Raw genomic sequence first — 72,089 nt, forward strand, 5'->3', positions numbered from 1 at the left:
ATATAGGAAGGAAGAAGATAAAATATTTATTTTTAAGGGGCAATGTTTATTTCTAAGGGAAATTTTATATTAATTTTTGTCACTATCAGAAATTTTCATAACCTTAGTGGTGTATAGGCCAATTCCTATTTTTCTATCTCACAGATCTGTAGGTCAGAAATCCTAGTGAGTTTAGCTAAACCAGCTCTAGTCTGACCAGCTCTTAGAAGGCCAAAACCAAGGTAACCACAGGTCTGGGTTTAGGGAAGGGTCCATTTCCAAGCTCATTCAGGTTGTTGACTGAATTTGTGTGTGTGTGTGGTTTTTTTTGTTTTTGTTTTGTTTTGTTTTGTTTTGTTTTGTTTTGTTTTGCAGTTTGTCAGACTGAAGTCTCTATTTCCTTGCTACCTGTCAGTTGGGGGCCAGTTCTTGATCCTAGAGTCTGCACTTATTGCTTATGCTTTCCACGTTGGAGCCATCAAACAACAAGGAGTTGAGTCATTGCTATGCTTCCAATCCCTCTGATTTATTCTTGTGTCATATCTAATTCCAGGTGGAGATGTGCTTGGCTTTTAAGAGCTCATACGAATATAGTGCACCCACCCAGATAATCCAGAATAATTTCACTATTGTAAATTTAACTACATTTGCAAAACCCCTTTGCCTCCTAACATAACCTATTCTTAGGTTTCAGTTATTAGGACATGAGCATATTTAGAGACACATTTTTTCTACTACAGATTAACAAAACATGTTTGATCTGTGTTTTGACAGATGAAAAGGATATTTCAGGGCTATAGAAATTGGAGATATGGTAGAATGTGGACTGTCTTAAATTTATGCTGAAAAGTTTGAACTAAATCTGTTTCTACTAGAATTATATCAATAGTATTAGGGCTGACAATAATATGATCTTCTTTGTGTTTTTAAGAGGGAAATTTGTTGCAGATGTAGAAGAATTTTTAGATAGAGAAGTCTAGTTTAAGATTTAAATATCAGAAGTCTAGTTTAATGCTCTACATTGTGGCTTACTCATATTATTCATACGACTGAGAATAGAAAAAGAGAAGAATTTCAAGGAGGTAGGAATGAAAGTATTTGGCAATCAGCATTTTCTGTTATAAAAGGGGCTTTATTGATTTATAAAGTCTTTGTAAGTTTATCTGGAAATATGGGGGTGGTATTTTTTTAAATTAGGGACAACATGGAAAAACACTTTTAGTTGGATATACAATGATTTTCAGATGTGTTATACAACCTTTAAAGAGATATCTTTGAGGTAATTAGATATATTTGTAGGTTAAGAATTCAAGAGAGAGATAAGAATATGCAGATGTACTTGTGATTTTCTATTCTCTTTTACATAATATAAATAAAAATTAACTGATATTCAGAGGACCCATGTATTTTAAATGTCTACAAGGAAAACTTGGAAAGCATCTTGCATCTTATTTTAGTCCATTTGGGCTTTTCTAAGAAAATACCACAGACTGGGTACGTTATAAATATCAGAAACTTATTTCTCACAGTTCTAGAGGCTGGGAAGTCCAAGATCAGGGTGGCAGCATGGTCAAAAGAGGGCCCTCTTCCTAGTTTTGCTGCGACCTCACACAATGGAAGAGGCAAGGGACAAGTATGGTATCCTTTTTTTTTTTTTCCTTTAAAGCACTCATTCCATTCATGAACGAGCCACCCTTGTGATCTAATCATATCCTAAAGGCCCCATCATTTTAGGATATCAACATATGAATTTTGAGGGACCACAAACATCCAGACCATAGCATACCTTTTTTTCCCTAACATACCCCTAGTGGCATATTATATTGCCGTCATAATCGCTTTGTTTTGTTTTGGTTTGGTTTTGGTTGGTTTTAATAACAATCCTGAACAAAAACAGGTCTTAAAGTTTTTATAATTTATCTTTGTAGCATTTAAAACCCCATATTAATTGACAAGATTTTTACTATGGTATCAATAGAGTCTCTAGTGACTTATCTTACAGGATAAATGAAACTTGTTGTCTATTAAAATTTGCCCCAAAATGGAATAAACAATGCTAAAATGTCTAAGTGGTATAAAGCTAGACCCTCAGTAGTGTTTGGGAGGGAAGTAAAATATCAAGAAATAAAATAAAATTTGATGTCTATAATTAGTAACACACACACACACACACACACACACACACACACACACACACCACTATTTGAATTTAAAATTATAAAGACATAATTAAAAGTCACAGAATTAATGGTATAAAAACATTTATGTGGACAACAGAATTTTGCAGTGGGAAAATTCTTTTAACTTATTGTCTACTCTATTCTCTGATATCAGGGTTACTCTGGAAATAATGCACAAAAAAGATTTTTTTTAATTTTAGAGAGAGAGAGAGGGAGGAAAGGGAGAGAGAGAGAATCCCAAGCAGACTCCATGCTCAGCAGCATGTAGTCTGACATGGGGCTTGATCCCATGACCCTGGGATCATGATCTGAGCCAAAGTCAAGAGTCAGACACTCAACTGACTAGTCACCCAGATGCCCCAGAAAAAGAAATGTTCTAAAAGCTGTTGCACTTTTATAGCTAACAATAATGTTCCCCTGTCCCTTTACGATGTTTCCACATTTTTTGTGGAGCAATTGTGGCTTTTAAAGCTTTTCCACAAGACTTTGTCTTTGGGAAGAGTATAATGCATAGCAAAAAATCTATGTCTAAAAAATCTCATATAATAAATCTAACCTTACACCTAAAGAACCCAGAAAGGGAACAACAAATAAAGCATAAATTCAGCATAAGGAAGGAAATAATAAAGTTTGGAGCAGAAATAAATAATACAGAAACTGAAAAAACAACACAATAGAACAGATCAATGAAAGCATGAGCTTTCTTTGAAAAAATTAATAAAATGGATAAGCCTCTAGCAAGACTTACTAAAAAGAAAAGAGAAAGTACACCATTAATTAAAATCACAAATAAGAGGGGAGATCACAATCAACACTACAAAAATACAAACAACTATAAGAAAATATTGTGAAAAACTATATGCCAACACATTGGACAACCTGGAAGAAATTGGACAACCTGGAAGAAATAAATTCCTAGAAACATATAAACTACTAAATCTGAGACAAGGAGAAATAGAAAACTTGAACAGACCAACGACCAGCAAAGAAATTGAATCCATTCAAAAAAGAAAAAAAATCCAATAAACAAAACTCCAGGGCCTGATAGCCTCACAGGGGAATTTTACCAAACATTTTAAAAAGAGTTAATACCTATTTTTCTCAAAATAGTCCAAAAAAATGAAAAAGGAAGGAAAACTTCCAAACTCATTCTATGAGGCTGGCATTACCCTGATAACAAAACAAGACAAAGACTCCACTAAAAAAGAGAACTACAGGCCAAAATCTGGGATGAACATGAATGCAAATATTCTCAATAAAATACTAGCAAACCAAATTCAACAATACACACAAAAAATCATTCACCACAGTCAAGTGGGATTTATTCTTGGGTTTCAAGGGTCGTTCAATATTTATAAATCAATCAGTGTGAGATATCACATTAATAAAAGAAAGAATAAGAACCATGTGACTATTTCAATTGCTGTAGAAAAAACATTTGATAAAATACAACATCCATTCATGATAAAAACCCTCAACAAAGTAAGTTTAGAAGGACTATATCTCGGGGTGCCTGGGTAGCTCAGTCAATTAAGCATCCAACTTTGGCTCAGGTCATGATCTTGCAGTTCATGAGTTTGAACCCCCATGTTGGGATCTGCGCTGATAGCTCAGAGCCTGGAGCCTGCTTCAGATTCTGTCTCCCTCTCTCTCTGCCTCTCCCCTACTCACAATCTGTTTCTCTGTCTGTCTGTCTCTGTTTCCCAAAAATAAACATTAAAAAAATTAGAGGAAACATACCTGAATATAATAAAGGCCATATAGAAAAGCCCACAGCTATTATCATCCTTAATGGGAAAATAAGAAGAGCTTTTCCTCTATAGTCAAGAACAAGACAGGGATGCCCCCATACCATTGTTTTTCAACACAGTACTGTAAGTCCTCACCACAGTAATCAGACAAGAAAAAGAAATGAAAGGCATCCAAATTAGCAACGAAAATTAAAATTTTTGTGGCTTGCAGAAGATGTGATATTCTACAAAAAAACTCAAGACTCTAGCAAAAAATTGCTAGAACTGATACACAAATTAAATAATGTTATAGGACACAAAATCAACATACAGAAATCTATCGCATTTAGGGCGCCTGGGTGGCTCAGTCGGTTGAGCGTCCAAATTTAGCTCGGGTTAGGATCTCATGGTTCATGGGTTTGAGCCCTGCATTGGGCTCTGTGCTGACAGCTCAGAGCCTGCAGCCTGCTTTGGATTCTGTATCTTCCTCTCTCTCTCTGCCCCTCCCCTGCTTGTGCTCTGTCTCTCTCTCTCTCTCAAAAACAAATAAATATTAAAAAAAAGAAATCTATTGCATTTCTACAACAATAATGAATCAGCAGAAAAAGAAATCAAGGAACCATTCAATTTACAATTGTACCAACAACAAAAAGGTGCCTAGGAATAAACCTAACCAAAGAGGTGAAAGACCTGTACTCTTAAAATTAAAGAACACTGATGAAAGAAATTGAAGATGACACAAAGGGAAAGAAATTCCATACTCATGCACTAGAAGAACAAATATTGTTAAAATGTTTATACTATCCTTTCTACACATTTAATGCAATCCCTATCAATATCCCACCAGCATTTTTCACAGAATTAGAACAAACAATGCTTAAATTTGTATGGAACCACAAAAGACCCCAAATAGCTAAAGCAAACTTGAAAAGAAAAGCAAAGCTGGAGGCATCACAATTCCGGACGTCAGGTTCTATTACAAAGCTGTAGTAATCAAAATAGTATGGTACTGGCACAAAAATAGACTATAGATCAGTAGAACAGAATAGAAAACCCAAAAATGAACCCATAACCACATGGTCAATTAATCTTTGAGAAAGCAGGAAAGAATATCCAATGGTAAAAGGACAGTCACTTCAACAAATGGTGTTGAAAAAACTGGACATGCAAAAGAATAAAATTGGACTACTTCTTACCATACACAAAAATAAATTCCAAATGGATTAAAGAGCTAAAGATGAGATGTGAAACCATTAAAATCCTAGAGAAGAACACAGGCAGCAACATCTTTCATATTGGCTGGAGCAACTTCGTACTAGCTATGTCTCCTGCAGCAAGGGAAACAATAGCAAAAATAATCTATTGGGACTTCATCAAAATCTTCTGCAGAGTGAAGAAAACAGTCAACAAAACTAAAAGCTAACCTATGGAATGGGAGAAGATATTTGAAAATGACATATCTGATAAAGGGTTAGTTTCCAAAATATATAAGGAACTTATCAAACTCAACACCCAAAAACCAAATAACCCAGTTAAGAAATGGGCATAAGACATATATAGACAGTTTTCCAAAGGACATACAGATTAGCTAACAGACACATTAAAAGATGTTCAACATTATTCATCATCGGGGAAATTCAAATCAAAACCATGATGAGATATCACATCACACTTGTCAGAATGGCTAAAATTAAAGAGACAGGAAATAGCAGATGTTGATGAGGATATGGAGAAAGAGGAACCCTCCTACATTGTTGGTGGAAATGCAAACTGGTGCAGCCACTGTGGAAAACAGTATGGAGGCTCCTCAAAAAATGAAATACAGAACTACCCTATGATCCAGCAATTGCACTACTATTATCCAAAGAATACAAAAATACTGAATAAAGGGTTACGTGTATACTGATATTTATAGCAACATTACCAACAGTAGCCAATTATGGAAAGAGCCCAAATGTCCACTGATTGATGAATGGATAAAGATGTGGTGTGTGTGTATGTTTTTATATATATATATATATATATATATATATATATATATACACACACACATATATATATACACATATATATACATATATATGTATATATATATACACGTATATATATATATATATTTTGTTGTTGTTGTTATTGAGGGTTTTTATCATGAATGGATATTGTATTTCATTAAATCCTTTTTCTGCAGCAATTGAAAGGATCATATTGTTCTTATACTTTCTTTTATTAATGATATATCCTACATATATCATATATATAATATATGTTAGTATCATATATACTAGATATATCATATATATATATATATATATTTAATAGATTATTAGTCAGCCACAAAACAGAATGAAATTTTGCCTTTGCAGTGATGTAGATGGAGCTAGAGTATTATGTGAAGTGAAATGAGTCAGTCAGAGAAAGACAAATACCATATGATCTCACCCATGTGGAATTTAAGAAACAAAACAAATGAGCAAAGGGGAAAAACAAGGGAGAGAGAAAAGGGGGGGGGACTACAAAACAGACTCTTAACTACAGAGAACAAACTGATGGTTCCCAGAAGGGAGGTGGGTGGGGGGGATGGGTTACACAGGCAATGGGGATTAAAGAGGGCACTTGTTGTGATGAGTATGGAACTGTTGAATCACTACATTGTACACCTGAAATTCATATTACACTGTATGTTAACTAACTGAAATTTAAATAAAAACTTAAAAAATATCAGGTGTCTTATTTTTGTAAACCAGGTAATTCTGTTTTAGTTCCTCATTCTTTGAACTCCACTTATTTACTAAAGTATTTTTATAATCTCTTGCAAAAGAAAAAAAAGAACAGAAGCAGAATTAGTTTGCATCATATTGATGTATTAATTTCACACTTGACATGTGACAGTTTATTTGGTTTACTAATGGATACAAACAATAACATCAAAATGCAGAGTATAAAAATTATTGGCAATATTGGCCATTATTTATACTGAAAAGACGTGTTGTTTAGAAGTTTGGGGAAAAAATCAATATCTTCCTTGGAATTCAGTGGAATACATTAAATCTCTTTTTGTTTATTTGGCAGTAAAAGTAAATTGCAGAATAAAGGAGAAAACCCTGCAGTCAAACACTAATCCACTTGCTATCTAAGCTTATACATATGCATATACACAAGCACACAAATCAGCCACACATGTAAGATATCTAATGATTTTCTGTTGCGTAAAGCCTATACTCTTATTTAACTCATAGAACATTAGTACTGGGCAAACTAAACATTACATCATTGAAGCCTGTCTTTTTATTGCCAAGGTCATAGAGTGAAAATGCTTAAAGTAAGAGTCAATTCGTCTTCCAAGTTTCCTTTTTGTTTCCTTTTTGTTATAACACTTTGTCCCATCTATCTAGAAACCCTAGAAAAAATATAGTAAAAGCACATTTCTAAAATCCCAAGATCATTTTAAGGGATAATTCCTTCTTCTACCTTCATGTTCCAGAAGCTTGTTATTCAATTTTTGATCCCCAACATATTAGAGGCTTTGCTAACGCCTCTTTCCAGTACTGAATCATCCAACACAAAAAAGCTTCTCTGTGTAGTGTATGAAAAAGTTAGAATGAGTTTGGAAACTTAAATGCACTTGATGAGAGTGGTAGTAATTTAATATTTTTATTATAGACAAATATATCTAAAAGATTTTTATTTCCTATCTCTATTCCTAGACTAGAAACTACCAGTACAAATTGCTGAATCATATAGTATAGTATAGGAAAGCCAATGATAAACAAGCTCAGGCTCTATCCTAGAGTATTATACTTTAAAAAGTCTTATATAACTCCATAAGACTTTTACATTTTTCCATGATATATTTTGAAGTTAAGAAACTTAACTTTGTTATATGAGCTCCATTTTCTTTTCTTATTTTTAAAGGTTTTTTATTTATTTAAATAATCTCTACACCCCATGTGGGACTTGAATTCATGACCCCAAGATCAAGAGTCTCATGTTTCTCTGAATTAGACAGCCAGGCACCCAGTTGAGTTCTATTTTCAATCATTTCGTGATCCATTATTCATTCACTCATTAGTCTATTCAACACATATTTTTGAGTACCTGCAGTGTACTTGAACTTTGATGGGTTATTTTATGTATTGGATAAAACAGCTGAACTCTTGCCAACTGAGGATTCTGTTTCTAAGTCTTAGAGACTCAAACCTGCAGTTTTCATAACTGAACAAGACCTAAGTAAATCTTCAAATAAAATATCATTTTGGCTAATGTATTTAATTTTTTTCCAAAGGAGCATTCCATCTTGTGTAGACAGGTAGTTAAGTGAGTCTGATTTTCAAGTTATTGTACTACTTGAGGGGACACAGAGTGGAGAAATTAGAAATGAAGGCTCTGGGTCCAAATCTGCCTGCCTTCAAATTCCAGGTCTGCCATGCACTAGTTGTGTGACCTTGACCAAGTTACCTACTTCTTCATTCTTAGTTGCTAATATGAGGATTAACATAATCATATTGAGTTAACTGATATAAAGACAGAGAAGAACTTCGCACATGTTACATGCTATTGCTAGCATAAAAGTTTTCCTTAAATAGAATTGTAATTACAGTTACAATTTAGGCAGGGCAGGAGATAATGCTAGGCATTAAGGTAGAAGCCAGATGACTTAGAATATAAAAATAAAGTTATTTGACTATTGGACATATGAGGCAGTTTAATTTGTAGTATTTCATAGATAGAACGGTTTGATCTAGTAAACTTATATCTGTATGGGAACTTTTTTAGAGGGAAGCACATTATAGACAGAGTAGTCAAAAGACTTTACAAATATAATCAAAGATAAAATTCATGAGTTTGAATAAAAATAACAAAATTATAATTGAAATACAGTGACAATCTTTGAGCCAGGCAGTTTTATTGACAACTTTATAGAGCCACTGAATCTATCCTATGTGGTATGGATTATTGTTATTTCCCATTATAAAAGAAGGATTGTATTTGTTAGGGTCCATCAGATAAAAAGAACCAATGGGAGATATCTATGTATGTATGTATTTGTCTATCATCATCTTGCTATTCTTTATCTGTCTTTTTATCTATCTGTATAGCTATCTAGCCATCAAGAGATTGTATGAAATTAGATTACATGATTATGGAGGCTGAGAAGTTCAAGATCTTCAGTTAAGAGACTAGAGACCCAGGAGAGCAGATGATATAGTTCCATGTGAAAGCCAGTAGGTTTGGACTCAGAAAGAGGCAGTTTCAGTTCTAGTCTAATGGCAGGAAAAAAAACTCTCAAACTGAGACAGAGAAATGAATGTGATTCCATAACATATATATATATATATATATATATATATATATATACATAAAATATATATAAATACATATATATACACACATATATACATATATATAAATAATATATATATAATATAAATAATATATATATAAATACATATATATATATACATAATATATATATATATATATATATATATATTCTTTCTTTGTTTCTTTTCCAGTTTCTATTCTTGCTAGGACTTAAACTTCCACCTTCCACATGCCTTAATGTATGTCATCCTTGTAAAGGTCAAGGAGTTAATTTCTTTGGAGTCTTCCAGCACAATAGATAACATCTAAGGAGTAACCAGCATGGTCATTATAAATGTTCTCCAAGACCACTTACTCCAAATACTTTGAAGCCAAGACCCCTGGATCCAGAGCATAAGTGATTTATAGAGGACATCTGAACATTTGTCCTTGTTTGACTAGTTCCTGAATTCCTGAGTGGACATATACACCAGACTACCATCCTCAGTAAAAACTCCAGACCCTCACGTATAGAAGAGACATGCTCTCTTCCTTTCCATGTCTCCTGGGCTCTCCATCCCTATCGCTTATATATATATATATATATATATATATATATATATATATATACACACACACACACACACACACACACACACACACACACACATACAAACTCTGCTTTCACCTGCTGCTGGCTCATATTTGATTTCCATCTTGCCTGAAGCCAGGGACTTTCTGGGTTGGTCCTGCAGGAACACCCCAATCATCAGACTGGCCTGCCTACATCAAAGTTAGAGCCAGTCATGCAGTCAAGAAGAATACATTCTCTGTCACTCACTGTATTTGTTCTATTCAGCCCTTCAGCTCTTTAGATAAAGCCCACCCAATTTAGGAAGGGCAATGTGTTTTACTCAGTCTGCCAATTCACTTGTTGTTCCCATCCAGAAGCACCCTCACAGATACACAGAATAATGTTTGACTAAATATCTGGACACCCCATGGCCCAGTCAATTTGGCCCATAAAATAACTATTACAGGGATGTTTAGGAGCTTGTCTAATATACTACAGTCTTTAAGTGGTAGAGCTCAATTTTATACTCAAGTCTTTTTAACTTGATAGCTAGCTTTCTCAGCCTTTATAATTATTAATTTATATAAAATAAGATAGTACATATTTTTGGATTGATTTATTTCATGTGCTAATAAAAATGAAGATACAGTCAAAGATAAATTATGGTTCCTCAGTCAATAATTGTAGGATTAGGTAGCAGAAACAGACTGAGTTAGCACAACACTGAAAGAGATGATTCATTCACCTTGGCATATAGTAATTCTTAGCTAACTGTTGTATGCCCAGAAAAGGATGTCAAGCATACAGTCAAATATTCATCTGTAAAGCAGTCAGAGCGGTGAGAGCAAAAAAACCAGAGATTATAAATTTAAGATGCAAAAATAAAAATGAAATGAAATTGTCAAAGAAGCACCAGGATAATGAGAGCAAACAAGGAGGGTACAAGCAAGGGGCTGGAGTTCTGCAGCATTGATGAAACTGTAGAGTGATACAGTCATATAAGGATGGGAATGCTTTTCATTAAATTTAATACCTAGGAGGCTTTTAATTTCTTTACAGGGAATATTTTGAATTCAGGCTTGGAGAAAGAAATTAAATTGTTGGATTTTAAAATGCCAGTAGTGAATGAGAGCCAAGAAACTGGACTCAAAATATAGAATACATGTTCTGTAATTTGAATAAATGAAGGGGAAATAAAGTCTGAGAGTCAGTAGCATAAATAGAGACATTTGTTTTATATTGTTGTCTTTGTTGTTATTGAGATTGATACATACACAACAAATTGATAGAAGATGAGTATCTAATGGAGATAGGAATCTTTTCCTGGAGCAGTGTCCATGAGGAGATGGGTAATAAAATTATGGAAAGCACCTGCATCTGAAATAGGCTTGTAGACAAAGGGGATGACATCCCAAAACAGGTAAATTTCCATCTCTGGGTTCTATTCTCTTTCATGCTTCACATAATTATTGCTTCATAGATAAAATTTAATTCCCAAGAGGCTGTAAATCCTTCAGATTCTCATTCTTCTTCTTGCAGTGACATTGAATGTCTTGCCCAGAGCTTTGCTTGTGCTTTTGAGTTTCATTCAACTTTTGAGAAAATAGTGTCCCAACTTTCTAGGTAATTTTTTTTTGAAAATTGCATCTATACACCCATATGTTCCCCATCTTAATATCATGCATTATCTGATTTTTTCTTGCTTTGTCTCTCAATGACAAAGAAAAAAAATAATTGAATATTACTCAATGCTGTAAATAAAAATGTGACAGTGACCTTAGGCAATCTAAAGATGATAAAGATAGACATTGAATGCATTCTCACTGGAAATATTTTTTAAAATTTTTTAACGTTTATTTATTATTGAGAGAGAGAGACACAGAGCATGAGCAGAGTAGGGGTAGAGAAAGGAGGAGACATAGAATCTGAGGTAGGCTCCAGGCTCTGAGCTATCAGCACAGAGCCCAATGCGGGGCTCGAACTCACAAACTGTGAGATCATGACCTGAGCCGAAGTCGGTCGGTTAACCAACTGAGCCACCCAGGTGCCCCACTGGAAATATTTTTGAAATCGTTTCCAGTAAACAGAATGGCTAAGTATCCTTTCTCTTTTTCTTAACAAACAATTCCAGAAGACAAACCATATAACAAGCCTGGAATGTCTCAGATCAGTCCTAGAACTTCTTGCTAGGTCAACATTCAATTTAGTTAAGGTACTGAAACTTGTCTTAACAGATAAATCTTGATTTCTCAAAGATTTCACAAAAGATATCTTTTTGGAGACTGGAAGGTAAAAAGCAAAGCAGAAACTGTTTTGTAGCCCACATATATGTTGCTCACCTTCTGGATTAATTCAATGACATGAGGTAGTCACAACACTGGAGTGCCTTCACTTTCCTATGGATTCTCTCTTTGCTTCTCACACTTCTGGGTCCAGTGAGTGTGTTTATCAGCATGACAAAGAACTCAATTTCTATAGATTCCTCCCCAACAAGATCAGAGGCAACAAGCACTAATACAGATTTCAGAGTCCATTTTCATGGGAGTCCAGCTCATGCTAATGGGCTCCAGCTTGATCTTGCATGATCTCCCCAGTTTTCTTTCTTGACTTGCCTGTCCTGTCTGTGTTTATTTCTAGCATCAGATTTACTTAGAAAAGCTTTAGGGGCTAACTTAATTAGCACCCAAAATTGCTTAAAGTTCAAATTCCTATAACCAAAAATAAACGAATGAATGAATGAATGAAGTATGTATGTGAATATATATACAATAAAATATATATCATGCTAATAGCTTTGCTTCTTTAACAAAACCTTGATTTATATATCCAGTTTTTATCGCTAGCATAAATTCTCCTCTGTAATCTACAGTGGTATGCAAACTGCCTGCTCCAATAAACACTTTAAATTTATCATACTTAAAATCTACCAAACTCAAAGCAAAACTTCTAAATTTCTCTCTAAAACTATTTCACATACATGCTCATGTCAATAAACAGATATTACAACCTCTTCAGTTGCTCAGGTTTGAGAACATCTTGGATATTGCTCTTTTTCTTACACTCACTCATGACCTCTCTAAGAAAATTTGAAGCTCATCCACTATTTATTTCACTTATATACTAAATAAACAACAGACTAATTAACATAATCTATGATTTCTTGACTACAGAAGGATCTTGCAAGTTCACTGTTACATTTTTAAAACTATAAGACATAATTGTTCTCTTCAGCAGCTTAAAATCGAATTGTGGAATAAAAGATCCAAATAACCACAGCAACAACTATAGATCTTTGGAAGGCTGAGGATGAGCAAGTTTAATGAAAAGTGAAGGAAAAGAGGAAAGAAGAGAAGGAAGAGGCAAAAGAAAAACAAAAAGGAGAAGAATCACATTTGGGCACATTGATATAGAGCTGAATGAAAATGGGCTAGAGGTTTAGAGGAGCACATTGTGGATTTTGAGCTTAATCTTGAAGAACAAATATAGCTTCGATAAAAAGAAAGACAGGGAAAAGGCATACCATTCTAAAGTGCTCAGAAAAAAAGTACAAGAATTGCAAGGACTGCCAAATGTTTTGGACAGTGTGCAAGGTTAAATGATTAAGTTAACATAACCGTAAAATAAAGGTGCTAATAATAAACAGTTCAGGATGACCTCTACCTACCACCCCACTTATTATTAAATTGATATTATTTTTATTTTATTTATTTGTATGATTATTTTTCTTATCTTTTTTCTTTTTCTTTCTTTTGTTTTTGTTTCTGTTTTTGTTTTGAGAGAGGACACAAGTAGGGGAGAAGGGCAAAGGAGAAAGAGAGAATCTTAAGCAGGCTCAACACTCAGCATGGAGCCCAATGTGAAGCTCATTCCCATGACCCTGGGATCATGACCTGAGCCAAAATCAAAAGTCAGGCACTCAAATGACTGAGCCACCGAGGCCCCCCAAGTTGATGTTATTTTAGAAGCAATTATATATTAAAGGTCATCACATTCTTCATTTATCTTAAATGAACTTCTATTGATCAGCGTATATATTTTTATTTTTAGCAGCACTGCTTTTCAGTATATAATGGGATATATTCATACTCTTAAGATAATGCTTACATTGATCATTTCAGATAGAGTCAATGTGATTTTTTGGTTGCTTTGATATATTTTATATGTTGGGGAAATGAATATTTAAACAAAATAGGAAAGATTTTGAAGTTTACAAATGAATGTACTAGGCCTTTGTAATCATATAAAGGATCAGCTAAACTGATAAATTGGCTGATAAAAATGTATTTATATGTAAAGTTGCTGATTTTTCAGAATATTCACAGAATTATTTTTAAAAATCTTAATAAAAATTCAGAAACGCATACCTCTATAAATTAGAAAGCTGAATACAAATAGCAAGGTATTCAAACAAACTTCTTTCACACATATAGTTTCACTAATGCAAAGTTCACCTCACGAGTTTATAAAAAGATGCCTCGAGATTTCCTAAATCTTCTTTTGAAAAAAAAATGAAAGCAAAGATTTGGGATGGTTGCATTGGAGGAAAAGGATCTTAGGTAGAAGACTTCTGGGACATAACCTGTGTTTCCTATGGACAAATGAGGAATTTGTATTTTTATATTGACTTTATGATTCTAGATTTAATTAAATGCTTAGTTTTCAATCCAGGGCCAGCAAGGATTTTGATTTCTGTGTAAGGTTTGGAATCTGATTTAGTGCACCTTTACAAGTGCTGACTGAGTTGAGCTAGCAAAACTTTATATATTATGACTGAATGGACAGAGCCTCCTTGGCCTTGAGAAAGCTGGGCTTTCATAAAATATATGTTGTTAAAAATCCCTCAGAAATTATCTATTTTTGTATATATTTGTGAGAAATAATTACCAATTCAAAATTTGATTTGTGAACTTCTGCTTGACTAAAGTGATCAGTAATTATTATTTTTTTACTTAAAAAAAAGTTTGCTCTTTTCAGTAAATCTATCTTTATAACAGGGATGGGGATGAGACAAGAAAGAAGATGTGCAATTTAACAATGATTTGTATTCAAATGACCTACAATTAATAAAAGAATTAGAAAAAGTCTTAATCCAAATAAAATGTCAGACTATAGCTCTTCTTGTTAGTAATGGGGGATGGTGAGAAGTAAGAAAAAAACTGACTAGTGAAAAATAATGATAGAAGACCTATACTCTTGAGTACTTATTATGTGCCAAACATTATGCATCATTTCTTATCATTTATTACATTCATCTTTAAATGCATATATAGATTGGGACCGCTAAGTCACTATGACAAGAATCTAGATAACAGTAGATCTTAAATCTAAACCTCAATTTGTTTGGTGAAACCATAATATTCTGAAGGATACTCAATGAAGACATTAGAGGATGCTTAAGAGAAAATGGAAACAAAATATATTCTCAAAAAATTGGGCAATCAGAATCAAAACCATTAAAGAAAAACAAAAGAGCATCTCCCTTTATTCTGTCCCATGCAATATACTCACAACACATGTACTGGACTAAAGACCATTAAAATACTAAATTTATATTTTTGTATATAAAAATATTACACATATATAAAATGTATGAGTGTGCATGTGTGTATGAGAGAGAGAATTATGCCGATGGTCGGTATTATCAGTGTTCCAACATTTTTTAATCATTTAGAGTGAATTTAATAATATGATATTTGCAAAGTATCAACTGAAATCTTTAGTTTGTTTAGCATGTTTTCTGTTTCACTAGGCGGCATTCTCTAAATGAGCAATTAATATGCTGTTTGCATATAGCTAAATGCATTCTTGTAAATCATCTCAACTACGTACTTCATGCACAATGATGAAGCTTATAAGTGCAACTTAGACACTTCAAACAAAATACTTTGTTCCTTCTTATATTTATCATGTACTATGGGTTTCTTTTTTTTCCCTGCTATATCCCCAGTGATTTGACTGACATTTCAGACTTGCACAATTTAAAATTGCACTTTGGCAACAATGTAAAATTTGGGGAAATTAGGAGTTGAGTAATAGTCAGTTGAAGTAGTATTTTCCCTAATAAAAAATACTTACGAAATTTTTACTAGTGTTACTTAAATTCCTTAAATATATGTTTCTGAATTTTTACACAACTTTTAAAAGGGGAAAACATAAAATTGAACCTTGATACCTTTAGCTACAGTCAGACTTGTGACATGATATCACTATAGAATTACATTAAGAAATCTGACAAAATAAATGGGGCGCCTGAGTGGCTCAGTTGGTTAAGCGTCTGACTTCGGCTCAGGTCATGAACTTGTGGTTCATGGGTTCAAGCCCCACATCAGGTTCTGTGCTGACAGCTCAGAGCCTGGAGCCTGCTTTGGATTCTGTGTTTTCCTTTCTCTCTGCCCCTCCCCAGTTCGCTCTCTCTCTCTCTCTCTCTCTCATAAATAAAATAAACATTTAGAAAACTTAAAAAAAAAAACAGAAATCTGACCAAAAAAATTGGCTTACACCTGAAGGTATCTGTGAAGGTCAATGTATCTGAGAGAAGCTAGGCCGTGACAATATCAGCAAATTTACTGAATATTTACAATGTTCTAGCTAGCTACCCACACACTCTACATATTTAACTCATTTTACCTTTATTTTGGAAAGAAATGTAAGCAAAGATGAGTTTATAAATTCTTCAAACCAGTCACAAATTTACTAATTGTTCAGGATTGGATTAACATCTGACCTCTAATGGATGTATATATATGTATATATGCTGCAGTAGTTGTCTTTCAATGGGAATACGGTGACCAGTTCTAAAAACACTATTATCCAGGTTGAAGATGGTACTACTTTCCTATTTCTTCACACTCCCCTACCATCACTCTTCTCAGTCCCTTCTTTCCTGATTTTATTTTGTCTTTTCAGTTCATTCTAGGTAGAGCAGCAATTAAAAATGCAGCACAGGGATATAATCTTCCAATTTCTGTTTTTAGAGTAACTGGAACTGTGAAAGTTTTCACTTTAATGAATACTTTAGTGGAAGTCATAATGGAAAGATATAAAAACAAAAGCTCTATAAAGACACTGATTTCTACCAATAAAAAAAAATATGGCAGGAAATAACAGGACATTCCCATTCTCTATATTGTCGATATCTAAATAGGGAACAATGTTTAAGTAAAAACACGGCCAGTCTTTGTCATGTGTTCAATATGTCAAACTGCCATTACCTTTAGGATTTTGAAGTTCAGACTGGTAACAACCTACTCTCTATTTAGGTAATTTAGTCCTTGTGAAAGGAAGATTGGCAGAAAGGGAAGAAAGTGAAGTGCTCTGTTTATCCAAAGAAAAATAGATCCTGGGCACTAAGTGCACAATCTTCTATCATGTTATCCTGACAAGACACTTTTCTTTATACATAGAAAGAATCATTTACAGGACAAAGGGTAATTGAGATATTGACCTTAACCACTCCTTGATCTTAGAAACCTGTCCATTTGGTATACAATGCCAGGGAAGCCTCTGCTACTTTACTGTCCTTAAAAACAAAACAAAAACAAAACAAAACAAAACAAAAAACAACTAAGTTCCCTCTAAATTGTCAAAGATTGAATGTCTGCACAATATAAAATAGATACTTAAAAAAAATTCTGAACTAGTGATTATTGGCTTTTAACACATTTATCAGGTGTTAGGAATAAAGTAAAAGCAACACAGACTTGCTACTTATGAAGAAATTGCTTAAATCGTTATCAAGTGATCCCTAACCAATGCTTTCACTCTTGTTTTTTGATAAAGTAACCAAGAAAGTACAATTCTAGTGTCATGTGGAAGTCCCCAAGCACAATTTAAAGATGGTAGGCTACTCTAATGCCATATACAATTTCATTTTCAACCCTGACTTGAAGGAACACCACTCTACAGTATTTGTTTGTTTGTTTGTTTGTTTATTTATATTAGTCATAGAACCTTTATTTCAGAATGCCTACAGGACTGAGTTTCATAGCTATATGACTAATTTATAGCTCTAAATCACAATAACACTGAATCTAAAATACTTTATCCTGCACAAAAACGTGGCCTGAGAAATGTTCATTTGAATTTAATTTACTTATGTTTCACTTTATGCAGCTGTACATATAAAAACATTAACACAATTGAGGGATACAATGGCTTCTAGATCAAAAGAATTTTTGTAATAACATCTCACCTTGAGGTGAAAGATTTGACAACTGTAGTTGAAAATCAGCAAGTTACAGGAAAATAACATCACCAAGTCAATACAGCAACATTCATCCATTTTACTGCTCTCAGAAAAGCCTATCAAAGCTTCATTGAAATCCTGTTTAATGTTACTGGACATATAGTATGCAATGACATGATTTTCCAACCCCATAAAGAATGAGAGGAAAGTTCCTAGAGGCAAGAGAGAGTAATGGCAGAGACAAAGGACAACAGGTAACAGTGAGAGGAAAGAAAAACTACAAAAACCACTGTAGATCTCAAAGAGCAGAGCTATTCAGTGTAGGGGCTTTAACAAACCCAAATAGGGCCTGGAAGAGTGAAAAACATAAATGATGAACTTAACTTTTTTTCATTATTTTTAGTAAAGTGTTTGCAAAAGCAGGGACATACATACTGAATTAAGATTTAGAATGTAAATGGTTAAACTAAAGCAAAAAAAAAAAGGTGTTCAACTTAAAAGAACTTTGACTTGTCAACACCATGCACCCTATAATGTCTGACAAATGGAATATTACTACATATATATTGCTTATAAAATACACAAAGCAATTTATATAAAAACAATACAGCACCTTTTTAAACCACATATGATTGAAAGCATAAAAGCCCCTTCATGGTAAAAGCACCTTAATCCCACAGGGATAGCTAAAGTCAGCTGATCTCTGCATAAGAACTTTATATTGTGTCTTGAGTGGTCAATTGTATTGATCAGTGGGCACAACTGCCTGCAAAAGCTTTTTACGTGATAGGAGACACAGAGGGCAAAATGCTGCCCCCAAATCAGTGTTTCTCAAAATGTGGTCTGTGGAACAGAACAACTGAATCTCCTGGTGAAATTGCTTTAAAATGTAGATCCCCCAAGCCCAAATGAGGTTTCATAAATCAGAATCTAAGAGGGAGGGCCTGGGAACCTGCAGTTTAGCACACCTCCCACGAAGATTTCTGGTACGAGTAAAAGTCTGGGGAATCACTGTACAAAATAATTGCTTCAAAGCATAGGCCCAGCCGCCCAGTCAAGAGGAGACTAGTAGCATCTGTGAATTAACCCCTTCCCACACTTGTTCCTAATATGCCCGGTAAGATGATACTCCTGATTTTGACATTTCTAATGTTTTATCACAGAAAAAGCGTTCTGACATACAATAAAAACAAACTCTAACAAGCTCTAATTCATTTTAAAAAGAGTATAAGGATTCTAAACCATATATATAACTCTTGAAGCAATGAATGCCTGCAGAGGGCTTAAAAAAATACAGAAGATAAGTGTCTAAAGCAAGTCCAGAGGATTTATTGGGCATGAGACAAAGATATACCTCAAAGCAGTCTTGAAGAGGCAGAATGTAGCTTACATCCAGAATGGGGAAATGCAAATCTATTAAAAATTGACTGGGATGTTTAGGCTGCCCTTAACACTCTTGAGGCAGAAGCTGAAAACTACCAGCAAACATGTTTTGTTTGGCTGGCACAATGTTTTAAACAACTCTGAATTATTGCCAACATGTAAAAATTGGGATAATTCTTTTCTTTAAAAAAATCTTTTCTTTCAAAACTGAAAATTGGAATAACTAGAAAAACCAGCCACATGGCAACAGTGCAAGGGATACTGGCAGCAGCTGTCCACCTTTTTACACAGGTGTGAATTTCCAGGGCCTCCCCAGTGGCCACCAGCCTGCCTGACGCATCAGATCACCTGCCAGGTCCCCAAAGTCATTTGCATTGTCCACTCCAGCTTTAAGGAATTAAGGCAAAAATTCAGCCTCGTTGTGCTTCACTCTATTTCTGACAAAAATTCTTGCTACAAAGATCCTTTCCTACTTCAGATATGTTAAGAAAGAAATCAGATAATGTCTGCAAATCACCTAGAATTCACTCTAGTGTTCTCATTCCTAGCTACCCTCAGAACCACCTATGGAACTTTAAAAAATACGGATACCTGGGGGTGCCTAGGTGGTTCAGTCGGTTGGGTGTCCAACTTCTGCTAGGTCATGAATTCACAGTTCCTGGGTTTGAGCCCCACGTTGGACTTTGCACTGACAGCACAGAGCCTGCTTCGGATTCTCTGTCTTCCTCTCTCTTTGCCCCTCCCTTGCATGCACTCACTCACTCTCTCTCTCAAAAATAAATGAACACTAGAAGAAGAAAAAGGAGAAGGAGGAGATGGAGAAGAAGAAGAAGAAGAAGAAGAAGAAGAAGAAGAAGAAGAAGAAGAAGAAGAAGAAGAAAATACACATGTCTGGGGGCCACCCCCAGAGATTCTGATGTATGCTCTGGGATGTACCCTGGGCAGCAGCAGTGCATAAAGCTCCCTAAATGGTTCCAATGAACACCCAAGGCTGAGAACTCCTAGGTTCAGAGGATGCAGGTTGTTGAGTGAGAAACATTAAGTTTATTTCAATGTCAACCTCCAAATACGGATTTCTAATCTCTCACCTCTGTGATAATATACATTGTCTCTTATTTTTTGAAATGGGCTATTATTCCAAAAGCGTACCAAATGCCATTTACAAACTGATAAAAGAAGTCAAAGTGTGTTTTGATTTCTACCATTCATTTCCCTCCAACACACCTGAGGAATGAAACACTAAGAAAATGAGAGGTTATCCTGAGACAAAACCCAAGAAGCACAAACAGCTCAAATACAGTAAGAAGAGGTTCACAGTGGCAGGCTTGTATAGAAAAAAACAAAATTGATTTGAAATTTATCACTGCACGAAGTGGAAATTTTTTAAAATAAAAAAAGAACAATTTCTGCAAGACTTTCCAGTAATGGCCCAATTTTTATCTTAAGTATATGAATTCCAAATTATTGCCTCTCGTCAAGTTTTCTGTTAAGTAGTGTGCATTTGTATTTTGGCTTCCAAACATGCGAATTGCAAACTACTGTCACCTAATTTGCAAAGTATTACTACCTTACATTTGAAAAGCACATTTTCAAAATGGTTTTACATAATAATGGCTTCTATGTACTAGACTTCCATGCAACAAGGAAAGTAGTAGGTACTCTATATATACAATCTCAAATAAGTCAGACAACTCCACAAAGTTAATTTTGTAACCCCAAAAGGGTTTCTGTACAAAGAAAAGGAGCTTCAGAAGGATTGAAAATTCGAGATTATCGATCACTGAGCTAGTGGGTGGCAACACTTGGTCTGTCAAACTCCCAAACCTATGCTTTTCACACTAAACTCCCTTTCCTTGTTTAATCATCATGACACAGAACACCTGTGCCCTGGAATCCGCATTTGCCAGTGAAACACAGAGAGGTTCATGGTGTGCTCCACATCACACAATGCCAAAGTCACACCTGCCTTCCCACACTCTATTCCATGTTCTTTCAGAAGATCAAATCATGTGGTTGACATGTCACATTATAAAAGCTATACTAGTGGCAGGTAAGTAGTACCTATGGGTAGACTTCTAATGCTCCCCATTTCTGAGACTCAAACATTACTCCAAATGTGACTTAGCTTCGGGGCGCCTGGGTGGCTTGGTCGGTTAAGCGTCCGACTTCGGCTCAGGTCATGATCTCACGGTCCGTATGTTCGAGCCCCGTGTTGGGCTCTGTGCTGACAGCTCAGAGCCTGGAGCCTGTTTCAGATTCTGTGTCTCCCTCTCTCTCTGCCCCTCCCCTGTTCATGCTCTGTCTCTCTCTGTCTCAAAAATAAATAAACGTTAAAAAAAATGTGACTTAGCTTCAACACAGGCCTGGTACATTCATTCTTTTCTGTTGTAGGTCACATATGCATCAGGTATCCGGTTTAACTCCTTTATCCATCCTAGAATCTTCTCATGAATCCTATAAGCAATGATGCTGATGACATATGGGCACAAGCACCACTCGCCAGGCTTCCAGTCCTTGGCTTCCCTGACACCGTCACCAATCAATCAGCAGGACATCCTGAAGAATGGCAGATGTCACCTTCTTCTTCCTTTTTTTCCTTCATTTGTAATCATAAAAAGACTGTGTGATAAAAATCCAGTTAGAAGTCTCACGTCCATGAGTGCCTCTGTCTGCGGCATGCTCCCAGGGGAATATATCATTTGATGTCCATTTCATGTCCTCTTCTGTAAGCTGCCAGCACCATCCTTAAATTTGTATTTTGAAACCTGCATCAGTGATGGGTTGTGGCCAAGAAGTGATTCTGGAGCAAAAGTAGCACAATACAGCTCCCTGATGATTGGTTATTCAGGTAAGGGGGCACTACACTGTTCCTTTAGCAGCATCTCCATCATTCTAATTCCCTTCTGGGCTCCTTGTCTTAAGAATGAGCTGGCAAAAGTTTCCAAAATGCAGTAGAGAAAGCCAGCCCCTGTGATTGAAATCCTGCCTCTTTGAACGAACTCTGTTCAATCTGGATTTTCCATAATTTCCCAGAAAACAGTCTTCCTTCATAGATGCATATTGCGTCCACGTAGGGCAGTGACTGCATGTAGCCATGCTTCTTTCCTGAGGATTGAGCTATGTTTCCTCTTGCAAATGGATACTAGGTACATTTAAAATGCCCACTTATCTTAAAATTTTTGGAACCACATTCTGACAGACTGCAATCTTCTTTCTATAGATGATTCCTTTTGACACATCTCTTTTTTCCTCCACAGTTTTATGGAGTTGACTTTCTCCCCCATGGGGTTAGAATACTTTATTTATACTCTATCTTCTCTTTATTTTTTTAATTAAAAAATTTTAATGTTTATTGATGAGAGAGAAAGAGAGCAAGTGCAGGAGGGGTAGAGAGAGACAAAGACACAGAATCCTAAGCAGGCTCCAGGCTCTGAACTGTCAGCACAGAGCTGGACGCAGGGCTCGAACCCATGAACCACCAGATCATGACCTGAGTAGAAGTGGGTCGCTTAACTTACTGAGCCACCCAGATGTCCCTCTTTCTTCTCTTTATTACTCCAAGGTGGTAAAGATTTCTGCAGACTACTTCTCTTGGACAACTAGAAGTTCTCTGTTCCCCTGTCTGATGTCAGAGCTCATGCTCTTCCCGTTTGCACCATTCTGCTTCATGTTTCACCTAATATTTTTTCAGAGGAAGCTGATGACCCCCACTCAAAATCTGGTGTATGTCCACCCTGACCCACATCCCCAGGTGCTGGACATCAGGCTCTGCCCTCCAGCCACAGAAGACCACACCTACCCTGACAAAGGGGCCTGCCCCCCCACCACCCCCCCACCCCCCTGCCAACACTCTACAGTATTTAAATTAGATCTCTCTGGGCACCTGGTTGGCTCAGTCAGTTAAGACTCCAACTTTTGATTTCAGCTCAAGTCATGATCTCATGGTTGGTGGGGGTTGAGCCCTGGGTTAGGCTGTGTGTTGACAGTGTGGAGCCTGCTTGTTTTTTTCTCTCTCCCTCTCTCTCTGCCCCTCCTCCGCCTGCTCTCTTAGTCTCCCTCTCTCTCTCAAATAAATAAACATTACAAAACTGGATTTCTCCATCATTAAATATCCATTATACTAGAAGGAATGAAAACATATGTATTTATTATTTAAATATTAGACACAATGTCCATTTCAAAAAGCATGGATTTAAGTTTGACTTAATAGCTTGAGAGCTTTCTTTAAAAAATCAGAAGAGAAAGCTATTTATAACAAAGATAGCATTCTGAGACCTTAATTATTTATGTAATATTTAAAAGATCAAATAAACTGTGTGTGTGGGGAGGTGTAGGTGTGGGGAGGGCTGGGGAAAGTGATTAATATAAATGTAGTTGTGGCTAACATAAATAAAATGGCAATGGAAAACTAATGAGTGAACTTTTATACCATGTGCTAAGAACTTGAATGGAATTTTATATAGTTTTTCTTGTTTTTTTTTTAATTTTTATTTTAAATCTTCACAGGAGACCAATTGGAGACTGTGTATTATCTGACTTTTATTAATGAGAAAGCTGAGTCTGAAAGATTTATTTTCACACATTATAGATCACTGAAATTAAAAACAAGAGACTCTCACTTATAACCCTGTATTCTTTCTATGGGTCATGTATTATTGTCTATTTCATGTCTATTTCTTTCATACCACTACCTCAGTCATATCCCTACATCATTGTTTCATTGGTCCAAATCGTTGAAATAATATACTGTTAAGAAAATCCATGAGGTATTTCAATGTCACAATTTATCTCAATGTAAAATGGAAATAATTACCAAAACCTGTCAATAGCATGTCTCTTCTACAATAACTGAGATAATAGCATGAGAAAGTGTAAGTATTTTAGAAACTCTAAGATGATAGAAAGTGCATGATGTCATATGTAAATTGTTTGTATTCATCTATTGTAATATTTGAAATTGTTTTTATTCTTTAACAGAATTATACAAATGAATGTTATCTGACTTATGTTCCTGATTCATATTCATTTAACTCTTCTTTGGATAAGACATTGCTCACAACACAATAATCATAAATATAAGGCATAAAAGAGAAAATAGTTATCTGGTATTATCAACACATACTAAACACTTTAAATCTATTGTTAGAATATATGTCTTTAACTTGCATGCCACCATGGCAAAATCAGAATAAAGGTGATGACTTTTTCTGCCTTTTCCCATTATAAAAATATGAATATTTTTAGGCATGATAATTCTCTTTATTGTTAGGCTTCTGTGCTATCAGATACCATGAAGAACATTTTAAATCTTATTTTTGCAAAGCATAAAACTCAAACATGCTTTTGTTGATAGTATTTCTTACTTTACAAGGAAAAGTAGCATATTTCAGGTAGAATTTTAATGTTTTTGGCTTCCCAGCTTCTCACACACACATTTTGACTTGTATTTAACTGGCCCAACAATTATTTTGAATATTTATGAATCCCATTTTCTTGTTTCCCAATTTTTGATTTACGTTCTGAATAGTTGTAGTAATCATATAATAATAATAATAAAGTATGGGGTTGTTTTGGGTTGCTTTATACCCATTATTTTTTGGGTGGGTAGAGGAGATGTGTGATATCAGACAATGAAGATTGTTTTATTATGACTGTATTCTTACCTGCTTAAATTTAAAGTTTGTTCCTGTGTTTAGAGATAGAAAACAAAAAACAAAACAAAACAAAACAAAACAAAACTTAATGGAAAGATGTTGGTGAAAGCTGGTAACTTATGGAGCTAATATGGCAAGGGTATCTTGGTGTAAACTTTTATATGCAGGGCTACAATGATAACATTTTGCAGAGTATCAGAGATAAGGCCATTTTTCCTAACTTTCCATAGAAGTTATCAATGTTTTGATTCCAAGAATACATAGAAATGTTTGTATCATCAGTAAAAGTAGACTGTACATGAATGCTATTATGTCAATAACAGTGGCACCATGAAGTCTTCCCAAATAAGTGACAGGGTTTGTTTTGTTTTTTGTTTTGTTTTGTTTGTTTGTTTGTTTGTTTTTTGTTTTCTTTTGTGAGCATACATGAGACACTTCATTGTGAACTCTCAGAAGAATGGGAAGGACACATTAAGGAATGTCTAATTTCCAACAATAAATTTCCTGAGGCCACCATAATTTAGGCACAAAAAGGACAGGTAATATGGCTTTGCTTTGTGATCAAAAGCTTGGGGCATTCTAGTTAAAATGTTAATAGTAGTAATTACAACAATAATGAAAGAAATCATTGAGACAGTATTCTCAGGATTCAACATATAGTTTCTGTTTTCCAACCTGACATTAATCATATGATATATGTGATATGGCTATTACTATCACTGTTTTACAGATGAAGAATTTGAAATTCAAAGATGTTAAATAACTTTTCCAAGGTCACATAACAACTAAATAGTAGTCAAGACTGAAATCAATTGCTCTTACTCTAACCGTGCGATCAATCAGCATTGCTGGGTTCATTTGGTGCATTTTATTAACACATGAGAAGTACTTGTTTTGTACATCAGTAAATACAGACTAAAACAACTGGCAAAACTGAAAAGATGGAGTCTGAAACTGGAATAAAGTAGAATATTACAAATAGAATACTTGTAAAGGTAAAAAATTAAGAAATTATTTTCACTTGAAGATCTAATCAGTTTGTATCTTGTTATCCAGAACTCTATCATATGCCTACTTATGTATGACAAGAAGTTCAGAAATGCGCTTCATCCCAGGTACCCAAACTGGCAGCTAGACTCTCCACTATGTATAGTACAACTGAAAAGTGGACAGGGGAGAGATAGATAGATAATAGATGATTGAGAGATACTGGTAGATGCAGGAGCTATTTAATATTAACACTCAATTAAAATATATATTTAAGATAAATCTTAATAGAAGTAAAGCAAAAAATTTCATATTATTTTTCTCATGTTAAATTGCACATTTTCTATTTTTGTTGTTGTTGGCTTCTTAAATTGCCACTTACTTGTTTAGATTATTCACAATTGGCTAAAGTTTAAGGACTAGTATTTCATAAATTGTTGGGGAGAAGATGAGCAGCTCTGTCAATAAGGGAATTTGACACTGTGTATCAAAAACATAAATTATTCTGTACAGAATACAATCTCTACAGGGACAGGAAACCTGGCAGTAAGTGCCAGTGTTCTGAGATGAATGCCAGGCCCCATACAGACATGCACCAAATATTGTTTGAATGAATTAAATACCTCTAATTCTAGTAATTCTGATACCAGAAAAGCATTTTAAGGAATAAAACAGTTTAGCATTAAACATATGTATAAGAGTGCTAAATTTGACCTTCTTTCCAAAACTAAAAATGGAAACAATATACATATCCCAAAATATCAGACTGCTTGATTAAATTACATTGTGTTCATACAATAGGATAGTAGAGATTTATTTTAAAAAAGCAATAATTATGAATATAGTAAAACTTTGGTTGGGGAGAATAAATCGTTCTGGAAACGTGCTTGTAAGTCAAAGCACTTGTGTATCAAACTAAATTTCAAGAACCATTGGCTCAGTTGTGATCATGTGACATTTGGTGTCAGGTACTACTTATATTGCAAGACATCTCTCATTTATCGAGTTAAAATTTATTAGAAAGGTTTGCTGTTCTTGCGGAACACTTGCGGAACAAGTTACCCACAATTTTTACTGTACATGGAGAAATACTTACTGTATAGGGAGATGTTTATGCTAAATGAAACAGCAGTTGCTAAATATACATAATATGAGATAGAGTGGTAACAGCACACCGTTTTACTGCTACTCTATAAAGCAAATGTATAATGGATGTTAAATAGTACTCTCAGGTTAATTTCATCTTTACGACAGATAAATTTAATCTTAGACATCTTCAGACTTATGAGGTCACTATTACTAATAAATTGTTAATTATTTTAAGTCTTACATCAGCCCTATGAGATCTGTACCATTTAATTCCCGTAGAAACTGAAACCCAGAAAGCTTATTGACCTTGTTCTAGAATACACATTAAAGACTAGCAAAGAGAGGGTTTGAAACCAGGGAATCAAGCTCCTGAGCTATTCATCTTAAACCTTCTATTCTATGCCTGAAGCCATATGCATTATAATTTATTTAGGTTTTACCTTGTGTGTTGGGTTATAGTAATATTTGTTTATTTTCTTATAGTGAATACACACTACTTTTATAACCAGAAAGCTTAAATAGGAAGTGAAAAAAATTTTTTAAGGAATAAGGTAATATAAAGGCATTTGGAGTAGAAGACAAATAGTTTGCACAACAAATTACAAATGTCAAGGAATCAATACAGTTAGTAACATTATTAGAGTCTGAGGCTGACTGTGGTATAGTATTGGGGCATTATGTCAAAAAGCTGTGGAGAAACATGAGAGGGGCCATTGCTACTTTTTTGAGCTCTAATTCTGTGGTTAATGTTTCAAGTTGTGATTTCCCTGACTCTGATGTGTTTTCTCCTTTCCATGGTCTAGTAAGTACCAACTGACAGGATCAGAACTTAATAGATTGTTTGATTTTAGTGTAATTTAAAAAATAAAATGCATTTTTTATTCATGGATAAAATATTAAAAATTCCCTGACTTTAAAAAAATAGAGAAAAAGTTGAGAAACATATTTATTATGTCCACTGAAATTTTATTTAAAAGCTATGTCACCAGAATGCAAAACCATTTGATTGAATGTCCCTAGCACTCTCTGAATTCAATAAAAAAGTCATATTAAATGTTCTTTATATTTTATATTTCTCCATTTGTCATTATATTATGCTGAATTTTATTTTATAAAGATGCTCCTTATATAAAAAATTAACAAATTTTCTATAAAAATATTGCATATCAAAGGTTAAAAATCTAAAGAACATTTATCAATGTTTCTGTTAAAAACAAATTCATTTTCAACAATAATATTTTTCGATGAGTCATTTTGCAACCCAACTCATGTCTTGTTAATATTACATTCTTATTTTGAAATCAAATCTGTATAAGACTATACTATATTTGGAATAAAATGCCTATGATTAAAAAAAGAATCAGTGGTTCCGAAATTAGAATACTATTTGTATTTTTTCAGTGGACATAGAATTACTTTATTTGAAGTTCTTTCTAAATGCAGTGTACAGAATTGTCTTTATATTTCAAAATAATTTAAATGACAGTAAAGCAAAATCCTTTTAATCTGTAACTTAAATAATGTCTAGAGTTCACAGTGGATATAACAGAAAGTCAAGATATCTTGACAATTGAAAAGGACATTTTCAGTTTTCAGTTAGTTCTATACATGTCTATAATATATATATATATATGCTTATGTTATAGACATATATATTTGTGTATATGTCATACACACATATACATATGTTCTCATATATTAATACACACATATATGAATGAAACTTGAAAATATACCTACATATATTATATATATTTATCCAAAAGATCTTTAAAGTCCCTGTAAATGTTATAGTTACTCCTTCAATTCAACGAAAAGGAAGAAAAGCCATTCTCAGCTATGAAGTGGTTGAAAAGAGCACCTTGTCCAAATCTCAGTGGGGGAGTGTGAAATTCTTTAATATCTAAAGTGTGCAATATCAGAGCAGCATCAGATCAGGACAAATCAGATCTTAGTAACTGAGAACATAGAAGGAGAGTGTCTTTACACTCTAAAATTTATCAACATGAACATCAGAAAGATTTAAAGTTAAAGGAGGGATTCATATTCTGTTGTGGAGACAGAGAATAACCTAGAACCAACATAGTAGAGAAATAAATATGCCTTTCAAGGAAAAAAAAAATCAGAGCTGTCCTATAACCATGCAGGGCTAAAATTTCATATGAGCTCATGTTAGAGGATTTGCATTGTGATCACAATTTATTAAATTTAAATTTTTCTGTAAATAGTCATATGATAAAATAAATACCATAAATTAATACAACATAATTCTTTTGCCCATTTATTACTTAAAATGTATTTAATTGTTTACAATCTGTTACAATAGTAATTCCTTTTTTGAACATTCTTATATATTGATCTCTGTTAACAAGTGCAAGTACCAATCTTTTTGATCCTAGCCCATCTGTATAATTTTAAAAATGATTAAAAATCTCCTCAAATATTTTATATGGTCTATATTTATCAATACTCTTAGAAATTAAAATTAAGATATTTCAAAATACTTGCTTATCAATTTACTTAATAATAATAACAATTATAATAAGATACTATTATATGTTAATGCATTTTATTGAAAATAATATTATCCTAAATAAGTAATTAGAAGAATACCATTGGTTTACACCTTAACAGAAAAGATCTGGACTATCATTTCTATTCTTGCATTCAATCTCTTGCAATAAGTTTTTCTGCTTGAAGAATATAAGGAAAAGTTGGCCTCACACAAAAATTATGTTGGAAAAAAATAGAAGTATTTTAGTAGTCTTTTTCAGATAATTGTAGCTATTTTTGATACTATATTCCATCTTGACCAGTGGTAGTTTCTTAAAAATTAATCATAATGTAGAATCTGAATCCATATCAATGAATCTTTTACACTTTTGTATTGTAATAAAGTTAGTTTACCTTTGAATGGGTATTTTACCCATATTTGATTTTGTATCATATTTGTTCAATGAATTCTACAGATCTTCCTAATATTGACACATTTTATTTTTCATATTAAAAAATTGGAATTAATAATATCTCCATCTTACTATCAGAGAAACTTGAAATGTTCGAAAGGTACTACAAGTTTCTGCAATTCTAATACTTGCTTGAAACTGACATTTTTTTAAACTGTGTTTAATGATGAAGAAAGATCACTATTCGTATCGTTTGGTGTGTATATCTTGATAAGAAACCAGAAGTGTTACTTACTATCGTTTCTGCACCAAAAGTGCAAACATCAATACAATTATTTCAAGATAAAAAAATGACCATGCAAAAGGGTTTTTCAGCACTTTGCATATTTCAGTAATATTGGTATTTTTTTTGCCAAGCATTTCCATAAATTATCTTTTATGATGGTTAGTTTGCACTTATTCTCAACTGATGTCGGCAAAAAGTTAAGTATAGTCACATCTGTATGTGCATTTGTAAGTCAAAAGTACAACCTGAAGACAAGATGCTAACTCAGTCTTCATGTTTTCAGCTAAAAACTTTGTTTCACTGAAGTTTTAAGATTTACTCTATCATTTAAAAGTATATTGGCAAGACTTTTTTTACTAGCTTTTCATCTGGCAGGCATTTACTAATGTCAACTACACAAGGCCTTTTCAATTTCCCAGCCATCATGTACCCTTATCCAACCAATGAAATACAAAGATTTACCCTGTGAGAGACTCCATGACTTTTTCAAATGACTTTCAGCTCTAGAAAAGATCATCATGCTTACCTTTAAAAGATTCAAGTATTTTTTTCCTTTAAACTCAGAGTGATTGGTTTCAAAATGATGCCATATTTTAAATGGCACATAATACTATTTAAAATGTCTGTGATATAAGAAACAATGAGTCAAATGATTAACATAAAGCTGAGAGATAGATGGTCTTTGTCATATTTTCCTTTCTTAGTTACAGCTGACCCAGTTTATTTGGACTAGCTTCCTTGTTCATGAGTCAGAATACTCACTGAAATGTCAAACTCATCTTTTTCAGCAGCTATAATCATAGATGGTAAAGCTGTGGGTTGAGAAAACATGTTGACTGTCCCTTTTTAGGCCAACATTCCAGCATTAACCAAAGAAAAATATATTGTAAATACATTTTATTTTATTTTAGAGACAAAATATTTTATTCTAAAATATCTGTTTCAAATGAAAGTTAAGCATTTGGAAAGTTTTTTTAAATTTTTTTTTTAACATTTATTTATTTTTGAGAGACAGAGATAGAGTGCAAGAGGGGGAGGGGCAGAGAGAGAGGGAGACACAGAATCTGAAGAAATCTCCAGGCTCTGAGCTGTCCGCACAGAACCCCACGTGGGGCTCAAACCCACAAATAGTGAGATCATGACCTGAGCCAAAGTCAGACACTCAACTGACTGAGCCATCCAGGCACCCCTGGAAAGGTTTTTAAGCAACATTTAAAACAAAAAGATAAGTGAAAAACAAGAATCTGAAGTGTATTTAGCTGTGTTTCCACATATTTACATTTACAATGATTATTCTAATATCTGGAGGAGTTTCTAGCATTTGCTATCTGCATTCTTTGTTTTGCCCTTTTTCTGATTTACAGTTTACTCTTTCTATATTGTCTTCTTTTTGAATTATTGAGATCTTCTGTTGTTACTTTGTCTTCCCTCTGATTCATTGGTTATTTGCTCTTATATGCTGCAAAGATTTCCTTAGATATTTGAAAAGATTCCCTGGACTTTCTAGCATATACTCACAAAAGGCTTTTATTTAAAAGCAAAGTGACGGTTTTACAAGAGGAATAGAGTGCTGGCAAGCACTGAGGACTAAGACCAAGAATTGTAGAAGCTCTCAGGAAACTACAGTCCCTTGGTTACTTGATATAGCTAAGTTCATCAAAGCAGTTAGGCCTGCAGCAAACCATTAGTAATGAAACAGATCACCACGGGATATTTGAACCTTGAACACCAAAACAAAGATCCTGAGGCCCGTATCTTAGCAAATAGTTAAAAACTGGACCCCCAGACATCCTCAGGGATGAAGACAAAACTTTATCAGTCCATTCTGTAAATCAACTCTATATTTGCATATGCCTTGTTCTAATTCTTTAATAGTTAATATACTTTATCCTTCCTATCTAATTTAATAGCATGTAAACTTAATATTATTATTCTCCCCTTGAAAAAACATTTTCATTTTTTATTATAGCCTTTTCCCCCATGGATTTGACACAATCATTGTTCTTTTATTTGGTCATAGTAATTACAATTTCATTTTAAGTCATATTAAGTCAAATATTTCTACAGTATATTTTCCACAGTACGTTATAGTTAGCAATTTTCAAAAAATCATTCTTGTTGACTTTCATTATTCTTTTTTTAATAAAAATTTTTTTCAGAAAATGCTGAAAATAAAACCTAAGTAAGATGAGTCCACACTACCAGTTTCACTCATTACTTTTGTTACAATAAAAATTTAAAAGTATTTCTAAAGATATATGGCTAGATAAGACCTCTTCTACTCTATTATAGGATATATTATATTTATTATCTTATTAAAGTGTGGATATAAAAAGCCATAGTGCCCTCTGACATTTCTTCTATAAGTGTGTGTTGTTAGGTTATGATTTGTAAAGAAAAACATTCATTTTATGCTTAACGTCAATAAGTATATTAAACTGGCATTCAAAGACTGAAATATTTCTATTTTCCTACTTGTGAGTTTACTTAGATATCTACATTCAGGCTTGAAGTTTTTGATATTCCAGTTAGTTACTATTCCCACCTTATTAACTTTCATTATGTTATTCCAGGTTAATGTATAGCAGTTTGATACAAAATACTTTGTTTCATTGGTTATCTACAAATGGCATCAAAGTTGATTATATGTATTTACCTTAGTCAATTAGCTACTACTTATGTCTTCCTACTGGTCATTTATTTGTCAGTTATTTTATAACTAAAATCACTCAGAAATCCACATGTGAAATCTTCTTTATCATATAGATGGTAAATAATTCAAAATATCATGATTTTCCAAGACTTGCATAGATTTAGCAAAACATCAAGTGGCCAAAACGTGTGTTATTTAAGAGGTGTCAAAGCATTATATTCATCTTATTTTTCTCTACAGTATAGGTATATATCAATAAACTCTGAAGCATATTACCTGAAAATATTTCAGTTGATAGTTTTGACATGAGCAGTAGATACTTTGATGTGAACACACTTTCCTGTTTCTTTCTCAGGAAATTTTTAAGAAATAAATTGTGAAACTATCAGGACATATTTTGGATGATTTGAATAGGCTGAACATGAGATACTTTGCTAAAATTTTGGTAAGTTAAATGTCAATCATTAATTTGAACAGAAAATTTAAATTTTAAAATCTATTTATGACTAAGATCATACAATGAGCAGAGGAACAAAGACACAAGTAAATTAGCTAAAAGGCTTAAGTGACTACAATTTGGAAACTGGAGAAGATCTCTTTTGAAATGTATGGATAATGGTAGGGTAATTTTTTCCACTCAGTAAATTCAGCCTTAGTTCCTTTTAAAAATTATTGGACTCTATAGGACCTTTGAGCTTCTCTGTCTATAGGAGTCCACTAAGTACAAGATATTAAACAAATAATCATTATTTAATGAGGAGCCAGATAAAATTTCATAATTAGAAATGAAGTGTGTAAAGTTATAATTTATAATTTTTTTTCTAGAAAACAAACAAAATATTATCTCATGCCCTAATCTTCTGGTCCTAGTAGCATAATTTAATCATTTGAGATAATGTTAATGAATTGAATAATTTTTCAATAATTTGAAACAATTTTTCAAAATTCAATAATTTTTCACTTTTTCAATTTTCAATTGAATAATTTTTCAAAAATTTTTCAATTTTTCAATTAACCTAATAAATACAGGGCTCTGTCTTCTACATATTATTTCTCCTATGACTTCTAAAGTCCAGTTGACATAGCATCCAGATTTTGGTGTGGAATAGGTAGTAGGAGCTAATTTGGTCTATTCATCTGCAAGCATTTTCAGAAACACACTTTATCTCATCTTGTTATTCATCATAAGCTTCTTTCTTTGTTCCATCTGATAAGAGTTTAGACCCATGAACATCCTAGCCACCTAGGAAATTTAGATTATGTCAAGTGCCAAGTATTTTTCAGGTCTGCTTGCTCTTTGTAATATATATAGTACTTTACAAATATTCAGATAAAAGTAAGAAATGATGCAAACTGAAATTCTTTCCAAAACTCTTTCTTGGGTTGGTCCCAAGATACTTAGCTGGAGAGGGTTTCTCAAGTCTTATACTTAAGCCTTATGCTGAGGTGCTTATTCTTACTACCATTTCTCCATTAAAGCTAGTTTACCGTTCTTATATAGTGGATTTCTTTATGGGTTTCATTGAGCATATCCCTCATTAGAAAGGTACACATATGGGTAATCTTTAACAAGACTGTGGGAGAAAGGAAATGCAGTCCTTCTCTGTTCTCTGTTCTCTGTTCCTGTTTCTTTTAATGACAAACATATTAAGCTTGGTGTCCTTCAAAACTTTGTCTTTCATTCTTGAAAATAGCAGAGTCTTGAAGATGAAGTCTTTCATTTTGAAGTTATTGTCCGTGCCTTAAGTGTAAAAATCGAATTTGAAACACAAAGCTAATTATTCTGTTGTTCTAAATTCATTTTGATCCTCCCTTTACTGCATGTTTTTGAACTCAATGTTCTTGAACTAATTGCAGGAAGATAGAGGGGGAAATAGATGTTGGTTTCTAGGTCCAAATTTCTTTTATTTATTTATTTATTTATTTATTTATTTATTTATTTATTTAATACTTGAGATATTTTAACTTTATGTACAATGATTTAGCATTAAGGTAGGTATCTTGGAATTCTACATTTGAAATAAGTATCTTGGATGACCCATTCAAGGAAGTTCTCCTAATTCAATTTAATGAAGTCTATATCCTTTGTGTACTGACAGAAGAACTGATGGCATATACTGTGGCACTTTTTTTCTGGATCAGACCATGCCGGTTTGAGCAGACAGTACAACCATGAGAACCCTGGCCAAATTTCCTTGGATGGCGCCAGAAGTCCTGGTGACCTATGTTTCATTCTCAGATGCAGAGAAGCTAAAGGTGGTCCAAATTGTATTATAGCATATTTCTATTTGCACAAATTTTCTTATTTTTTTCAACTTAGCAAAACATGTATGCAGAGAGATTTGTATATTTAAAATTTCTTTAATGTTTACTTATTTTTGACAGACAGAGAGAGAGACAGAGTATGAGCAGGGGAGGGGCAGAGAGAGAGAGAGAGAGACATAGAATCCGAAGGAGGCTCCAGGCTCCGAGCTATCAGCACAGAGCCCAATGCAGAGCTCGAACTCACAGACCGCGAGATCATGACCTGAGCCGAAGTCAGATGTCCAACTCACTGAACCACCCAGGAGCCCCAAGATTTGTATATTTTAAATAATCCAAGTGAGTAAGCGAACATAATCTATGTCAAAAGCTGCCTTCATACCCAAAGTTAAGCACTATTATTTCTAACAAATCAATCCAGAGTGGTTTTGCTTATGTGTTAAATTTATATAAGTTAATTGTATTATATGTAGTCTTTCAGGTTTTGCTTCTTTTGCTCAGCATTACTTTTATGAGATTTCTGAATGCCATTGACTGTAGCTTTAGCTATGCCATTTTAATTTCTGTATGTTATTCATTTGGGTAAATATATCCCAATTAATTGCAACTTATGGATTGATATTTCAATTTTCCAGCTTGGAACTTTCACAAATAATATTGCTACTGATATTGTTGTAGGTATCTTTTGGTACATATGTGAATACAATTTGGTTTAGAAATTGTTTTCAGCATCACTAGATGCTTCCAAAAAAACTTTCCAAAGGGGGTATGCACATTGAAATGTGTGACCAGTACATCCTTGCCAACATTTGGTATTGTCAGATGTTTGGTTTGGTTTTATTTTGTTTTAAATCCATTCTTAGAAGGAAACTTCTTCAAACTATTACACGGCAGCTAACATTATATTTAATGGTAAAAGACTGGCACTTTTCCACCTAAAATCAAGGAATAGGCAAGGTTGTCCATCTACTATTTCTCTTCAGCATTTTATTGGAAGATTTAACCAGCACAGTAAGACAAAGCAATGAAAGAAAGAAATTAAAACAAAGAAATAAAGCTGCCATAACTAATAAGTGTGGTTAGGAAGTTTGTAGGACACAAGGGGAATCTTCAAAAATGCCTAGGTATCCACCTTCATTCTTGAAGAGGATTTTTATGGAGCTTATAATTCTAAACCAATACATTTTTTTGCAGTATTCTGAAACAGTGGGGAGGATCCAAATAACCAACCAAGGTAGGAAGGTATGCTTTATCATTGATGCTATTTAGAAATGCCAGTGCATAATACAAAGCAGGCTCATTTCTACTCAGTTTTATTATGTATTTAAATTAATTACAGGGGCGCCTAGATGGCTTAGTTGGTTAAGTGGCCAACTTTGGCTCAGGTCACTATCTCACAGTTCATGAGTTTGAGCCCTGCCTCGGGCTCTGTGCTGACAGTTCTGAGACTGGAGCCTGCTTCGGAATCTGTCTCCCTCTTCTCTAAGCCCTTCCCTTACTCACAGTCTCTCTCTCTCTCTCTCTCACACACACACAAAAATAAACATTACAAAAAAATTATATTGATTATAGTGGACCCTCTTACTGCTTGTACTTGGGACAAAATACCTTCTTCATTTGCACTTGGTTTTCTATTATTTTTTATTTATTTTTTAATGTTTATTCATTTTTGAGAGACAGAGAGTGAGTGGGGGAGGGGCAGAGAGAGAAGGAGACAGGATATCTGAAGCAAGCTTCAGGTTCTGAGCTGTCAGCACAGAGCCCGTCGCGGGTCTCTAACCCAGGAACCGTGAGATCATGACCTGAGCCGAAGTCAGGCACTTAACTGACTGAGCCACCTAGGCCCCCTTTTGGTTTTCTATTATTAATGAATACTTACAGCTTTCAAATTTTTTGCTTAAAAGTCAACTGTTACTCTTTTTTTTTTTAATTTTTTTTTTCAACGTTTATTTATTTTTGGGACAGAGAGAGACAGAGCATGAACGGGGGAGGGGCAGAGAGAGAGGGAGACACAGAATCAGAAACAGGCTCCAGGCTCCGAGCCATCAGCCCAGAGCCTGACGCGGGGCTCGAACTCACGGACCGCGAGATGGTGACCTGGCTGAAGTCGGACGCTTAACCGACTGCGCCACCCAGGCGCCCCTCAACTGTTACTCTTAATTACAATGTGTGATTATTGCTTCTCTGTGTATAAGTGTGATTGTTCTTCTTTGAAGATAAGATAAAATAGATCCTTTCCCCATCTTACTGGCTGCTTTATAGATCTCTCTTCATTTTCCCAGGGTTTGTGAGGGTTTGAAAAATGTATGATTGATGTATTTTATGACTTTTTTTAGGTGTTCTCTTATCTTTTTCCTTTCTTCTGATCTGTCTTCAATTCACCAATTTTCTTCAGTTATTAAATCTGGTACCTAGTCTACTCATTGAGTTTTTAATTTTGATAAGCATATTTTTCAATTTGTATTTTAATCAGATCTGCCATGTAATATTTATTATTTCCTTTCCCTCCTCTAATATATTAATCTTAGTTATTTAAAAATATAAATCTGGAAATTTCTATATATAGCCCTTTTGTGTTTATTGTCTGTATATCTTCTTGTTCACATGAACATATAGATGTAAGCATTCATGCATACACAATCACACATAAACAAAACCAAAAATAATTATATGAAAAACCTTTATTTGAATATTTTGAGAGCATATCTATGGAGAAGCAAAATAAGTATAGTTAATTTTAGCTAGAGGAAACATAGAATGCTGTTGTCAGGGATTCAGAATTTAATATGTAACTTTTCAACAACTCTTGTAAATTTTTCAGTGTTTACTTTTAACAAACAAAATATTAGGCAAAGTCTACGGTAGATGAAACAGAAAAAGATTACCTGTTTCATGGTGAACTTGGAAAAGGACTTGCAATTAAAGAATCATAGTTTGTTGATGGATCCTGTTTTTTCTTAAACTTTCCCTTATAATATATTTCTGTCTCTTACCAGGGCACTGAAGTGAAAATACTTTTTCTGTGACATAAACATGAAGACAGGAAGCCTGAAAGTAAAACTACTCTGCTTTATGCCAGCTGTTAAGCTGCCAGGTGTCAAGGTGGCCAACTGGGGCAGTGAGCCAAACTAAAAGTAATAATCAAGCTATTATACAAATACAGGTTTTCCTTGACTTACGATGAGGTTATGCTTTACCCATCATAATGTGAAAATATTGTTAAGTCAAAAATGCATTTAATACACCTAACCTACCAAATATCACAACTTAGCCCAGACTACCTTAAATGTACTCAGAACAGTTATGCTGACCTACAGTTGTGCAAATTCCTGTAACATAAAGCATATTTTATAATAAACTATTGAATATATCATTTAATATATTGGATAGTGTACTGAAAGAGAAAAACAGAATGGTTGTAAGTATATCATGTATTTACCCTTGTGATCATGTGGCTGACTGGGAGCTGCTGCCCAGCATCACAAGAGAGGATCATACCACATATCACCAGTCCAGGAAAAGAGCAAAATTCAGATTTCCAATTATGATGTCTACAGAATGCGTATCTCTTTTGCACCAGTATAAAGTTGAAAAATTGTATGTCGAACCCTTGTTAAGTCGGGGACCATCTGTATTGCAATAGTGCAGGTAAGAAGAAAAGACCAAGAAACTTGGTAGCTCTCTAATTTCCACATTTTCCCCACAGAATGACACTGGGCCAGGGTCAGTGAGATGACATGCAGTGCAGGTGGAGAAAATTGAGGAGAACTACAAAAGTCTCCTGTCCAGGATTATTTTCAAGCCTTGATAACTTATTGAATTTGCCCTTCTTGTTTTTGGACTTGCCTGGGACTTGAGACCTCTTTTTCTTCTACTTCTATATTTTTGGAATGGAAATGTCTATCCTATGACCATCCCAACAATGTATTCTATTCTATAAGTGTATAGCTTGTTTTCTAATTTCACAAGTCCATAGATAACAATGAATTTTCTCTCTGTATGAACCATACCTGTATTCTCACTCATAACTAAATTAGACTAGTTGAGTTGATTATTTAGCTGAGACTTGGGACTTTGAGTTGACAATGGAATGCATTAATCCTTTTGAGGGTGTCAGGATGAGGTGAACTTATTTTGTACCTAGGAAAGATATTAATTTAGGGAAGGACCGAGGGTGTACTTTTATGAGTTGAATTGTTCTCCCACAAAGATATATTGAAGTCCTCACATTAAAATATACTTATGTATAAGCAGAAAGGCTTGCATAATAACTCTACAAAATGTTTTTTTTCCTAGACTCAATATACTTGACTATCAAATACAACTAATGACAATCAGTTTGGTTTTTAATATAAATTAAATTGCTATAAATGCCTGTTCATGTCTATTTTGTTTATTGTATAGTCTCACTTACATAATAACTATTGATTACAATAATTTGTGAGGATCGTTAGATAACATAATTTATTAACATAGTTATTCAGTTTGAACCAAAAGCAAAGATAAATTGGCTGATACCTTAAAATCACTACAGCTAGGATCATTTCACTCAAAACTACTTAGGATGTTTCTGGCACATGTCCCATATTCCAAATTTGTAATCCAGGCAAACCTGCAAAATGTAGGCATGAACAAGGGCAAAAGTTTCAATATCTACTTGATATTTACAAATTAATAGCTTCTTTCAAGTAGATATGGATATATGTTTACTATTGTCCATATATTTTCAGATGACCATAAGGTTTTCTCTGCCAAACGGCAAATGATTAATAACTAGAAAATAAACAAGATGAAACAAAACAAAGAACAACAATCAGCCTCCTAGACTTTGTATATTCAACTTGGTGTATTACTAAGCTTTTTATCTAGAGCTATCAACAAGAACTGTAATCAAAGAGCTATACTCCATCATCTTTATCATCCTGTATCAATAGTGAAAAATAAAAGAATAAATAAAGCTTGGACAATTATTTGAAGGATGAGCTGCCATGACCTAAGGTATTCTTAACTTCCTCGGCCATTAAAAATTCACTGACCAGAAATCATAGGTTATCATTCTCTCAACTCTCACCTTGCGAGGCTGGCAATTACATGTCCAATAATGGACTGCCATCTTGTAAAGGTTTATTGCAATATACAAAAGTTTATAACTAACAGGTCTAGGCAGATTTACTGAAGGAAAACCTCAAAAACAACATAAGTAGGTCTTGTACTTCATTGGAAAAAGACCATATTAGAGCCTACTAACCCAGTAGTTATCTTTGAAAGCACATATTGTTGGATTTACATTTCCAAACTCACAATATATCAACTTCCATGACCTGGATGTCCTCAATGCTTGCAAATATAAAGCTGAGAGCCTTTGGGATTATCTAGAAACAGATAGCATAGTAAATAATTCAACTTTTCCAAAAGTTTTGGATCATATAGCCAATTTTTCTACTTCTAAGATTTCCAGACACAGATCTGAATGCAAAAAGCCACTAATGGTTTTCTCTCTCTTCTCTCTCTCTTTTTATATAACTACCTTTAAGCCATTTTTTGTAGTTTAAAATTATAAATTTTTAATTAACAGGGATGATTTTTTTTAAATTTTCCCTTTATTTCTATTACATTTTTAAATAGCTAATCCTTGGTACTTGACAACACTTAACTGAGAGGATAAAAAACTGAACAGAGAGAGATGAAAACTTGGAAACATGGCCACTATGCCACTTTCCAAGTTGGGAAATTCAGATGTAGGATTTTTTTTTTTTTTCTGACTAGGATTGTGAAGAGTCAATGTTGCTAAAAGAAGCACTTTGAGTGTATTAATGATTATTGTGCTCCTTGACTTCATAATTCTGTATTATATCTTGTCCAGAGCCATAGGTGCTTTTATATAGCCACTACCTGATGAAAGACTTTATAGCAAAGAACAGTCACATGAAACTAGTGATCTACTTGAAACTCAAACGTATCCTGTGCAACTGGACTTCACCTGTTCTTCAGACTTGGAAATCTGTATATAGGTGAGAGTCTGGACACTGATATTCAGCATAAGGATGTTAGCAAATGCTGGTAGAGAGGAATGACTATTAAAGCTCCTAAAATATTAAAAATGTTTCACTATGACCCTTGAAAAACACACCTCCAACTATTCCTCCCCACTAAAAGTTTCCTAAACTCAAGTGGATCACCCAATAGCTGATAAACTGCAACTACCATTTTGTTGCTCTAGGATCCTGTCCTGTAACTAATGTCACATAAGTTTTCTCTAATACTGAGAATTTCTGTAATGTGTGCCCTTGCAAAACAAAACAAAACAAAACCTAAATTCTGACTGATCTTCTTCCTTCTGTCATATCATATATTTAAGCATCTTGTTTCATTCCCTAAAATTCATGTCATAATTGGTCTCACTTAGCAACGTTGTAATATAAGCTTGAACTAATGACTTGGTTTGTTTTTTTCTCTTTCCATAATATGAAATGAGTATTTAGGTCAGCCATCAAAAAAATAAAAAATAAAAACAAAAACAGAAAAATGAACAAAAAACAAGAATGTGATTTACACAGCAAGGCAAATGTTCCATTAACAATTTTCCAAAGTAGAAGACTTAAAGTGAAGCAAATCCAAAAAATGCACTCTGTTTTTTCAATTTTAGCAAGAGAAACAAACATAAATCCAGAGTGCATTGTGTGATTTGGGATTTATCATAGCTAACAGGCCCAAGGATTGGGATTGCTTCGTGTAGGGTGACAAAGACATATATTAATTATTTACAGATCAAAACAAGGAAATAATGTATTGGCGAGTGAAATTCTTATTGTAGATATGTTTAGGGCTAAATCATAGACAAAATAGAGTGATGTTAAGTATTACGGATTTTTTCTTAGAAGCGATTGAAAACACTAAGTAAGCTTTTTTAAAGAGATAAAATTTAATTAGCTACAGAGACAATTTGGGGGGAAAGTGAATGATAGATAGGAAATATTTTAGAAGAGGATAGTTTAGTGGAAAATGATGTACACATGCTCAGGATTGTGTTTCAATGAACTGTCAGTTTCCTACTCTAAATTTGAGAGCTAGCAAAGATCACAAAAAAGTATCCCAGAATCACAGCCGAGAATGTTTCTTGCCCTTTGCAAAGGGGCTTACCCCTGTTGTTAAGGCACAATGATGACATCAAAGCAAGCTAGTTCTCAAATTTCAGAAAAATATTTGTTAGGGCAAATCCAGCCCTCATCCTCACACCATACTGAGTTATAGAGGAACTCCGCTATAACCTGTTCAGAACAGGTCAAAGAATCAAGCGTCATTTTGTGTGTGTGTGAAATTCTTCACCATACGTTCAATTGTAAAGTTGGGAAATCTATTCCCATTCCTATCATTTCTTTTGCCACTTCTTCCCCTGAGAAATTCACCCTATTTAGTTGGCTTATTTAAATTATCAGGACCTTTCACTCTTTGCTTCATTTATTCAGATTTAATAGCCTCAGTAAATGCCTATTTAGTCAATATCTGTTGCTTAGAGCTGTTCCATCTCCTCATTCCTCCCTTTAAAAAGACCCTACTTGCTAAATTATTTTCTATATGGTTTAAGGCAGTACATAGTATATTTGGAACAATAATCTGGTTTATTTATTTGTTTATTTTTAGGAAATATTTGGGCCTTAAATTAAAGCAATTCCTCTTAGTCATGTATAAATTACACAACAATCAGCCTTAAATTTTATTTTAAGATTGTACTTACTAGCTTTGGTATCACAATCAGTGATTGGATAATTTAATTCATTTCATCATTTATAAAGTGGGAATAACTTGATACGTACATTTGTCATATATATGTATATATAGTTTGGAAAAACGTTGTGGTAATGGATACTAAAGTAATGTTTAAATAGTTTACTATGTCCTTTCGTCATTTTTTTTTTTTTTTTTTTTGCATATACGGTTGGCCTTTGAACAATGTGAGGATTAGGGGCACTGACCCCTGCATAGTCAAAAGTTCATATATAACTTTTGACTCCCCCCAAATATATCTACTAATAACCTGCTGTTGACCAGAAGCCTTAACAATAACATAAACAGTCAATTAATACATATTGTGTATATTATATATGTTATATATCATATTCTTAAAATTAAGTTAGAGAAAAGTATAATTAAGAAAATCAGGAGAAAATATATTTATAGTACTGTACTGTATTTTTTGAAAAAAATATAAGTGGACCCATACAGTTCAAAACCAATTTTGAAGGGTCAACTGTACCTATTATTCTCATTGTATTAAGCTTTTGCAACAATACAGAAAAATGCTGTGTTCTCTAAACAGAAAAATCCATGTGTTCAGCTTTAAGTGTGTTCCATTATATCCAATATCTTGAATTATACTTGAATTTCAATATCTTGAAATATTTTTATTTCCTTAAATAAAAATCTAAATTTTCATTTGGGTTTGAAGGGATTTGTTTTAATTATGATATGGTTTGTATTTATATACACAATTTGTAATAGTATCACTTTTACACATATGTATTCACCATCTGTATTTTTCTCAGTTCCTAAAATATTCCTGACATATGTTTCAAAGTCACTATCTTCATGACTACTTGGGGATTTAGGTCATGCCGCTTCTTTCTGTCTTTGGGTGTCCTTTTACACACAAAACTCCCACTGAAAATTGTAGGTCTCAGTGCTCTGTAAAAGTAAATTTAATGCTGTGGTATTCTTTTTAAGTTATAGCAAAACACATGATAAAGGCACTGCAAGTAATGAGATACTTATTTGTACAATAAGTATCAGTACTTAAAAAGAATAGTAAGGATAATAAAAATAAAATATTAACCAAGATCACATTTTAGTAATGATTCCTACAGATAACAAAAGAACAAAATATATTATTTAATGAATAATCATATTGTGAGTGTCTGTATAAACACCACTATAGTCAAGAAATAATAAAATATCACCAGCAACTCATAGTCCTCTCCCCTCATCTCATGATTTTTTTCAATCACAAACAGCTATTTCCCAGAATTCACCTCTATATTGACTTCTGTGATATTCATTATTTCATTTGTCTCTATTGTTTCCCTAATTATGTACACATCTTTAAAACAGTATAGTTTTATATTATCTGTTATTGAACATTTTACGTATTAGAGTTCATACTGTAGGCAGACTTTTTTCTTTGTTCTTTCATCTAACAAGATGTTTTTTGACCTCTTCCAGTTATTTTATATAACTGTAGGTTCATTTTTATTAAAATATAGTCTTGCATTCTTGCTTTTAATGATTTTGACATTTAGAATCAATCACAATTTATTTATTCATTGTATTGACCATTTTTCCCTCTGCTGTTGAGAATCCTGCTGTAATCATTCCTACGCATGCATTATGCCACCCGAGATTCTAACTTTATTCTGAGGGATGAAATAGTTTTTGGTCTTAGGGAATATATATTTTCACCTTTTCTAAATAAAGCCAAACTACTCTCCAGTATACATTTCCATGAATAGTGCATGTTTTAAAACATTTCCATTTCCTACTACTCTTGGACTTGTCAGTCTTTTAAAATTGTTACCACAAAAATGAGTATGAAAAGGAATTTTATGGGTTTTGCTTATTTTCCCTGATTACAAATGTGGTTTTAATACCTTTTTTTGATATATTGGCAATTTTTTTTTCAGAAATCCCTATTTAGTCTTCTGCCCATTTTCCTATTGCATTGACAGTATTGTTCTTAAAGATTTAGAGCAGTACTTTTTTTTTTATGGCAAATTGTACGTACCATAAAATTTACCACCTTAACCACCTTTAAGTGTACAGGTTAGTGGTAGTAAGTACATTCATATTTTTTGTGTAACTATCACCACCCATTAAACAGTAAGTCCATTTTCCCCTCCCCTCTAGGCATTGGCAAACAACATTTCACTTTCTTTCTCTGTGCTTTTGACTACTCTAAGTACTTCATGTAATTGGTATGTTTCTAAGAATTTGTTTACTCCATCTAAGTTATACATTGATTGACATACAATTGTTCATAGTACTCTCCTTTTTATCTCCATAGAATTGATATTAATTACATTTATTTTCTGATTTTAGGAATTTGAGTCTTCTTTTTTTCTTAATCCATCAAGCTAAAGGTTTATCCATTTTTTTTATCTTTTCAAAGAATCTTTTATCTTTTCATTGATTACTGTTTTTTTTCTTTCTGGTCTTTATTATATTTATTTCTGCTCTAATCCTTACCACTTCCTTTCTTCTGCTAGCTTTAGGTTTACTTTTTTTCCTTCTTTTTCCACTTCTTTAAATTGTAAATGTACGTTGCTGGTTTGTGGTTATTTTTTTTTTTATTTGTTTTGTTTTCTTTTGTTTTTCTTTCTTTTTTTTTTTAATTTTTTTTTCAACGTTTATTTATTTTTGGGACAGAGAGAGACAGAGCATGAACGGGGGAGGGGCAGAGAGAGAGGGAGACACAGAATCAGAAACAGGCTCCAGGCTCCGAGCCATCAGCCCAGAGCCCGACGCGGGGCTCGAACTCACGGACCGCGAGATCGTGACCTGGCTGAAGTCGGACGCTTAACCGACTGCGCCACCCAGGCGCCCACTTTTGTTTTTCTTTCAATGCAAGTGTTTATAGCTTACATCTTCCCATTAGTGCTGCCTTCTCTGGATCCCATGTTTAGGTATGTTGTATTTTAATTTTCATTCATTTTTAACTTCTTTGTAATTTCTCTTGAGATTTTTAATTTGATCCATTGTTTCTTTTTTTTAATTTTTTTTTTTGTATTTTTGTTGGATTAGATTTCTAATCCATTTTTATTTTTTTTTTATTTTAACATTTATTTATTTTTGAGACAGGGAGAGATAGCATGAACGGGGGAGGGTCAGAGAGAGATGGAGACACAGAATCTGAAGCAGGCTCCAGGCTCTGAGCTGTCAGCACAGAGCCCGACGCGGGGCTCGAACTCACCGACCGTGAGATCATGACCTGAGCCAAAGTCGGCCGCTTAACCGACTGAGCCACCCAGGCGCCCCAGTCTTTTTTTTTTTTAATGTTTACTTATATTTGAGAGAGAGACAGTCAAGCACAAGTGGGCAAGGGGCAGAGACAGAGGGAGACACAGAATCCAAAGCAGGTTCCAGGATTCAAGCTGTCAGCACAGAGGCTGATGTGGGGCTTGAACCCACGAACCATGATGAGATCATGACCTGAGCCAAAGTCAGATGTTTAACCGAGTCACACAGGCGTCCCTGATCCACTATTTCTTTAAGATGTGTTGTTTAATTTCTACATATTTGTGGCTTTTCCAACTGTCTATTATTTTATTCCTTCCTGCTATTTTACTTTCCTTCTGAAATTTATGATTTCATCCCACTGTGCTTGGAGAATAAACTTTATATGATATCTAACTTTTTAAATCTATTGAGCTCTAATTTGTGGTCCACAGATGATCTCTCCAGGAAAATGTTCCTTGTGCACTTGAGAAGAATGTGCATTCTGTTGATGTTGGGTATAGCGTCCTGTATATATCCTTTAGATGTAGTTGTTCATTGTGTTATTCAAATATTCTATTTTTTAAATTTTCTTCTGTCTGATTGTTCTTTCCATTATAGAAGATGCAGTAGTGAAATCTTCAACTATTTTTGTAGAACTATTTTCCCTCTGATTCTGTCAATTTTTGCTTTCATATATTTTAATGTATGTAAATATTTATAATTATAATATCTTCCTACTGTTGAACTTTTATTAATATACACTGTCCTTCTTTGTCTCTTGTAACTTTTTTTATAATCTAAGTCTATTATGCCTGATATTAGTATAGATACCCTTAGTCTCTTCTGATTATTATTTGCCTAGAATATATTTTTCCATCCTTTCACTTTCAACCTATTTGTATCTTTGGATCTAAAGTAAGTCTCTTGTAAATAGCATTTAGTTGGATTTTTGCTTTTGTTTCATTCTGCCAGCTCTGTCTTTTCACTGGAGAGTTAATGCATTTACATTTAAGTAATTACGGATAAGGAGGAACTTAATTCTCTTATTTTGTTATTTCTTTTCTCTGTACTTTATAGTTGTTGTCCCTCATGTCCTGCAGTGTTGTCTTGTGTGTAGTGAATTTTTGGTGATGAAAGTTTTTAACTTCCTTCTCATTTCTTCATGTATATGTTCTATAGGTATGTAATTTGAGGTTATCACAGGAATTGCATTTAACATCCTAAAGCTATAATATTCTAATCTGAATTTATAACAGCTTAAAATTGCAATTACAATTACTTATATTATGTTATATTTCAATTTTAATTACTCCTGCTCCTTTATGTCTCCTCACCCTCCTCATTCACATACCTATATCATAGATTACTTTCCTTCTTTCTTTGGTATTAACCAGCCACTGACAAATGTCTCCCTTCTCAGATAATTGTATATAGTATAGAAATATGATTCAGCCAGTAAACATAAATATATTATTCTATTCTATTTTCTCTTTTGATATAGAGAAGTCAATGTGGAATGTAGGTAATATTCCTAAAATATTTTTTTTTAATTCTTTAGTTTTAAGATATCTTTCTTTCTTTTTCTTTTTTTTTTTTTTTTTTTGGATTTTGAGACCATTTGCACTCTGAAAATGACATTCATTTTATTAGAAAAGTCACTCAACAATAAGCCAATAGTCAGGCTATTTATGGAAATTCCATCATCATCTGAGGGCAATTGGTAACGTTAAGTGTTGTAACAGCTTCTTTATGAGTTAAAGAGATTTCTCCTTTACCTCTTCCTGTTTCTCAAACAGAGCAGTTTGATCAGTGAATCTAGCTCTTTTGGAAAAAGATCATCCTCTCTCAGCTAGAGATGAATGAATGGATTCTACCTACCCATTTCAATCCTGGCGATGATGCATATTTCTTTCACCACCAGTAACCTTAGGCCAGCCTGGTTGATACATCCTTTATGTGATAGTATGGTCAAAGAGGTGGGGGGGGGGGAAATGTGAAATGTGGTTCAAAGTTACTTCCAATTTAGTTTTATGAAAATGCATTGTCCAACTTGCACCTGATATTTTTGTGTGAAGGTCTAGTTGCAAACAGTTTATTGGAGGGAAAAATATGTCATAGCTAATGGAATGTGGCACACAGATTTTCAGATAAAAAGGGAGAACAGTCTGGCACTTGGGGAAAGAACACAATCAACCTGTTTGGTAGGGGAAAGGAGAGAAATATTAATGAACTTTGATTTCACAACCAACTTTGAATGTTTCTTCCAGTATGAAAATGTCCTAGTGTGGCATTCCCAAACTGTTTAAAGTACCTTGAATTTAACTAACTGCTAGATTTGCTATCCTTTGCCAGAAGCTGTGACCACAATTTGATCACTTTTACCCTAAATATTACTTGTCTATTGAAGACAGCAAAAGATGGTCCATACTCCTGTACCTCCCACAAAAATTACTTTGGAACATTGTCCAAACCCCATTCTCAGTCATTGTATGGCATAGACAGATTCTACTGATCAGGTGTCTTAGATAAATATGGCAGATTGGACTCAATGCCCTAGGCAATCCCTCCAAAAACAGAAACTAATTATTAAAGTTGAACAATTGGGTATCATAACGTTAACCAATTGGCTGGGAGGCTATGTTGGATGCACTGTCAACCTGTGCAGCTGATTAAATTCCAACTTTCTAGGGTATCATTTGCACACTTGGAATCATGCTTCTTTTGTAGAAATCAACCATTAACTTGCCTCCATTCCCAAAACACAAAAATGTCCACCTTAGAGATGTTCCTAAGAGATCTGCAATATTTACAGAAATCTCCCTAGTATATCACAGAGCCCTCAACTTGCTCGGGCAATTTGTCAAGAATACAATTTCCCTTGGTTATTTGGGGAAGCTTTGTAGAATAAAAAATTATTCAAAATATATGTGCATCATGTGGGCAGTTATCCCCTTTAAAAAAGACATACAATGAGAAGAGATGGTATAAAAATCCATTCCTTACTATAGCTGAAGTGACCAGTTAAAAGAGTTGGGTTGCTGAAGACATCCATGACAGCTCAGAATTTGGAGCCTGCTTTGGATTCTGTGTCTCCCCATCTCTCTCTGCCCTTTACCTGCTCACACTCTGTCTCTCAAAAATGAATAAACGTTAAAAGAATTTTTAAATAATTTACATGAACTGAAGGTGAGGGACCTATGTGAATAAGCATAACAGTGGCTCCTCTTGAAATGGAACTAATGGAAAAACTTCCTAAAAATATAACTATCAAAGGAATACAATTCAAACACAGAACTACTTTGTAGAACCAAAAAAACCATGATTTCGTTTTTAAAAAAGTAGGCAATTAAAAAGAGAATGGTCACTTCTATGAAATGAATTAATGTCCAGAAAACAATAGGAGGAAATGGTTGTTAAAAGAATTAAACAAATGAACAACAATAAAAACCATACAACCCTGAAGCATGAGATCAAAGAAATGGAAATCATGAGAAAAACAAAAATCTGTTGAAGGGTAGATCCAAGAGATGTATCTTGTGAATAAAAAGAATTTTACAAGACATGTAGTAGTGTAATTAGAGTAATACTCCACAGAAAAACTTAAATCTGGTAACTGAATGGATTAGCCAAGTCCCAAGTAGAGACACATGCATGTGTCCTTTGAAATTCCTAAATACACAGGGTAAAGTGGAAAAGAAAAAAAATATGTCCCACTTTTTGTAAACCTTGGAAGAAAAGAGAATCAGCCCTTTTTACTCAGAATTCACATTGGTAACCATGGAAAAGCGAAATCAGTAGAATGATGTTTAAAGATAAAAGTAAGTGATTTTCAATTTACTGTTCATGTTAAATGATCAAATAAGATCTTTACAATAATGGAAGAATTCATAGCAAGATTTAACACTCATGTGCCTGAGCTGAGGACAGTACTTGGCATGTTATATTGAACAAAAGTCTATTGAAGGAGTGTAAACATTTTAAAAGAGAGAAGAAAAAACTTCTTAGCTCAGGAAACAAGAGTGAGTACTACTGACTGTAAATGATTTTTTATATATAAATTAGAACACACACACACACACACACACAGCTTTCTCAACACAAAGAAACATAAGAAAACTTTTTTTTTATTAATGTAAAATGAAAGCTTAAAAGCCACGACAGCCTAAGTCAGGGTTTGAATAGGGTTTAGAGTAGGAAAGTAAAAGCATTCTAGACTCCTTACCCAGAGACTGCCTCATAGAAAAATGCCAAATAAATTATAGCTATAAAAAAAGCAATCACACGGAAACTTTCTATGTGGCAATAAGAGATAATATTTCATGGGTGAAGTAGGTGACTGGAGAATATATTAAGGGTAGAGAGAGCTCTTTACTTTTGTTTTTTGTTTGTTTGTTTTGTTTTTACTGTATGAGCAATGGTCTCTACTGCTACATATTTTGATGTCTAGCATTGAGAATGTCTGACCTTTCAGCTAATTTTCATAGGGATGCTAATTTAATGTCATTATTGAATTTGATGACATAAAGTGCTAGCATCCATCAAGAGCAACTAGAGATGTATCAGTAGACCATAGAGAATCTTAATCCCAAAATTTCAGTTTCAGGTTGTTTTTCTGTGGATTCACAAGTATATCTTTGTAAGTCACAGTCAGCTAAATATTGAACTGAACAAACTCACATTGTATATTAATTGTAACTATATTTTATGTATGTACACATACATATATACACATATATACTATGTTTTACATGTAATGTATATATGACATGATATGCATAACATATTGACTTTAAATATATATTTAATTATTGCAACTTTAATTGCACAGTAAGTCATTGTTATTAATTCATTTTTTTAAGGTTGGAGGTTGGAACAATCCTGTTAGATATATATATATGTTTATTGTATGGATCCATGTCAAAATTATAGAATTAAGTTTCTGGTGCCCAGTAAGGATCGATTAGGTAAATAAAAATCATGAATAATGTTCTATTCCTATTGGTTGTGTCACTTTTCAGAAAGCAGTGTGAGCAAACAAACATTATAGGGTAGGTATTTGGAGAGGAAAAAAGGTAGAAAACAAAACTGACTTCTGTATGATTCAGATATAGAGATTCAATAATAAATAATCAAACCAACATTTCTGAATAACTTAGACACATTGCCGCTAAAAATATCACAACCTCATCTTTATATTCTCATACTCAGAATTAAGCTAAAGTCTCTTTTCCCTTGTGGCCACTTTAGAGAAGGGCAGAGGAATCTAGTGCAATACTAAGTGTCTCTTGAAAAGTCAGGTTGTTTAATTAATTGATTTAATTTATTCTGTGATTCCTTTGAGTCAATTTTGATTAGGGATGAATGCAAATAAATTATAGTGAAAAGAGGATTCAGCTTGTTAACTCTAAATATATGTCTTGTATTACTGGGGGAAAGGTTGGAGCCATAAATTAAAGGTACTATTGAAAAATGTGTGTCACATGACCTTGGAAGGCAATACTAATCAATCATTGTGTTTGTTTCCATTGAACATAAAAGACCCCGAATGATACTGAGGATAGTGCTTTTGGAGACCTCTATCAATTAACACAAGATGACCATGAGAATAAACCTATTTACCATCCTGATTAAAGGTAATGGCTCCTTGATTTGGGACCATTTTTAAAATCAATACCAATAGTTTTTATTTTTTATTTTTTGCTTTTATATTTCAGAAGCAGTAAGAATTTGAAAGCAATGCAAATAGTTGTTTCATATAAAGCAAGTCTCAGTGCTTGTGAGTTTCATGGTTCCTTACCACAGGTATGCTATTTCCTATTTCAACATGTCAAGTTCCAAACACTCACTCAAACTCATTTTTAGATTGGGCTTCCTTAAGAAAAATCTTTAGATGCCTACTCTGTTCTGTTGCAGTAGTACTTCCCAGCCATTGACCAAAAAAATAATTTATTTCTTTGTATTCCTATAATGTACCTATATTGTCTTTGTGGGATATTATTTGTATGTTAGTATATATGTACATATGTTCATTTGTGCATTTGCCTCTACTGATATATATCCAATCTTAGAGGTGACACATTTGGGAAAAATTATATAAATACTTTTTTATATATATCAAGCGACATTATAAATACACATCATTCCTATATCAAGTAAGTGACCACATCAAGTGCCTTTTTCATAGAAAAGATGTTTACTTATATTGAGATTATGGTATAGGAACTCTTAAAACAAGTTTATCCAGTTGAACTATGATGTATGCAGCCTCTTTATGAAAATGTCATCAACATTTCATACCTAATGAACCAAGACAATGAAGAATATTTCAAATAAAAGAGAGTCATATTTATTTAATCAGACATTTTCTGGCAAATGGTCTTGGAATTATGATGATTCAACTGAAAAGTTTACATTATATTAAAATTAATCCCAAAACATTACTTAACAAAGAGCTACTTAGAGTTATTTAGAAGAACATCTGAGCTGTTTGGAATGAACTATCATTGAAAAATACCTTTGTATCAGAGTTAAGTATTAGAGAGATTACAAGTATATATATGCCTTAATTGTTATATAAGGATATTATCTCATTTTATTTCTCTCTTTCTTTCTGTGGTTGTATATCTATGGTTTGGTTTCTGACAAATATTTACATTTTTAATAAGAAAGATGACTAGGCCCATGGAAATCCAGCATCATATTTTCATTCTTTCATTCTGTGTATAAGATATGCAACATTAAAAGCAAAAATTTTTTTAAAAGAATAAAGCCCTTGTAATTGTTAACACTACTTATAAAACCTGTATGGCACCATTAAAATTGTATTACAAATATTATTATAGACATCACTTACTTTTTTTTAACAAAAGGTTATATAGTTCTCCAGTTTCCAAATCAGTCTCATCCCACTTGACCCTATTACAAACTCAGTGCAACAGATCTAAGCATAAAGAGCTGAAACATTTGCATTGCTTTGGAAAGAATATATACCCACATGGGGACAGAATAAGTGAGGTTTTTATAGCTCCAAATATGTTTTCTTATTGAATTTGCACCTGCTTAAAGCTCAGCCAAATTATGGTACATAGGCCAGTTCTATTTTCCATTTTCTTTGTGAATTAGAAGTAAAATAAATGTGCAATTGAGCTTAGACAGCAGATGGTCTGCAATAGGTATAAACATATTGTACCATATGTTTGAATGGCATTTTCAGAAAGTACTTGGCACTGCTAAAATATTTCATTTTCAATAGACATATGAATATACATACACTACTACAATTAAAGATAAAGTGACTGATTCACTCCTTACCATTTGTGAGAAGTATGGCTTGGGAATAGATTGGGTACTCCATCTGGAAAACAGCAGTTTCCTTTGTTGACTCCTGATGAGATAGAGAAAAGTAAAGGCAACATAGAGTGATAAGTATGTGGAGACTTTTTTGTATCTTTTATAGTCCACAAACAAGTATATACCAGTGAGATATCCTCTGGTTTTGGAATTGTCTCTGGAGAGGCTGCATATCCTGGAAGAAAGGTGAATGTATCTGAAGCTCTTCTTTTTCTCTCTTCTGATTATCATTCTCTCTATCCACTCACAGGTAGATACTTTAGTATCTTCATTGCAAAATGGAAAAATAAGGAAATTTTAAAGTGACAAATTTAGTTAAGCACTTTAACAGAGGGGAAAAACTAAAGTTTAGGAATATTACCTGCCTTGACTCAAAGTTCATTTTATTGCAGCCAAGCTGATTCAGGTTTTAAATTCCATATTCAGAACAACACATATGTTGTGCATGCATTTTTTAAAGATACATAAAATATATTAAGAAGCTCTATATTAAGAAGCATGTTATTTTTTTTCTTTTTAGATGATAAATAAATGCATAGGTATTGATTTATTAGCTTTTTTTGTAATTTTCTGCTTGGTTATTTTAACCAAGAAGAAGGCCTCAGATGTCACCTCTATGCAATCATCACTCATCTATGAGACAGAACTACATCTCCAAATTACATACGTTTACATAGGACTGTTCCATCAACACATCTCACTAAGCAAACATGAAAACAACCAGGGTGTATTTAACTATCAGGTTGTCCTGGTGAGCCTAATTTCAATTTAGACTTCCCTGGTATAGATTTTGGTTCTAATAAATAAGTGCAGGAGTCATGAGTAAAACTTGAGCCATTTTTGTCACATCTTTTCCAACTGCCATTCAATTTCTAGATAGTTCCTTCTGTTATCAGTGTAATGGCTTTCTAATGTTCATATTCTTGGCATTCCCTTAAACTTTCCATGTTATAATATGGGAATGAATTACAGATTTAAATTTTGTCTCTGAATTCCATAAATAAAAAAAGTCAATAAATGTGATTTAAAAATATTTGAAAAAAATAAAAGAGAATGTAAGTAAATACTTACTGTATATTTCTTCAATCATTTTAAACCTACTTTTGAGGGAGATTCTGGTTAAAAATGGCACCTGAGTGGCTCAGTCGGTGGGGTAACCAACTCTTGATGTCAGCACAGGTCATGATCTCACATTTCATGGGATAGGGCCCCACATCAGGGTTTCTGCTCAGTGTGGAGTTTGCTTGGGATTCTTTCTCTCTCCCTCCCTCTCTCTCTGCCCCTCCCATACTCATCCTCTCTCTTTCTCTCTCAAAATAAATATATAAAAACATTAAAAAAATATATGGGGGATTCTAGGCTCACCTCCTCCCACTGACACAATGAATCTGCTGCTAAATATGGAACAACTTCCTCTGGGTGGGGGGAGGGGTGGAACTAAACTAAAAGCAGTCTCAGTAACTCTTAGGCTATAAGTCAATGGGAAAAGACCCACCTCAGAGTCAGCGGAAGCTGGAACACAGTCTTGCCATAAACTCCATCCCCAATACAGCAACCCACAATCAGGAGGGAACTCCAAACCTGAAGTTTCTCTCTGATGAGCAAAAGATTTGAACCCAACATCAGGCACACTAATTTTGAAGACCTACACTTGACAGATGAGCTCCCCAAACATCTAGCTTTGAAAACCAATGGGGTTGGAGTCCACAAGACCATAAGCCTATAACAATTTTAGAAACAGCTCTTAAAGGTCTGCATGCTCAGACTCACCTGCTCTAGGGCTCAGTACAAGACAGAAGATGGAAACACTCAAAAACTTAATGTGAATGAGATTTATTTGCTATTCTTAAAGCATTGGCCTGAGGGTCAGGCATCTAATTTAACACACATCCAGAGGCAGGTGGGCCCCATCTTCATGTTCTCCCTTTGCTTGGTACCTCCCAGAAAGGAGTTTATACAGTTATCTGGAGCACCAGTTTTAGCAATTGCCACCAGGGGTGACCTCCAGATCTCCTGTCTCTTGTGACTAGAGAGGTTCATAGTTGTGATCCCAGAGGATTGCATAAATTTGCGCACTTTAAAGGCTGTTTCCTGAAGGTCTGGCTTCCAATTGGTCTGAATCTGGTGCTGACTGAGACCCTCCCTTTGGGGATACTGACAGATCTTGCCACACACTCAACTCCTGGGAACAATTAAAAATAAAATAGGCTGCTTGGACAGGTTTGAGAGTCAACCAAAAGCTAGAGCAGAAAGTTTACCTCCTATACAAGGCCACTTCTTTAAGTCCAGGAGAGATGACTGTTTTATATAATCTTTAAAAACACAAAGAATCAAGCAAAATGAAGAAACAGAGGGATATGTTCCAAGCAAAATAACATGATTAAGCTTTAAACTATTTTTTGGTATACCTAAATAGAATCAGGCAGTAAATATGTATTCTGTGATTACTTCAATTCAATTAAGATATTTACATTATATAATATGTTTGAGGTATTGGCAACACACTATTCATTACAAGAATATTTGAGAGATATTAATACTGTGCTATTTTTCTTTTCTGTTGTATAAAAATACTTCATCAGTAGTGCTTCTGGTTATGGTTAGGCAGGTCCTGTCAGACTACCCTTCCCATAGAAAAAAACTATTAATTTTGTAAGCAAAAATGTACCTGAAGGCACTAAGCATGGCACTTAGATATGGTGAATGAAAATCAAACTTGGAAGAAAAAAATAGCACTAGAGTTACCTCTTTTTTTTAATGTTTACTTATTTATTTTGAGAGAGAGAAGGAGGAGGGGCAGAGAGAAAGGGAAAGAGAGAATCCCAAGCAGGCTCAGTGCTTTCAGCACAGAGCCTGATGTGGAGTTCAATCGTAGGAACCGTAAGCTCATGATGTGAGCCAAAATCAAGAATTGGACACTTAACCTTAACCCACTGAGCCACCCAAGTGCCTCAGAGTTCCCTCTTTTATAGATATTTCTTGAGGCTCAATCTCAGTCTTCTCCAGCAAAGATAGTTCAAACTCTATTAGACAAATCAAGCTAAAAGACTTGAAGAAACAGAAGAGGGAGTTTGTACTAACAGAGTGAATGAAATTGAGAGGGAAAATTCTGGAAATGACCAGAGAAGGAGAGACCCAAATTTGTTTATAAAAATTTCCAGAGTTTCTGTTTGACCCCTGCTTTGTGAATTACTGGAGAACACTCTAAGCACCACAGATAAGGTTAAAGAATTAAACTGAGACTGGAGTTTCTGTCCCCATAGGAGAGGCAAACTGTAGTTCAGGCAAGTTGAATACTTGCTTTAAAAAAAATCAATAATCATAGGAGGAACGTACAGAACTTACACTAGAAGCTCTAGAAATACTAAAGTAAAATATTCATCATTCATCATGGTCAGGATAGAAATAAAAACTACTCAACAAATTAAGACAAAGGAAAATATGACATTGTCTAGAAAATAAGGCAACCAATAAAGACAAATATGAAATGACCTTGTTGGGAATTACAGCAAACAAACAAAAATTATAAGAAAATTATCAAAATAGGGAGGAGCCAAAATGGCAGAACAGCATGAAAGTTTTTTGTGTGTCTCACGTCCATGAAATACAGCCAGACCAACACTAAACCATCCTGCACACCCAGAAAACTGATTGGAGGATTAACACAACAATCTGCACAACCTGAACCACAGAATTAAGCAGGTACTTGGCACAGAGATGTGAACTTGGGGAGCGAGAAGCCGAGTAAGGCAGGGAGGTGCATTTGTGGGCAGAGAGAGGATGGAGACGGGGGGAGAATATGGGAAAAGCTCCCCTCCCCAAAAGCAGCCGGAGAGAAAGTAGAAAATTGGAAACAGCTGCAGGGACTAAACTGAAAGGGAGAAAGGAGAAAGGAGAGGGTTTAATTTCCATTAAGACTGTAACAAGGGGAGCACAAAGTCTGCAACTCTGCAGCTTGATACCTGGCAGTACTCTGGTGGGAAGGGCGAATCCCCAGGAGCAGAGTGGGGTCCGGGAGGTTCTTGGGCCACACAGAGAAAAGTGGTTCCACTGCTGGAAGGACTTTTGGTAGAGACTGTTGAAGCCACCTGGTCCCAGCAGACCCCACCCAGAGAACGGCTGTTGGTGCTGGAACAAGGTCGTTAGGGGTGAAACCTGGTGCCAAATGTGTGTTGTGATTTTCCATAATCCCTGAAAAGCTGCTGCTACACTATCTTGCAAACTTTTTCTGGGGCGTGCTGGCACCTGGCCGCAGTCTCGGAGCATGGGCAGCAGCAGGGTCCAGCAAGCATTCCTAGGTGCAGCTAACATTTGGCCATTGCTTGGTGAGACCCTCCCGCAGAGGGGTGGAATGAGTCAGAGCCACAGTCCTTCAGAAGTAAGGGGCTTGGGAAAACAGCTGCATCTGAGACAAAACTCAGGAGAGAGTTACTGCCTGGGGCTTGGTCAGGGACAGTGAAATAGCAAGGAGTGGATGAAAGCTAAAGACAGAAGACAGTTGCGTGATTGCTGATCCATCATGACAAAATGAAGGAATTCGCCCCAAAAGAAAGAGCAGGAAGAAACAACAGCCAAGGATTTAACCAACACAGATACAAGCAAGATGTCTGACCCAGAATTTAGAATCACAGTAATAAGAATACGAGCTTGAGTTAAAAATAGATTAGAATCCCTTTCTGCAGAGATAAAAGAAATAAAAACTAGTCAGAATGAAAAAAAAAATGCTATAACTGAGCTGCAATCACCGATGGATACCGCGGTGGCAAGGATAGATGAGGCAGAACAGAGAATCAGTGATACAGAGGACAAACCTATGGAGAATAATGAAGCAGAAAAAAAAGGAAGAGATTAAGCCAAAATAGCACGATTTAAGAATTAGAGAAATCAGTGACTCATTAAAAAGGAAGAACATCAGAATCATAGGGGTTCCAGAAGAGGAAGAGAGAGGAATGGGGGTAGAAGGGTTATGTGAGCAAATCATAGCGGAAAATTTTCCTAACCTGGGCAAAGACACAGACATCAAAATCCAGGAAGCACAGAGGATCCCCATTGGATTCAACAAAAACTGACCATTGATAAGTCATATCATAGTCAAATTCACAAAATACTCAGGCAAGGAGAGAATCATGAAAGCAGCAAGGGGAAAAAAGTCATAATCTACAAGGGAAGACATATCAGGTTTGCAGCAGACCTATCCACAGAAACTTGGCAGGCCACAAAGGAGTGGCAGGATATATTCAAGGTGCTGAATAAGAAAAATACTCAGCCAAGAATTCTTTATCCAGCAAGGCTGTCATTCAAAATAGAAGGAGAGATAAAAGTTTCCCAGACAAAAATTAAAGGAGTTTGTGACCACTAAACCAGCCCTGCAAAAAATTTTAAGGGGGACTCTCTGAGGGGAGAAAAGATGAAAATATACATACATACATACATACATACAGACATACCGAAAGCAACAATGACTAGAAAGGACCAGAGACACCACCAGAAACTCCAACTCTACAAGGATCATAATGGCAATAAATTCATATCTTTCAGTATGCACTCTAAATGTCAATGGATTCAATGCTCCAATCAAAAGACATAGGGTAACAGAATGGATAAGAAAACAAGATCCATCTATATGCTGTTTAGAAGAGACCCACTTTAGACTGAAAGACACCTTCAGGTTGAAAATAAGGGGATGGAGAACCATCTATCATGCTAATGGTCAACAAAAGAAGGCCGGAGTAGCCATACTTATATCAGACAATCTAGACTTTAAAATAAAGACTGTATCAAGAGATGCAGAAGGGCATTATATCATAATCAAGGGGTCTATCCACCAAGAAGACCTAACAATTGTAAATATTTATGCACCAAATGTGTAAACATTTATGCACCAAATATATGAATCAATTATCACAAACATAAAGAAACCATAATAGTAGGAGACTTCAACACCCCACTCACAGCAATGGACAGATCATCTAATCAAAAAATCAACAAGGAAACAATGGCTTTGAATGACACACTGGACCAGACGGACTTCACAGATATATTCAGAACATTTCATCCTAAAGCAGCAGAATATACATTCTTCTCCAGTGTACACGGAACGTTCTCCAGAATAGACCATATACTGGGACACAAATCAGCCCTGAGTAAGTACAAAAAGATCGAGATCATACTGCACATATTTTCAGACCACAATGCTATGAAACTCGAACTCAACCACAAGGAAAAATTTGGAAAGGTAACAAACATTTGGAGAATGAAGATCATCCTACTAAAGAATGAATGGGCTAACCCATTCATTAAACCCATTCCAGTTAAAGAGGAAATTAAAAAGTATATGGAAGTCAATGAAAATGATAACACCGCAACCCAAAACCTCCGGGACGCAGCAAAGGTGGTCATAAGAGGAAAGTATATAGCAATCCAGGCCTTCCTAAAAAAGGAAGAAAGATCTCAGGTACACAACCTAACCTTAAGCCTTAAGGAGCTGGAAAAAGAACAGCAATTAAAACCCAAAACCAACAGAAGACAGGAAATTATTAATAAAGATTAGAGCAGAAATCAATGCTATCGAAACCAAAAAAAAAAAGAAAGAAAAAAAAGCCCAGTAGAACTGATCGATGAAACCAGAAGCTGGTTCTTTGAAAGAATTAACAAAATTGATGAACCACTAGCCAGTTTGGTCAAAAATAAAAAGGAAAGGACCCAAATAAATAAAATCAAGTATGAAAGAGGAGAGATCACAACCAACACAGCAGAAATAAAAACAATAATAAGAGAATATTATGAGCAATTATATGCCAATAAAATGGGCAATATGGAAGAAATGGACAAATTCCTAGAAACATATACACTACCATAACTGAAAAGGAAGAAATAGAAATTTTGAACAGACCCATAACCAGTAAGGAAATCGAATTAGTAATCAAAAACCTTCCAAAAAACAAGAGTCCAGGGCCCGATGCCTTTCCAGGGGATTTCTACCAAACATTTAAGGAAGAGTTAACACCTATTCTCTTGAAGCTATTCCAAAAAATAGAAATGGAAGGAAAACTTCCAAACTGTTTCTATGAATTCAGCATTACCTTGATTCCAAAACAAGACAGAGACCCCACTAAAAAGAACTATAGACCAATTTCCCTGATGAACATGGAAGCAAAAATCCTCAACAAGATAGTAGCCAAACAGATCCAAAAATACATCAAAAAAATTATTCCTCACGACCAAGTGGGATTATACCTGGGATGCAGGGCTGGTTCAATATCCACAAAACAATTAACATGATTCAGCACATCAATAAAAGAAAGGACAAGAACCAAATGATTCTCTTATATGCAGATGCAGAGAAAGCATTAGACAAAATACAGGATCCTTTTTTGATAAAAATCCTCAAGAATGTAGGGATAGAAGGAGGATACCTCAAGATCATAAAAGCCATATATGAACCACCCAATGCTAATAACATCCTCAATGGGGAAAAACAGAGCTTTCCCCCTAAGGACAGGAACAAGACAGGGATGTCCACTTTTGCCACTGTTATTCAACATAGTATTGGAGGTCTTAGCCTCTGCAATCAGACAACACAAAGATATAAAAGGCATCCGAATCGGCCAGGAGGAGGTCAAACTTTCACTCTTCGCAGATGACATGATACTCTCTCTATATGGAAAACCCAAAAGATTCCACCAAAAAAACTGCTAGAACTGATTCATGAATTCAGCAAAGTTGCAGGATATAAAATCAATGCACAGGAATAGGTTGCTTTCCTATACACCAACAATGAAGTGACAGAAAGAGAAATCAAGGAATCAATCCCATTTACAGTTGTACAAAAAAAAGCCATAAAATACCTAGGAAGAAATATAACCAAAGAGATGAAAAATCTATATCCTGAAAACTACAGAAAGTTTAACAAAGAAGTTGAAGAAGACACACACAAAAAAGTTAAAAAAAATAGAAAAAGATTCCATGCTCCTGGAAAGGAAGAACAAATATTGTTAAAATATCAATACTACCCAAAGCAATCTACATATTCAATGCAATCCCTATCAAAATAACACTAGCATTCTTCACAGAGCTAGAACAAATAATCCTAAAATTTGTGTGGAACCAGAAAAGACCCCGAATAGCCAAAGCAATTTGGAAAAAGAAAACCAAAGTAAGAAGCATCACAATCCCAGACTTCAAGCTATACTACAAAGCTGTAATCATCAAGAAGGTATGGTACTGGCACAAGAACAGATGCTCAGATCAATGGAACAGAGTAGAGAACCCAGAAATGGACCCACACATGTATGATCAACTAATCTTTGACAAAGCAGGAAAGAATATCCAACGGAATAAAGACAGTCTCTTCAGCAAGTGGTGCTGGGAAAACTGGACAGTGACATGCAGAAGAATGAACCTGGACCACTTTCTTACACCATACACAAAAATAAACTGAAAATGAAAGACCTAAATGTAAGGCAGGAAGCCATCAAAATCCTCCAGGGGAAAGCAGGCAAAAACCTCTTTGATCTTGGCTGCGGCAACTTCTTACTCAACACGTCTCTGGAGGCAAGGGAAACAAAAGCAAAAATGAACTACTGGGAACTCATCAAAATAAAAAGCTTCTGCACAGCGAAGGAAACAATTAGCAAAACTAAAAGGGAACCTACAGAATGGGAGACTATATTTCCAAACCATAAAGGGTTTGTATCCAAATTCTACAAAGAACTTATCAAACTCAACACCCACAAAACAAATAATCCAGTGAAGAAATGGGCAAAAGACATGAATAAACACTTCTCCAAAGAAGACATCCAGATGGTCAACCAACACATGAAAAAATGCCCAACTTCACTCATCATCAGGGAAATACAAATCAAAACCACAATGAGATATCACCTCACACCTGTCAGAATTAACAACTCAGGCAACAACAGATGTTGGCAAGGATGCAGAGAAAGAGGATCTCTTTTGCATTGATGGTGGAAATGCAAGCTGGTGCAGCCACTCAGGAAAACAGTATGGAGGTTCCTCAGAAAACTAAAAATAGAACTACCTTATGACCCAGCAATTGCACTACTAGGCATTTATCCACGGGATACAGGTGTGCTGTTTTGAAGGGACACATGCACCCCCAATGTTTATAGCAGCACTGTGAACAATAGTCAAAGTATGCAAAGAGCCCAAATGTCCACTGATGGATGAATGGATAAAGAAGATGTGATATAGGGGCGCCTGTGTGGCTCGGTCGATTAAGCGTCCGACTTCAGCTCAGGTCATGATCTCACGGTCCGTGGGTTTGAGCCCTGCGTAGGGCTCTGTGCTGACAGCTCAGAGCTTGGAGCCTGTTTCAGATTCTGTGTCTCCCTCTCTCTGTGACCCTCCCCCATTCATGCTCTGTCTCTCTCTGTCTCAAAAATAAATAAACGTTAAAAAAAATTAAAAAAAAAAGAAGATGTGATACACACACACACACACACACACACACACACACACACAATGGAGTATTATTTGGCAATCAAAAAGAATGAAATCTTGCCATTTGAAACTACGTGGATGGAACTGGAGGGCATTTTGCTAAGTAAAATTAGTAAGTCAGAGAAAGGCAAAAATCATATGACTTCACTTATATGAGGATTTTAAGAGAAAAAAGATGAACATAAGGGAAGGGAAACAAAAGTAATATAAAAACAGGGAGGGGACAAAGCATAAGAGACTCATAAATATGGAGAACAAACAGAGGGTTACTGGAGGGGGTGTGGGAGGGGTGAATGGGCTAAATGGGTAAGAGGCACTAAGGAATATACTCCTGAAATCATTGTTACACTATAGGCTAACTAATTTGGATGTAAATTTAAAAAAATAAAAAATAAAATTAAAAAATAAAAAAATGTTCTAAAAAAAGAAAATTATCAAATTACAATTCTAGAATTAAAAAATACAATATCTAAAAGAAAATAATAATCTTAACTGAATGGACTTAGCAGGTGAGTGGAAATAATACAATAAAATTCATTGAATGAAACATAGGCCAGTGGAAATAATTTTTCTGAAAAACAGAGGAAAAAAAAGTTTTTAGTTTGAATAACTAAAAACTAAATATAGTCTTTAAAAAATGAATCAATATATTATGGACTGAATTATGCCCCCCCCTAATTCATACATTGAGGCCTCAACAACTACATCAGTGACAAGAACTTAGAAATGAATCCATTTTTGTATAATGATAATTTGATTTTCAAAAGATTAAAGTGTCATCACTTGGGAAAAGAAAACCTTTAAATCATTGGACCTGGAATAACTGGATATTCATAAAGAAAAATATGGACTGAGATCATTAATTCACTTATTACCTAAAAATAAATTTGAGATAATCATATCCATTAACAAAAATTTAAAAAATGTAACTTTCTAGAAGGAAACACAGTTTTGGAGAAGTAAAAGTTTCCTTGATAGATCCAGACCTTAAAAAATATATTGCAAATAATAAAAAAATTGTTTATCCAAGACAAAATTAAGGAAATAAATAAAAAGCCTTGTCCTAGAGTGAATTTTTGCAGTACATAAATCTGAAAGAAGACTAGGATACAGGATATACAACAAACTTCTACACCTCAACAATAAAATTACATACGATCCAATAAAAATGAACATAGATTAGAACAGATACTTCAAAAGAAAGACCAACATATGGCAAAATATATGGGGTGGGGCAGAAAAACTATTTTTTTAGAAAGTGCTCAAGACATTATTCCTCAAGGAAATGCAAACTAAAAATAATGAGATGTCACATGTCACTCCCTAGACTGCTCAAATTAAAGATACTGGTGAAACCAAAAGTTGTGAATGTACTGTAACTGCAATGCTGATATATTTTTGTACAGAGTACCTTTGTTTATATATTGTTGTACATGAAACCTTCATATACGGATATAAAATGGTATGCTTACTTCAAAAACTCTCAAAATTTCTTATAAAACTAAGTATACATCCACCCTATGACCCATAAATTATACTTGTTGATATCGACAAATGTGAAATAAAAATGCATGTCCATAAACAGATTTCTACTAGAATTCCATAGTCACTTTATAATAATTCAATACTGGAGATTATCATGATGAGCACTTATCATGGTGAGCACTGAGTGAATGTATACATATGTCAAATCACCATATTGTACACCTGAAACTAATTTAATGCTATATGGTAACTATACTGGAATTAAAATAAAAACTTAAAAACTAATAATATTAATAATAGTTCAATAGTGGAAATAGCCCACATATTCATCAGTAAGAAAACGGATAAACAAACTGTGGTATATGTATACAGTGGAATAATATAAGCCATAAATATAAACTCCTGAAAACATTTGACAACATGGAAAAATCTCAAAATTTTATTTTACTGAATGCATGTGTACTTACAAAAAAATGTATGGTTCTCTTCATGAAGTGTTTGTCTTCGAGGGCATGGGGAAATGGATTGACTGGGAATGAGCATGAAATAACCTTCAGAGGTGATGATGATATCTTATATCTTGACAAGAATTTGGGTTTACAGAAGTGTATGCATTAGTTAAAACTCACAAATTATTACTCTTAAGATTCTTTCCTTTCATAGTTGGTAATTTGACTTCAAAAGGAAAAGAAAGTACTGAAAGTACCATAATAAATATTCAACTCTAGTTGAAGATAGCCATGCTGAGATGTTTAGAAGGTGAAGCTAATGCAACTAAATTTGAGAAGCACTTCAAGATAAAAACATGGGTCAATGAATAGATGGAGAGATAAAAAATGGATCACATGTGGTAAAGAAAATAATTTTTAAAGTACAAAGTGTAAAAGAAAACCTCAATAAAATTATAATAAAAGATGTTCTATAAAACCTGAATAAATGCCATTTTCATAGATAGTATGATCTTATATAAATCAGCCTAAGATGGAACCTGTACATTGCCCCCTTAGGTTGTTTATTTCTTCATAATAAGCTCAACAGTCTACCAATGCCCATTTCAGATTTTTATATATCTGTTTTTATTTTTAAAACAGTCCAAAATGAGCATATTTTTAGCCTTCTAGGGACTGTGTTCTTTGCATACTCTATGGTGACACACCCAATACCTATTGGCCATTGAGAAGCCACCAGTGGCCTTTGGAACTCTCTGACCTAGAGACTCTCTACTCTGCTGCTGAGTGACTTCACCTAGACACCTAAGTCCTTTCTCTTCCTCCCCTACTAAATGGTGATCCCCTGGCCTAATACTCTGGACAGCCTCATGCTATCTGCAATACCCTCTCTCATACCACTCTAAGTGCTACATGATGAAGCTTTTTGGGTGTTGCTGCCTCTGGATTTCATATATATTTTCCTCAATCAGCCTCCAAATCCTGTGAATCCTCTACCCATTATTAATATTACAAAACAAAATGTCTTTTCCCCCTAATAAATCCAAAAGTTAGAATAATTAAGATTGAATTTTGAACAGGAGTATTATGCATCAAGACAAGATAATTCTTAATTCTGTATAGGAAAAATATATAAATGAAGTTAGGGAAACTTAGAAAATATTTAACAATAGTGACCTCTGCCAAGTGATACCAATAATTATGAGTTTGATATTAATGCAGGAATAAAGAAACATAGGTAATTATAATAAAACAAAGAAATAGGAGACACATAAAAGTAAAAGCAATTAGGTTTTGTTTAGAGACAGATAAAGTTAATGGGGACAAATGGACAATTTAAATAAATATTGTTAGGATAATTAGATATATTTTGCAGAGGAAAATAAAGTTCGATTCCTACAAGTAACTTCACTTGATATCTTACTGTTTTCAGGTGCTATAACAGAATACCATAAACTGGGTGGTTTATAAACAACAGAACTTTATTTCTCACAGTTATGGTGGCTAGCTGCAAGATCAAGGGACTAGGCATACTCAGTCATGAGGTCTCCATCCTACTGATACAATCACATCTCAAAGGCCCTGCCCTACCTTTTATATAATTACCTTGAGGGTTAGGATTTTATCATATAAATTTGGGGGTCAGGGGCACAAACATTGAGACCATAACACTCTACTAAACATAGAATGTGTTTTAAGAATATTGAATTGGGAAAGTAATTATGAATACATTTTGCTCATATTTTATTATATTTATATCTATCTATCCATCTGGTTTGGTGTATGTTTTCTTCTTTTCTCATACTTCTCATGTTCCTTTTTAAAATTAGAATCGTATATATATGTATGTATAATTAACTGGGAAGTTTGCCATCTTTTTTAAAAAAGTATATGGCAATTGAAATCATCTGGGAAATTATTTGTAGCAAATAACAAATAAAATCATATTCATTGATATAATTTGTATACATATGTGTATGTACTATGTGTTTTCTCATGTTACTTCGTTCATGTTCTTGTTATTTGTAACCTTGTCTTGATATTATTTTTCCTTTTTTATTAGCTATTATTTTATTTTAAAAAATGGCAGTTACCACACTGCACTGATTATCTTTAATTAAATAGAGTTCCAAAATCCTTTTTCTCTACAAGGTGACATTTTCACTGAGGGATTATGTTTTAAAACATGAAAAATCAAAATAAAAAAAACTTTAGGATTAATTTTTCTACAGGAAAGGACAAATGTCAGTAAAAGAAAAAAAATTGCTTCCATCAATGTCATAATATTAAATTATTACACTGCAATGGGTATAGTTATATCAGTAATAATCATGAATTTTGAAGATCAAACTAATATCAATCTTTATTATCTATACTAGTGTTTTTTAATAATTTGAATCAAAATTTTTAAATTTTGAATTTGAATTCAAAATTTGAATTTTGCTTTTGTTTCGTGGAGTGAATTTTATGTCACTATACAAAGTAATATAAATTTTGCTTATCAGGTACTCAAAAGGTAGAAGGTCCAATTCATTAAACATCTTGTTATTTGCCATATAAACCTATTCCATAAGCAGATTTTGTGTTTTTTAAGTTCATTTACAAATCTTTATTTTATACATGTGAAGAATAATTTCACAGCCATCAATAAATGTATCATCTAGATCCATTTGGAAAATGGAAAGTCAGTTGCAAAATCTTTAAGTTCTTTTCCAAATTGGGGTAATCTACTTCTTTCTAAGTCTGAATTTTGGGTTGTTCTGCTCTGTGGGATAGATTGTGGTATTTCTGGAACTGCCATGGGCATACATGAGTGGTTCTGAGTTGCAACTTTTACAAATAGGAGGGAACAAAATGAGTCATTATTCCCTTTTTGTAGTCAATATATGACCTGAAACATTTCTGGTTTCTAACATTTTTGACAAAGTCCCTGGGGTTCTATAACTTCCAAACATATTCTAAATAATCAATAATTAATAATAGCAACAACAACAACAACTTGTGTCTTTTGTATAGCTTCCTTTGTGTCAAGTATAAGCTATTCACTCTCTTAGGCTTTCATTCAGATTTTGTTCATTTCTTCAAAAATTTTTTATTATATTTGAAATTATCCTGGAATTTCTGAGTAGTGAACCTGAAAAACAGAATAGCGTTTACAAGGCTATAGATATATAGTCAATTTTACTTGATTACCTTTTAGGTGGTACTTTAAAAAATCCATATTTCTGTCTACATATTACTAGAACATATTTTTCCCAAGGGTTTTTCTGGTCCATACTACCTTTTATAGGTACTATCATATGATAGAAGTGGCAATATATTTTAGTGCATTAAACTAAACTGACCAGAAGATCTAACACTAATCCTCAACTATCTCCTTGCACTCATATTTTCAGCCTAATGTTTTAGTCTTCATTTCCTTCATATATACATATACATGTCTAAAGTATTTTCCAATTCTAACTAAAACTACTAGTAAATCTGTCCCTGTTACTGACAAAGAATATCCACTCTCTTTATATACAGACTGCAGGAATATTTTTTCCCTAGAACAATAGACTATTCCAGCTTTTATTCAAAGGAAGATTTTAGCATTCCTGGATCAATCACTAAAAAGGAGGGGGATAAATAATTATATCATTACTGTATCAATTACTATAAGGGAGTGTATACTTATTACAAGTTGTAGATCCTTGTAAGGACATATGTGTTTTGATCTAACAAATTTGTAATAAAAAGTATCCAGTGACTTTTCCTATCCCTATAATTACTTTTGTCTTGTAAGTAAATCTATATTCTAGGTTTTTGTAAACAAAAACCATTTATTTTCATTATTTATAAGTCTGCACATGAAATATGTGAGTAAAAACTTCAGGGTAGGTAATTCAATAACTCAACAATCTCAGCAAATGTCATACAAGATCCAGCTTCTTTCAGACTCTGCTTAGCCAACCACAGTGTGGGCTGACCACATCTTCAGTTTGGCTTCTTATTCACATACAAGATGGCTGTGATTTGCACCTGAGGTAATGTGATAATTGATTCTTATTCAGCAAAACTGAGAGACTGAGTTTTTATGGATTTCCTTTAAAAACTAAAAACACTCTATTTTCAGAAGTCCTCATCAGACTTTTCCTTGACTCACGAGTTGACATTTCATTAAATAATTATAATAGTTTTAGACCAATCATGTGGTGTATATTAAATGTCAGGAGTCAATAATAAATGTTTTTTTTTTTAATTTTTTTTTCAACGTTTATTTATTTTTGGGACAGAGAGAGACAGAGCATGAACGGGGGAGTGGCAGAGAGAACGGGAGACACAGAATCGGAAACAGGCTCCAGGCTCTGAGCCATCAGCCCAGAGCCTGACGCGGGGCTCGAACCCACGGACCGTGAGATCGTGACCTGGCTGAAGTCGGACACTTAACCGACTGCGCCACCCAGGCGCCCCAATAATAAATGTTTTTAAATAAATCTCATTAAAAATATTTACAGCAACGATATTGGTTTCTCTTTCTAGCAAAGCAGACATAGAACCATCCACTGTCTTGATTTCTTTAAACTCTAGAACTTTAGCCATTGCATATAAACAATATCCTTAATTTACTTTCAAAAATAATTCTGACACATTGACAGTGAAAAACCTTCATTTTTTTCTAAAATATCTTGTTATAATATTATTCAGAAAGAGTCTAGAAGCAAGTGTTTACTTAGTTGTGCAAACTTCAAATGAAATAGGAATGGGTTTTGATCAAATCCGATTTGAAATTGTGAGGAACTTGTACAGTTGAATGAAATATAAAGATAAAATAATATGGGATTTAGTCACAAATCTGAGATCAGTTAACATCATGACCTTAAATTTTACTTGTTATTTAACCTTTGCAGATCTATTTATTTTTCTGATATAGTTGGGGTTTCACTATAAATTAGTTCCAGCTCTAAAGTTCTATGATTTTCTAAGCATAATTTGGCAATATTCCTGGCTTTGTATGGATACAGAAAATCACATTCCTTTCAGACATGTAAGACCACAATTTTTTGGAGTACAGAGGTGTTTTTCGCCCAGGCTATATTTTAGAAATAACTTTAAAATTTTATTTGTTATCTACTATATCAGAGCCTAAGAGAGCCATACAAGAAAAAACTCCCAACTGCAGAAAGACATGGATGATTTTTTCAAACAGGAGTTAATCCACGTCCAAACATAAACATAGCAAAAATTAAAACAAAAACAACTAAAACGTAAGTACGATAGAAACACATAGACTATGAGTTTAAATTATTGAGAAATCATTTCAGATATTCCCATCATATAAGAATACTCTGCCCTTCATAAAGAACTTACACATTCATTATTTCACTTTGCCCCTCTTAAATTGGTGATTTATGTAAGATAAGTGCTGTTATTTTAAAAATTTGTCTATGTAAGAGATGATCTTCAGATTGATGAGGTGAATAAATAAATATCCTACTCTCAATGACTGATAGAGGTAAGATATTAACTGTTTTGCTCTGATTTATAATCTCATGATTTGTTTGCTGAATGTGACTGGGTTTATTTACTGAGTTATTTTTCTAATCATGTTGATGGAATCTGCAGTGTTCTTAATTCAGTGATAGAGAATATGCAGATCTATCTGATCTGTTGTAAATAAACAATCCAGCTAACCTCTAAAGTAATTTTGAGGCATTCACACACAAAATATTCTGTATGTGACTGAAAAAGCATGGAGTTTATAAAAAATATTCAGCAGAACTGAAAATGAGTGAAGAAAGCCAGACTTAATAATACTTTGATAAAATATTCCGTTATTACTAAGTATTTTGAACAGCTTCTAATGGGATTTGTGGTAGTTGAGAAGATTCTTTATCACCAAGTATATACTGAAAAGAGATGAAAATGCACAGTCTCCATTTTATAGAATTGGCCACCAAAGCATGTGTCCACAAATGTCTGGACAAAATATTAGTATCACCCAAGATTTAGAGTGGGGAAGCAAAGGTAGAAATGATAATTTGTGGCTGAGAATTAAAAAGCAAAATAAGCTGCATCATAATGTGTCCTGAATAAAAGATCAACATATTTGTGGGTGTGCAAAAGTAGTAAATAATTACATTATATACCCAATCCAGATCCCCCAACTGTTAACATATCATTTGCTTTGTCAGCATCTATATATCTCTATCTCTGTTACTCCATAATCTATCTATATTTTTTGTTTTTTTTTCTTTTTTCTTGTTGAAAGTAGTTTGCAGACATGATGATCTATTAGCCTTATTAAATTAGTGTCTATTATCTATAAACAAGGACCCCCTCTCTCTTTTTTAAGTTTATTTATTTTGAAAGAGAAAAAGCATGAGTGGGGGAGGCACAGAGAGAGAGGAGAGAGAGAAAATCCTAAGCAGTCTCCATGCTGCCATGCTGTCATGCAGAGTCAGGCTTGGGGCTCCATCCCACAAAATGGGAGATCATGACCTGAATGAAAATCAAGAGCAGACACTTAAGTGACTGAGCCACCCAGGTACTGCAACAAGGACATCTCTTACAGAACAAGTGTACAAACATTAAAATTAAAAAATTAACATCAGTATACTACTTTCAAGTTTTCCCAGTTGTTCTGATTATGTCCTCCATAGTAGAGGATTCAACCTTACACTGCACATTGTGGACTCTCTTTAGTCACATTCAATTTGGAACAGTTTTGTAGTCTTTTCATCATTTCACAATCTTGATTTTATTTTTTAGTAAGTACTACAAGAAGTTATTTTATAGGATACTGCTTCAATCTGAGTCTGACTGATTACAGTCTGTATAGAGATCTTTCAACAGAGATATCAGAGATTTGAGGTGGATCCTTCTCATTATATTATGTCAATTGGTGCATGATAAAACTTTGCCCTATTGTAGGTCTTGTTAACTTAGATCAATAAATTACAATGGCATCTGGCAGTTTCTTCACTCCTTTTTTGTTTTTACACTATGAGTATCTTAGGAAGAGATGATTTGTGACCCTATAAATTTTATCTTTTTCACATTTTCACCCATTATTTTGCATCCATTGATATTTGTCTATATCTGTTCTCACCACAAGAGTTACCAAATGGTGATTTTCTAATTCTGTGAATTATTCTGCATTTATTAATTGGAATTTAACTGTAAAGAAATGTTCTCTCATATTTATTT

The 72,089-nt window shown here is 34.1% G+C and overlaps 1 pseudogene; it reads right to left on the reverse strand.

Moving 5' to 3' along the window:
• Positions 1–22,172: 22,172 nt before the first annotated feature.
• Positions 22,173–31,085, reverse strand: LOC124508657 (PRELI domain-containing protein 2-like; annotated as a pseudogene).
• Positions 31,086–72,089: the final 41,004 nt, after the last annotated feature.

The sequence above is a fragment of the Lynx rufus genome, unplaced genomic scaffold (genome assembly GCF_022079265.1).
Source record: "Lynx rufus isolate CCGP_SWC_20201006 ecotype Redwood Valley unplaced genomic scaffold, mLynRuf1.p SCAF_1, whole genome shotgun sequence".
Lineage (NCBI taxonomy): Eukaryota > Metazoa > Chordata > Mammalia > Carnivora > Felidae > Lynx > Lynx rufus.